Below are 72,089 nucleotides of genomic sequence, written 5' to 3'. Positions count from 1 at the left end.
TAGTTATTAACGCTGAACCTTGCATTTCTGAATACAATATCCACTTCTATTTTTAGCATCATAAATACATAAGTGAATAAATCAATACATTTCTTAATCAAGCCAGCAAACAGCCACAGCAAACCCTCAGCTCTGGATTGGGCTGGACTGGCCCTCAGGTGACTTCAGGTAAACACTCTTGACTTTCATTCTCTTGACCTTCTCCTGCAGTCCCTACTGGGCAGTAAAACTCATCTTGATAGGGTCTCTGAGAGGAAGGTCCTTACATGGAAATCAAAATACACTACATCAAAAATGAATGATGTACTGTATGGTGACTAACATAACATAATAAAAAATTAAAAAAAAAATACCTGTCTGGTTGGTAGATGATGAAGGACGGAGCTCTGTCCCCAGACAAGAGAACAGGAATGGGTCAGACTACAGTGCCCCATCCAGACTCAGGACTGCACAAGAGACGACCAGGTCTTGTCCAGCCCGAGGTTACCTGTGCTGTGGGACTGCAACAGAGGAGTATTTACAGCTGGTTCGGTCTGCTCATTAGGCACATTTCCCTCTGTTCCTCCCACCTGTAGGCACATGATTTCCTTGCAGGACACTAGTGTGGACAGAACGGAGAGTTTTCCTGTTGAATTTCTGTACCCAGGAGACTGGATGTTAAGCCAAATGAAGTCAGCTTTTCTTACTCTTTTTCTGTGACTTCTTCTACCTTTCAGAGATCTAAACTCCCAGCCCCTTATCCCACTCCTGAGGGAACATTTTCTCTTGTTTAAGACTGAGGAATAGATCCTGACTAGGTCCCTAAGGTCCTTCAGCATTGACTAGTGGTGGAGACATAACCCCTGATAGCTCTAGGAAGTTACTTTTCCCTTTTTCAACAAAGATGATAAGTTTGTTCCTTTAATATAAACCCCTGGACTCTATACTCCTTGGATTCATGACAGTTTTGCCAAAACATGAGGAATTTCACACTTCTATCACAAGTTCAGAGCTATGGCTTAAAATGTCACTATAAAATATCTGCTAATTGTAAGAGATATATTTTGCTCAGTTGTGTACTATATCTGTGTTTAGCACCTTATAGGAATCGCCTGGTTCAATTTTTATAGTAGTCCATTCTGTGAGGAAGCACTAGTGTGAACCCCATTCCCCATGGAGAAATGGGGCTTGAGGAATTCAGTGAGCTTCTCAAAGTTATCATTGCAGAAAAGGATGGGTGCTGATTGTATTCTCTCAGAACGCTCCCAGTTTTCAATCTCTGTGCCAGTGGTCCCAACCAGACGTGGTTCTTTTCCCCTGGGCACATCTGGCAATGTCTGAGGGATGCTGCTAAACACCTCCACTGAGCAGGACAGCTCCCAACACAGATAATGACCTCACCTCAAAGGTCATATTGAGAGTGTGAGAAAATGTACTCTAGACCAGCACTTCTCCAACTTCAAAGTGCATGTGAATCACCTAGGATTCTGGCTCAAATGCAGATTCTGCTTTAGTAGGTGCTGGTGGGCCCAGGAGTTCAGCATTTCTAACAAGCTCTTGAGTGATGTCGGTGCTGCAGGTCGTGGTCTATGGACCACTCTTTGAGTAGCAGGACTGTCATCCTGTTAATGAGTAAGTGCAGGTGGTTGTAGGTCTTCTTTACAAAAAACATCATGTTTGCATAAAATGTTGAATGACTAGTATATCCAGGCATTCTAGTGGCTGAGATAAATTCTGTGTTTATTTCTTTTATATAATTACCCTTGAGTGACACCAAATTAAATACTTTTAGAAAAGACTTTCTAGTATGCAGAAAAAGAGCCGCTTTAACTGGTCCACATTCTAGTACCTAGAAAATTTGAATATGTTATTTTTATAGGAAGAGAGAGATTTAGGTAGTAAATGGATTAAGGCTGCTAATGAGGTGACCTTAAACTAAGACTGGCCAAGATTATGCAGACAGAAGTAATATAATCACCATGCTCCTCTGAATGTGGGAGAGGGAAGCAGAATAGTTGCATCAGAGAGAGAAGTGAAGATGCCACATCTCTGGCTTTGAAGATGGAGAAAGGGCAATGAGCCATGAATGCTTGTCGTTAGAAACTGTGATAGGAAAGAAAAGAGACTCTCCTGTAGCATCCAGAAGGATCCAGGCCCCGCAAACATCTTGATTTTAGCCCCCTGGTTCTGACCTTGAAAACGGTAAGAGCATAAATTTGTTTCTTTGAAGCCTATAGTAATTTATTATAGCAGAAATAGGAATGTAATACAGACATTTATCCAAAAAAATTGTTTTGGAGTAAAGCAAATTTTGGTTTTCAATTAATTCCTTTGTCTACTCTTGGGTAAGGGTATTTTGTGTTGAAATCCAATCTTAACTTAAGAAAAGAAAGAATAAAGTCAAATTGGAGCTTCTGCTCCATTGCTGGAATGGAATGGAAAAAGTGAATTCCCCATTGCTAAAATACACATGTGACTTACTTACTTAATTACATATGTATTTTGGAAAGAGAGAGAGAGAGTGCTGGGGAAGGGCAGAGGGAGAGGGAGAGAGAATCCTTAAAAGACTCCCCACTGAGCATGGAGCTGATATGGTGCTTGAATCCATGCCCTGATTTCATTCCGGGATCCAAAATCAAGAGTCGGACCCTTAACTGACTGAACCACTGAAGTACCCCTTTTATTTATTTTTAAATTTATCTCTATGCTCAATGTAGGGCTTGAACTCATTACCCTAGGCTCAAGCAATGCATGCTCTGGCAGCCTGGCTGGCTCCGTTGGTGGAGCAGGGGACTCTTGAACTCAGGATTGTAGGTTTGAGCCCCACGTCATTGTAGAGATCACTTAAAAATAAAATCTTTATGGAAAAAAAATGAAGTTGTTCTTGTTCCACTGACTGAGCCAGCCAGGTGCCCTGTGCCATTACATTTAAATATGAATTCCTTATTTTACTTTAATTTATTTACTTAGTTTTTTATTATATGTTTTTATTTTATTTAAATTTAATTAGCCAACGTAGAATACATCATTAGTTTTTGATGCAGTGCTCAATGATTCATCGGTTGTGTAACACTCAGTGCTCATCACATCTTGTGCCCTCCTTAATACCCATCACCTTGTTACCCCACCCATCCACCCCCCTCCCTTTCCGGAATCCTCAGTTTGTTTCCCAGAGTCCATAGTCTCTCTTGGTTCATCTCCCCCTCTAATTCCCCCCCCTTCAGGTTTTCCTTCCTTCTGCTGAGGTCTTCCTTGCAATTCCTTATGTTCCACGTGTAAGTGAAACCATATGATAATTGTCTTTCTCTGCTTGCTTTATTTCACTTAACATAATCCCCTCCAGTTCCATCCAGGTAGATGCACATTTTGGGTAATCATGCTTTCTGATGGCTGAGTAATATTGCATTGTATATATGGACCACATCTTCTTTATCCATTCATCTGTTGAAGGGCATCTGGGCTCCTTCTACAGTTTGGCTATTCTGGACATTGCTGCTATGAAAATTGGGGTGCATGTGCCCCTTCTTCTGCCCCTGGATTCTGTTTTGGGGGGAGGTTTTTGATTACTGCTTCAGTTACCTTTCTGATTATGGATCTATTCAGATTTTCTACCTCTTCCTGTTTCAATTTTGGTAGTTTGTTAGTTTCCAGGAATGCATCCATTTCTTCCAGATTGCCTGATTTGTTGGCACATAGTTGCTCACAATATGTTCTTAAATTTTCTGTATTTGCTTGGTGTGGGTTGTGATCTCTCCACCCTTTCATTCATGATTTTTTTTTTTAATTTCAGTCCTTTCTCTTTTCTTTTGGATAAGTCTGGCCAGAGGTTTATCAATCTTATTAATTCTTTCAAAGAACCAGCTTCTACCTTCATTGATCTACTGTTCTTCTGGCTTCTATTTCATTAAGTTCTCCTCTAATGAGGGCATGAGCAGACACTTCTCCAAAGAAGACATACAAATGGTCCACAGACACATGAAAACATGCTCCACATCACTTGCCGTTAGGGAAATACAAGTCAAAACCACAGTGAAATACCACCTTATACCAGTTAGAATGGCAAAAATTAACAAGACAGGAAACAACAGATGTTGGTGAGGATGTGGAGAAAGGGGATCCCTCTGACACTGTTGGTGGGAATGCAAGCTGGTTAAGCCACTCTGGAAAACAATACGGAGTTTCCTCAAGAATTTAAAAATACAGCTACATTACAACCCAGCACTTGCACTACTGGGTATTTACCCCAAAGATACAGATGTAGTGAAAAGAAGGGGCATATGCACCCCAATGTTCATAGCAGCATTGTCCACAATAGCCAAACTGTGGAAGGAGCTGAGATGTCCTTCAGTGGATGAATGGAGAAAGAAGATGTGGTTCATATATACAGTGGAATATTACTCAGCGATCAGAAAGGATGAACATCTCTCATTTACATCGACATGGATGGACCTGGAGGGTATTATGCTAAGTGAAATAAGTTTATCAGACAATTATCATATGGTTTCACTCACAAGTGGAACATAAGGAATAGTGCAGAGTACCAAAAGGGGAAGGGAGGGCAAACTGAATAGGAAGAAATCAGAGAGAGAGACAAACCATATGAGACTCTTGACTGTGGGAAACTAAGTGAGGGTTACAGAAAGGAGCAGCATGGAGGGATGGGGTAACCACGTGATGGGTATTAAGAAGGGCACAAGATTTGACAAGCACTGGGTGTTATATGCAACTAATGAATCAGTGAACATTACATCAATAATGAATAATGTACTATATGTTGGCTAATGAAATAAACAGGGCTTCAGAGGGGAGGGCGGTGGGGGAATGGGATAGGCTGGTGATGGGTAGTAAGGAGGGCACATACTTCATGGTGCACTGGGTGTTATACGCAACTAATGAATCATCGAACTTTACATAAAAAACCAGAGATGTACTGTATGGTGACTAACATAATATAATAAAAATATTATTATAATTTAAAAAATAAACTTAATTAAAAAAAGAAAGAAGGAAAAAAATGAACAAAGGAAATTTGGGGTCCATACTGGAATGGCAATGTTCTACTGTGATTTACACAAACATAAAAAAGTCTAGTCAATAAACAGAGAGACAGAGAGTGAGAGGGAGGGGGGATAAATGAATGAGGGAGAAGAATGCTCTAATAAACTCAGGTGGTCCCTGAGAGACTGTGTGGAAGGATCATCTCTCTTGTTCTGGCAGCTTCCCACCCCTGATTACATTCCATTATGCCCAGCAAAAATGATAAGAGAACAGAATAAACTTATTTAAAAGACAGGGATATCTTGTGTATTTACACAAAATTTTTTCAATAAAAATGTAAATACGTGTCGATATTAACATATATATATTTCTTTTATGTATCCTAGACACTTGATTAAAGGGATATACCAACACTTCACAAAAGGAAGTATACACAATACAACAAAAGTTGGGCATTTTTATATCAAGCATAGAAGACTTATTTTTCCCTGTACCGCCGTCATCATTATTTGACTGATTCCTTTCTATGTGGTCTGGATAGGGGATGAGGTTAGCCCCTTTCTCCCTTGTCTTATGTGACATCTTCACATTGTTACTCTTGGGCTTTGGGTAAAGAGCTCCCTTTGAGGAACCTAAAGGGCACCTCTAATCCTTATTCTTAATTTCATCCATGTGCAAAGGCCTCCCCAGACCATGCTCTATAAATCCTGCCCATAGCATGACAATTCTCTCTTTATACTGAATAACTTGCTTCATAGGATGATGCTATGTGATTACACGCATGTATTATTTCATTGTCCTCTGTCTACACTGAGGCAATGCAACACCCAAGAGAGCAGGGAATTCACCTTCTGTGTTCATTTTTGTTTTTCCACAAAATTATGTGAATATGTTTCATACATAAAGGTGTAAGACTATGAAAAGTTACAGAATCAAAAGAATGGTGGGATCACAAAACCAGGTTAAAATGAGTAGTTTCTAAATAACTGTCGTAAGTGAAATTGTATGAGAAATCAAAACTAATTGAAATAGGATATAAAATAGCAATGTTTAGTGATATCAACCTGGATTAATAATTAAATTGGGGAAGACCTAGACATGAAAGAATATAACATATAATGTTCCTAGAATGTTCTGGCCCATGGCAGATATTCAGTTTTTATTTGTTAAATGAGTTAGGAATTAGGTCTCAATGTATAAGGATGTTTATCACAGGGCAAGGTTGTATTTCCATTTATTGGAAAAGGTTGAATTGCTCAATAAATTGTGGCAAATGGGATATCCTTCTGGAAGAATATGAAATCGGTTCCCTCCCTCAGACATTTTACAAAATTTGGAGGTATTATGACATCAGGGTAGGTGTGACCATACAATATAGTAGAACATCAAGAAACCTACATATAGGGGCGCCTGGGGGGCACAGCGGTTAAGCGTCTGCCTTCGGCTCAGGGCGTGTTCCCGGCGTTATGGGATCGAGTCCCACATCAGGCTCCTCCACTAGGAGCCTGCTTCTTCCTCTCCCACTCCCCCTGCCTGTGTTCCCTCTCTCGCTGGCTGTCTCTATCTCTGTCAAATAAATACATAAAATCTTAAAAAAAAGAAAACTACATATAAAATTTACAGGTGGGCAACATCACTTAAATAAAGCAAAAAACTCAGAAGGAAGAAGACAGGTATATTTAAATAAAATTTAATTTTTGGGGGTCAAATTATGTTCCAAAAGTCAACTGAGATGCAATGATCTGAAGAACTCATTTGAAATGCTGATAACTGGAGAAAAAAAAAAAGCAGTAGAAGGGGTATAATATATGGGCATATAATAATAAAGGCCAATAAGAATGGTCATAAAATATATGATGTGTGCTGAAACTGAGGGATAGTTTAAGAAAACAACAAGAGGGCTGTCTGGGTAGCTCAGTTGGTTCAGCATCTACCTTCAGCTTAAGTCAGGATCTCAGGGTCCTGGGATCCAGTCCCACGTGGGGTTCCCTGCCCAGTGGGGAGTCTGCTTCTCCTTCTCCCTCTACCCCTCCCCACCACTCATTCTCTCTTTCTCTCAAATAAATGAAAATAAAATATTTTTTAAAAAAAGAAAACAAGAAATGTCTCTTTCACCAGCAGCCTGGGGAAAACCTTACAGAGCTGTTACATTGTTTGTGGTGGAAACTTGTAAACTGGTGGCCAAAGGGTTACTATGAATTTGCTACAGGAAGTAAGTGTTACAAGGGTGAAGGCAGAAGCTGAAGGCAGCTGTGTTCCAAATACTGATGTTCTTCACCCCAGGGCTTCTCTGTCTCTGCACCGCGGACATTCTGGTCAGAGCTTGCCTGGGGTTGGGGGGTGTGCTGTGCATTGTGGGGTATTTAGACATTACCTCCAGGCACCCCTCTCCACTGTGGCAGAAGAAGCTGGCTCCAGAGTGTGATCAGTGACCCCCCCCCCCAGGGGACAAAATCACACCCGATTAGAGCCACACATTGAGTTTAACAATCTCAACATAGTTTTTCTAGCATTGCAATAATAGCAATTTAATGATAAATAATATGAAAGACTTCAGAAGTGTGAGTAGCAGTCCCTCTGTGAAATTGACATTAGCACTGATTAAATTCATTAAATACTTAATCAAGCAAACCAACAGAGAGAACACTTGCTCTGGGCTAAGTTGAATTGGCTCTCACATGGTGACGGGTCAATATTCTTGGCTTCCATTCTCTCTGACCCTGTCATCCATGCTCCACTGGGGTGTTGGACTCACCTGGCTGGGTGTGTGACAGGAAGGTGTCCTTGTGGAAGTCTGAATTCCTTCCTGGACAGCAGATGATACAGACTAAAGCTCTGTCCTCAGCCAAGACAGCAGGATGGAGTGAAGCATTGGCCTCCAGCCAGAATTAGGACTCGGAACAAACAGACAAGAAGCATGGCTCTTCCCGTCCAAGGTTGCACAGACTGATGGACTGGGGACGAGGAGGTATTTACAGCTTCCTGTGTCTGCTCATTAGCACATGTGCCCCTTGTGACTCCAGACTCTAAGCACATAAATCCCAAGTGGAGAAGTCCTCTGGACTGTAAGGATGTTTCCCTAATGAATCTTAGTCCCCAAAAGACTAGGTTAGAGATCAAGTGAATCCAGTTCTTCTGTTTGTTTTACTCCATTTCCTTGACCTTGCCCCTTTCCTAATGTATAAATTTCCTAACACTTTATCTAAGCTTCAAGTTATAATTTTCTCCAAGTCTAAAATAGACCGAGAAACACACCTGGGTTAGGGCTCTTTATCTTCAAAACATTGACATGTGGTGGGGACACAGCCCTGCTGTCTCCAGACAGGGTCTATTCTTTTCAATAAGGCAGAGAAGTGGGTTCTTCTGATAATAAACCTTGACCACTACACACATTGGCTTCAAGACACATTTGCCATTACAGTTAGGAATTTCTTACTTTATACAAGTTAAAAGCTGCCCTTTAGTCCCTTGTTATAAAAAATGTTTATTATAATAGATGTATTTAGATTTTTAAGTACTATATGTGAGCTTATCGTATTATAGGGATTTTTGATTTAATATTTATAAACATCTTATCCCTGAGGATGTACATTTATGAACTCCAATCTACATTGTAGAAATAGTGCTTGGCTCTGCCTAGTGATCTGTCCACATTGAATATCCAAATATGTTGTGGGTCTTGAGTGCCATTCTGTCAGGAGCTTCTAGTTCTCAATCTCTGGGGCAGTGGTTCTCAACCAGAAATGAATTTGCCCTGGGGAACGTTTGGCAATGTCTGAAGGGAAGCTGCTGAACACCTATAAAACAAAGGAAAACATCCCCACAATATTAGTATCCTGGCGCAAATGTCAACCGTAAATGCTGAGAAATCCATCTAGACCCCCATCTCTCCAACATTAACGTGCCTGTGCGTGCACACAGATCCCACTACAAATGCAGGATCTGATCACAGGTCCTGGGTGGCCCAGACAGTCTTCATTTCTGGCAAGCTCCCGGGGGATGTTGATGTGCAGGTCCTGGTCTATGTTCCTGTGTAAGAGGAAGGTGTACGGGGTTTTGTTGTAGGGTTGCAGGGTTCTTGTCTCACGGAGTCGAAGAATGAATCTCGCAGAAACAGAAGGGTGAATTGAGGAAAGTTTATTTAAGTGAAGGTGAGAACACAAAGGAAAGGGGGAAAAAAAACTCTCTAGAGTGAGAAGGGTTCTGAATGGGTTGCCACTAAGGGCTTTTCTGGTGGGTCTTTTATAGAAAAGTGACCAGGGAACCTGGTAAATATCTCATCTATAGCATTTAGGACAAACAAGGTGGATTTATAACTATCATGTAAATATTTCATTTATATTTATTTATTTTTAATGCTTTTTTATTATATTATGTTAGTCACCCTACAGTACATCTCCGGTTTCCGATGTAAGGCTCGATGATTCATTAGTTGTGTATAACACCCAGTGCTCCATGCAATATGTGCCCTCCTTACTACCCATCACCAGTCTATCCCATTCCCCCACCCCCCTCCCCTCTGAGGCCCTCAGTTTGTTTCTCAGAGTCCATACTCTCTCATGCTTCATTCCCCCTTCTGATTACCCCCCCTTCTTTATCCCTTTCTTCTCCCACCGATCTTCCTAGTTCTATGTTCCATAGATGAGACATATCATATGATAATTGTTTTTCTCTGCTTGACTTATTTCACTTAGCATTATCTCCTCCAGTGCAGTCCATGTTGCAGCAAATGTTGAGAACTCATTTATATTTAGAACAAACACGATGGTTTCCTTATGTTCCCTTCTTTCTGGGTAATATCTCGTCTATAATATTTCTCCACATCTGGGATTTCTGTGAGCCTGGTCATGTAGTCCCCTGTGTGAGCCTACTCACGTAGCCCCCTACTTGTCTGTCCCTACCTAGCCTACTTGCCCCTTACTTAGTTTTAAGTCTTCTGCACCAAATACATGTAATTTTGAAAGAATAGTATATGATGGGGGATCATCAAGCCCAACAGTCAAGAGAGAATTCTTGAAAGTTTTACAGTGCAGAAAGGAGATTTTATTATAGCACAGGGACAGGACCTGTGGGCAGAAGGGCTGCACTGGGATTGTGAGGAGTGACTGATTATATACCTTGTAGTTAGTGGGGGTTAGGGATAGCATAAGTCTCTCAGGAATTTAGAAGCAAGGCTATCAGGACCTTGAGGGGCTTGCTGCTGTTAGGTAAGTTGATGTTGATCTTTAATAAAACAAACATTAGGCATTAAGGCAGCCACGAGTTCCTTGAGGAATGTCATGCTCTGCCTGTTTTGGGCATCCATCTGTCTGTCGGCTGCAAGCTTTAAGGAGATTTCCTTTAAGCTACATTTCTCTTGCCTTTGTTTCCCTCACCAGTGTATTCATTCATTTATGAGGCTGTGTAAATTCCACCTTTATTGCTTTGATGAGCGACACAAAATAATGCACTTCTGAAAAAGAAGTTGTAGAGAGCAGAATAAGGCCCTCCCAGAAACGCTCACCTCTTAATCCCCAGGACCTTCAATGTGTTGTTATAGCAAAGAAGGAATAAAACCACAGATTAATAGGGTTGCTAATCTGCTACCATTAAGATAAAAAGATTAGCTGTGATTGTCCAGGTGGGAGGAATGTAATCACAGTGGTCCTCCAACATTGAGGGAGACAAAAGGGTTGGTGTCAGAGAGACTTTGAAAATGATGCACTGCTGGGTCTGAAGGTGGAGGAAGAGCCAGGAGCCCAGGAATGCAGGCGACCAGCAAGAGAGACTGGAATTGGAAAGAAAACAGATTCTCCCTTGAGCTTCTAGAAGGAACTCAACCCTGCAGACATCTTGCTATTAGCGCAATGAGACTCCTTCCAAGATTCTGACTCCAGAACTGTAAGAGCACATATGTGTTTAAGCAACTAGTGTGGGGATATTTTACAGCTGCAGGAGGAATCTCATATGGACATAGTCATAAAATTATTTGAGGGGACTGAGTTTAAGTCTTCCAATTCATTCATCAGCTTCTCTTGGATAAGAGCAATTTGCATTTAAAAAACCCATGTTAAGAATGCCTTAGTGGCTCAGTAGTTTAAGCTGTCTTCAGTTGAGGTCATGATCTCTGGGTGTCCTGGAATCGAGCCCCGCATGGGGCTACCTGCTGAACAGGGAGTCTGCTTTTCCCTATTCCTCTGCCCCTCCCTCCTGCTCATGCTTTCTCTCTCAAATAAATAAATGAAAATTAAAAAGAAAAGAACCCACATTAACAGAAAAAAATTAAATCAATTTGGAGATATTCTCCGCAATCAGCTGGTTCAGTGAATTCCTCGAGACATAAATATGAGTGTGGTCTGACTCTGAGGTCTTTGAGGTAGTGACCTAGGAAAGGAACTCATGGTCACAATTAAGGTCATCCATTGTAATTTACACTTTTGTGTCTATATTTCTGCATCCTTTTATTTCACGTTGATTCAACCATTCATTCTCTTCAGTGCTATCCCCTCCAACTCTCCCTCGTTTCCTTTCAGCATAAAAGATGAAATCATAGATCATCTGTGTGTATGCATGTGGGAAGTGTGCTTATTTGAAAGAAAAATGTGTACAAATACACACAAGATACAACTACTACACTTGAATATTTTCTTTGGAGTAAAAAAATCAATTTCCACATATTTCCTTCTTTTCTTACAGCATTCATGTGAAATTATGTTCAGTATTCCACACTGCCTTCAGAAATGAGGAAAGAGACCCAGGAAGCTGACATTTTTAGCAATTAGCTAACAGGGCAGTTAAATATTGTGTAATAGTCTAAAATTATACACAGATGGAAGCTTGTACTATACTCTCTTCATTTCCGTGATGCTCCTTTAATTCAACAAAACGTATATTTTCAATATGGAGTTTATAATGTGTCATTAGACTTCAATAATTGACCTAAGTGGGGAAATGTCTATGGTGCAAGGCTAAGGGTAGGGTCTAGAGCACAAGTGGCTGACTCTCCATGGAAGGTTTGCAAATGGGCTCTCCTCACAAGGAAGGAAAGCAAGTGTTAATTATGAATGTAGGAAGAGCGGGATGAAATTTAAAGAATTCACCTAAGTTCATTTAATTTTTAAATAGAAGAATACCTTACCTATAGAAATGTGGTAATAAGACCATGAATTGGCTGAGACAGAAGAGCACTACAGCCCCATACAACACCATGAATGAGCCTTAGAAATATAACATAGAGATTCACGCCTGACTCCAGACCCATGAGGAGCCCAGGAGATCAGAAACACTTCCCAGCATACAATTCCAGTTGATTATAAAGGTATCATGATATCCCATTTCACAAGGACAGCCTGTTACACAGCAAGAGCTGACTGACACAATCATCCAAGAGACCAGATCTGAGGAAATTAGATCATGTGCTGCTTTTTATTTGCCGCACATGATCTGACATTAAGGAGAACGGTCATGACCATTGTTATTCACGTTTATATCTGATGACTTTATGACCAGGTGACTATATGTGGGCTCCTTCTGGGTCACTGGGAGAGTTTGAAGGACGTGCATGTTTGTGCAGAAGAACTGGTGACCCTGAACCACACGACCGGCAAGGCATCCAGCTCTCCTGTGAAGTGTCCTCTGATCACGCAGGTGAAGAGATTTCTGAGCAGGAAGGAGGCACAAGATGGGTGATACTGATATTGTTCATTAGCCATCCTTTAGCACTTGTGACAAATATTAGGACAGGGAGGTATTTTGTGTAACAATAGAGAGTGATATTAGCAGGTTGCATTGGAAGATTTCAAGTAGAAACAGGAAGATAATTCGGTGATAAAATATACAAGATACTAACCAACCCCTTACCTCAATGAATAAACCTCAGTTGTGGACAGTGAACTTCTAGGCTTCAAGAAATAGATGCACAGGGGCGCCTGGGTGGCACAGCGGTTAAGCATCTGCCTTCGGCTCAGGGCGTGATCCCAGCGTTCTGGGATCGAGCCCCACATCAGGCTCCTCTGCTATGAGCCTGCTTCTTCCTCTCCCACTCCCCCTGCTTGTGTTCCCTCTCTCGCTGGCTGTCTCTATCTCTGTCGAATAAATAAATAAAATCTTTAAAAAAAAAAAAAGAAATAGATGCACAGTACGAGCTGAGATATTAAAAAAGGAAAATAGAAAAAAAAGAAATATTTTGTGTAGTAACAAAATGGATGTTTTGAAATTCTGCATCATCCTATTTATGGTCATCCTGACACTAAGAATATAGCTGCTCAATCTGTTTGTTCAAATTTGTCTTTCCCTGTAGACGCCCCTGGGAGAGAGATACTTGCTCATCCCTGTCTGCCAGGGCCTGCAGGAGGCTTCCTGGACAGGGAGCTGAATCACAGAATAAAAGCAGGAGACCACTTGAGAAACACAAGAGCACCTTTCTAGAGTAACTGCCTGACATTCAGCTTTTGATTTCTGAAGCATGCATCTCAAAGGCAGTCAGGTTGAATAAACACACTGTGAGGTGTGGGTAACAATGACCAGAGAAGCGCTCAGGCTGCCCCCCCCCCATGAAGTACCTCTTCAAAAAAGCCCTTGGTAAACCTCCATAGGGAGACAAGACTGGCCCTGCTTTTCCCATTCAGCACCCAAATTCTAATCATATAAAAATCTCCCATAAATTGTGAACCCACAAACCCCTAACACTCTGGCCATGGACCCTAATAAAGGGGGATCCCTCAGCAGTGCTCTGTCTTTCCTTCTCAATGCCTCTCTCCCCCTTTGAGACATCTCCAAATGGCTTTAGGGATCCCATGTGCCCTCCAGGACCTGTGAGGAATAGACCTGGTTTTGTTAGAGTTCTCTGATGGGTGCTGCTGAGGCCTGTCTTGCAATCACAGTAAGAACCCAAGGACTGGTGCAGCCACAGCAGAGGCTCTGGTCAGGGAAGCATCAGTGGGAATGTCCACAAGCACAGGGCGCAGGGGGGTCCCCGGGCTTTCCTAGCGTGAGCATCCCTGTCAGTAGCCTGAGACTTAAAGGGAACAGTGTTAGAGTCCACATTATCAGGAACAGAGGTGAAAGAAGTGGTGAAACAAGATTGACAGACTCAAAGTGAAAACTGGTTTTGAATTCTCCTCTACAATAACAATAAAGTTATGTGTAGGGCTTAGTGGCCAAGTGTAGTTTCTTCCATAAGAGAAATAAAAGTCATGATTATTCTTTTGGTAAATCTAGGGAAAATTTACTTGACATGGTATAAGTCATTTGAAATAAAATTAATTTTAAGAAATCCAACATGTCCCATGTAAGATACAGAAATTTCCAGGCATTTGAGATCCACGTTTGGGGAAAAAGTAAGGAATGTATGAAAATGGACAAAGGAGAAAACTGTCTGTGTATCAGAGCAGAAGCTTAATAAAGTGAGTTATTGAAATGTATGGAGAAGTTGAATTATTAAAAAAAAAAGGAAATTCCAAGAATTAAGTAGGAGAAGCAGATTCTACTTACACAACCTGATTGAAGAATGGCAATTCATGGTTCTGAGGCTGTGACCCTGCAATCATGGGCACTCCTCCAGCCACAGGACCATTGGCCCTTACATCACTGGAACCCCAATGATTCTTTTCAGAGCCCTCTTTATGTCTCTGTTCTTCAGGCTGTAGATGAAGGGGTTCAGCATGGGCGTGACCACCGTGTACATCACCGAGGCCACTGCACTTGCGTGCGAGCTCTGGGTAGCAGAAGAGCTAAGGTACACTCCTAGGCTCGTACAATAAAATAAGGAGACAACTGAGAGGTGAGATGCACAGGTGGAAAATGCTTTATACTTGCCCTGAGCTGATGAGATCCTATGTATGGAGGAACCTATCTTACAGTAAGAGTAAAGGATTCCAGCCAGGGGAGGACCAGCCAGCAGGACAGTTGCAAAATTCATCACCATGTCATTAACAAAGGTGTCCGAACAGGTGTGCCCAATGACCTGATTGAGTTCACAGAAGAAGTGGGGGATTTCCATGCCTGTACAGAAGGTCAGCCGTAACAACATTAAGCTCTGTAACGAGGAATTAAGAACACTGATAATCCAGGACACCAGAACCAGCAGTCCACAGAGCTGGGGGTTCATGATGACCGTGTAGTGCAGGGGCTGACAGATGGCCACAAAGCGGTCATAGGCCATCACAGTCAGGAGAAAATCATCCCAGCCTGCAAAGAGTAGGAAAAAGTACATCTGCGTGATGCATCCTGCAAAGGTTATGACTTTGCTCTGAGTCTGGATGTTCCACAGCATCTTGGGGACGGTGGAGGAGGTGAAACAGATGTCTGCAAAGGACAGGTTGGCCAGGAAGAAGTACATGGGGGTGTGGAGGTGGGAGTCAGAGCTGACAGCCAGGATGAGGAGCAGGTTTCCACACACAGTGATCAGGTACATGGAGAGGAAAAGCCCAAATATTAGGGGCTGAAGTTCTGGTTTCTCTGAAAATCCCAGAATAAGAAACTCTGAAATTCCTGTATCATTGTTTGGTTCCATGTGGTGGACATGACTACAAAGAAAGAAAAGAAAATAGCATAAAAATATTCAAGTAATTGGGCTTCATTTATTTATTTAGTATGTTTTTTTTTCATTTTTTAAACTTTTACTTTAAATGTCATTAGTTAACCTAAAGTGTCAATTTTGCTTCAAGTGAACAGTACAGTGAGTGATTCAACACTTTCATACAACACCTGGTGCTCATCACAGGTCCCCTCCTTAATCCCCATCCCCCATTTCATCCATCCCCCTCCATGTCCCCTCTGGTAACCAAGAGGGTATTCTCTGTAGGCTGTTTCTTGGTTTGTCTCTTTTTCTCTCTTTTCTCCTGGGTTTATTTGTTTTGTTTCTTCAATTCCACATGTCTGAAATCTCTGACTGACTTATTTTGCTTAGCATAATACTCTCTAGCTCCATCCATGTCATTGCAAATGGCAAGATTTCATTTTGTTTTATGAATGAGTAAGATTTGTGTGTATGTGTCCACACACACACACATTATATATATACACACACACCACATCTTCTTTATCCATTCATCTATTGACTAACACCTGGGCTGTTTCCATAGTTTGGCTATTGTAGATAATGCTAAAATCATCCCAATGTGTGTATCCCTTTGAATTCATATTTTGTATTCTTTGGGTAAATACCCAGTGGTGTGATTGCTGGATCATAAGGTAGTCCTAGTTTTTCACTTTTTGAAGAAACTACATACCGTTTTCCAGATGGCTGCACCAGTTTGCTTTCCCAGCAACAGGGCAAGAGTGTTTCCCTTTCTCCACATCCTCACCAACAACTGTTGTTTCCTGTGTTGTTGATTTTAGCCATTCTGACAGGTGTGAGGTGATACTGCATATAGTTTTGATTAAGGGCAAATGGGCATTATTAACAGAATGGCATGCTCTAATTTATATTTTCCTATCAAAATATATATATAATATTATTTATTATATAAATTATAATATATAAAATATATATATTTCCTATCAAATTTATATTTTATATTATAATTTATATTTTCCTATCAAATTATATATATAATATTATTTATTATATTTATTATATATATATAATATAATATTTCCTATCAAATTATATATATATATAAACATATATATATATATTTGTGTAGATCTGATCCCATTTAAGGGAAGTGACCTGACATCTCTGAATAGGAATTCCACATCCTCACCAACAACTGTTGTTTCCTGTGTTGTTGATTTTAGCCATTCTGACAGGTGTGAGGTGATACTGCATATAGTTTTGATTAAGGGCAAATGGGCATTATTAACAGAGTGGCATGCTCTAATTTATATTTTCCTATCAAATTATATATATATAATATTATTTATTACATATTATAATATATAAAATATATATAATATTTCCTATCAAATTTATATTTTATATTATAATTTATATTTTCCTATCAAATTATATATAATATTATTTATTTTATATATATATATATATAATATTTCCTATCAAATTATATATATATATTTGTGTAGATCTGATCCCATTTAAGGGAAGTGACCTGACATCTCTGATTAGGAATTCCTGTCCCTTCAGCCCTTTCCCTAAGAGGGAAGGTATTACAGTTTGAAAGAGAAATGCTTTCCTGTATTTGAGGAATATATGTTGAGTAGTGACATCTTCTAGACAAAGACCATAGGGTTCTGAGATACAAAAGTCCATACGTCGTTTGGGGAAATCCTTAGTAGTGCATTTGCTGGGTTGTAGGGTAGCTCTGTTTTCAATGTTTTGTGCAAGTGCATACTATTTTCCAGAGTGGTTGTACTAGTTTACACTCCTAGCAGCAATGCAAGAGGATCCCCTTTCTCCACATCCTCGAAAATACCTGTTTTTTCCTGTGTTTTAATTTTAGCTATTCTGACTGGTATGAGTTGATATCTCGATGTAGTTTTGATGTGTATTTCCCTGATGTTGAGTGATGTTGAGCATCTTTTCATGTGTCTGTTGGCCATCTGGATGTTTTCTTTGGGAAAATGTCTATGCATACCTTCTGCCCATTTCTTAACTGGTTTATTTTGGGGGGGTGTTGAGTTTGGTAAGTTCTTTGTAGATTTCATATTCTAATTCTTGATGAGATATGTCATTTGCAAATGTCTTCTCCGATGCTGTAGGTTGCACTACTAGGTATCTACCCAAAAGATAGAAAAATAATAATTTGAAGGGATACATGTACCCCAATGTTTATAGTGGCATTATCAACAATAGCCAAACTATGGAGAGAGCCCAAAAATCCACCGACTGATGAATGGACAAAGAAGAGTCGGCGCATATATATATATATATATATATATATATATATATGCATATACATACATATAAATGTATATATATATAATGGAATATTACTTAGCCATCAAGAGGAAAGGAATTTTGTCATTTGCAATGACTTGCATGGAGGTAGAGTGTATCATGCTAAGTGAAATAAGTCAGTCAGAGAAAGACAATTTCCATATGATTTCACTCATGTATGGATTTTAAGAAACTAAACAAATAATCAGAGTGGGAGATAAAAACTGAGGTAAACTAGGATACAAATTCTTATCTATAGAGAACAAACTGAGAGTTGCTGGAGGGAGGTAGATGGGGGATGGGTGAAATAGATGATGGGGATGAAGAAGGGCACTTGCGGTGATGAGCACCCAGGGTTTATGGAGGCGATGAAATACTGAATTCTACACCTGAAAGTAGTATTGCTCTGTGTGTTAACTACCTGGAATTGAAATAAAAACATGGAGGGGATAAAAGTCCATACAATTCAACGATGGAGAAAGAATATATATAATGAATTAAAAAATAATATAAAATATCAGACAGTGACAGGTGCTATGAAGGGAAGAAAAGGTAGGTATAAACAGAGTAGATGGGGAGGGTGCTATGTTTAATAGGATTTCAGGAAGTCCTGCCAAGAAGGTGACATTTTAACAGAGGTTCCAGAAAGACTGAGCAGGAAGCAGGAGGATATCGGGGGAGGTGGTTGCCCTGCAGGGAAAGCAGAGCAAAGGACATGCAGAAGGCACTTACTGCAGATCTGCAGATCTCAACATGCAGTCAGTGTGGTGAGGGAATGAGCAAGAGGGAGAGAGAATAGAGGTGGTGGCAGAGAATGTTGAGGACCGAGGTGGCCCTCCTGCCACTGACGGGACTTCAGGACACAGGAGTCCTTCCTTCACATGGTGTTCTTTGCATCTTATTAATTGTGTTCCAAGGTGTTCTGTGAATAGAGATAGATCCCTTCCTTATTTCCATCTGTTGATTAATATTCTGGCATTTAAGGGTCACTAATTGGAGTATATGAACTCGGGTACCATTGCCCTGTGGACTGCTTATGCCCCACAACACACAGGTACACACACACACACACACACACACACACACACTCACACACAGTACACACACACACACACACACACACACACACACACACTGTGCACTCTGACCTCCTAACACTGTTACTATCATGCTTTTCTCACCCCCAGCCACAATAATGTTGAAAGAAATGGTAAAAGGCAAACTGTCAACATCAAATTACCCTTACCCTGAAGAGTGTGTAAATGGTACTTAAATTCTAGTTAGTTGATGTGGAAACATGGGCTCCATTTTGATATGATCACATTGTGGCCCATTTTAAAATAAACACAAAAGAAGCTTCATAAAACATAGAAAGAAATGGACATGAGGGGTCAAGGAGATCTAATAAGCTCAGGGGGTTCCTGAGAGATTGTGATGAGCAGAAAGCTTCCCTGGTTCTGGCAGCATTCCAGCCCCAGTCCACTGCCCTGATGCCCAGAATAACTAAGAAAGCAGAAAACAAACAAGAATGGAGAGCTGGTTTTATGCTGTGAGGATGTTTTCCTGATTGAATATCCCTCTAGGAAAATGTGTAGAGGGAATAAAGCTGCAATTTACAGGAGAAAATACAGGATGTACTACCCAATGTAGGACAATAGGAGGGGATTTTTAAAGATGAAATAATAAAAGATTTTTCTGAATGATTATGAGGGCAAAACGTTTGGAGTCAGAAAACTAGGTTTTGAACATCAGATCTGCAACATATAAGATGTTTGATCTTTGAAGAGACGAGCAATCCATTCCAAATGTGACTATCCTCAGGCAGATAGTGGGGATAGCAGCACCCATCCTCCTGGGGTGGCAGACAGCGGTCATCACTACATGTAAGAAGCTTACAACACAGTTCCTGCCTGTGAGTAATTGAGTTCTTTTCACTAGTGAACAGATTTGGCTGAGTTTTCTCCTCTTTTCACAAATGTCTCCATTGTATACACACCCTCGGTAATGAAGTATTACAAAGTAAAGCTAGTTAGCATACCCCATTTTGCATACAAAACACAATTTCTCATGTGAATACTCACTGCGAGAGAAGATGCTGAGAACTGTATGTCTCAGGAACTGCTGTTGCAAGGGAACAGCTACCTGCATGGGTCTGGAACTTTCTCTAAATACAGAACATACTCAAAAACAGCACATCCTAAAAAGGTCACTTCACAGATCTGCAAGCCAACTACTCCATTTTCCTGCTCCCCTCAGCTGCAGACTCCTTGAATATGTTCTAATGTCACTGGAACCAGTTTATGTCTCCCATTCCCTTCCTCTGTCGCATCCAACTGCCCTTCCATTCCCACCACATACTGTCAACAATGATGCCTGTGTTGCTGAGTCCAAAGGGCACTTCTCTTTAGAACACATTACATAAATTAATTATAAATGAGTCTATCTCGTCTCAGGTGACCTCAGGTAAAAGTTCTCAGGTTCCATTCTCTCTGATCCTTTCCTGAAATACCTGCTGAGCTCTCAGACTCACCTGGGTGGGGTCTATAAGATGAAAGCCTCTGTGTGCAGGTCTGAATTCATCTCTAGATGGTTGATGATGGAGACAGAGCTCTGTTTCCAGACAGGACAGCAGGAAGCAGTGAAGCTTGGGTCACCCAGCCAGACTTAGGAACACAAAATAACAACCATGTCCCGGCCAGTCCAAGGATTCACATGCTGACGTTCTGAAGCAGAGGAGATATTTACAGCTCCCTGTGTCTGCTCACTAGGTGCTGTTTCCATTGTTACTCCCACCTCAGAGTACTCATTCCCTGCGGGCCACTGGTCTGGACAGAAAGGAAAATATTCTTACGGATACTCTGTTCCTGGGAGACTAGAGTAGAAGTCAGGTAAATCCAGTTTTGTATTCCTCATTCTCATGAACTTGCCTGCCTTCCAGAGGTCTAACCTAGCACATCCCCTTAACCTTGAGTTGATATTGAATTTATTTTGTTGATTGTTTACTTTATCATTTATACCTTTGGGGTGATGTTAATAAACAAGCCATGTGTTCCTCTTCATGTGTGATTTGGGGAGAAAAGTCTTAGTACTCAGGCTAGAGTCCGAAATAAATTTGTGTGATCCTTCAAAGTGAGGTCTCGTGAGTTGACACCAAATATATCCGTGAATACATCTTAATAGGCACAGTAATGTCCCCAGAATTTTTCCGCATCTTAACCTACAGAATCTGTGCATATGTCTTGTGTCATGACAAGGGAGAAGTAAGGTTGCCAATGGTATCAACATTGCCAGTCAGCTGACACTCGGGTAATGTTATTCTGATTATCCAGGTGGGCTCAATAGGTCACAGGGGTCCTCCACCTGTGGAAGGGGGAGGCAGAAGACTTGGAGTCACAGAGAGATTTCGAGGTGCTATGTTGCTGGCCTTGATGATAAAGGGAGGGCACATGGGTCAGGGAGTACAGGTGGCTCTAAAGCTGGAATAGGCAAGAAAACCTATTCTCCCCAGACCTTCAGAATGAACTCTTTCTGCAGGGACAGTGATTTTAGCCCAGGGGGACTTATTTCAGTCTTCTGGCTTCCAGAACTATCAGAAAATAAATGATTTGTTTTAAGGAACAGCATGGCCATTTGTTGCAACCACAGTAGAAATCTAATCCAGACATTAATCCAATACACTTTGTTGAAGGGAAATGAATTCACCCTTGGACCTTGTTCATTTTTATTCTCTTGGATTAGGATATTCAGTATCGAAATCCTACTTCAAGTAGACAAATCTGAAGTCACTTTGGAGCTGCTCAGCTCCAATAGCTGGTACAGAAACTCTCCCGTGCCATGAGCCGAGCTGACATACAGACACTAAGGTAGAAAAACTGAATCCTTAAGGCAGTTTGTTCTATCTTAAATCTTGGTGTCCACATTTTTACATCCTTTTACCGTGTTGCTAATCTAAATATTCATTGTTTTCATTCTTTTTAAAAATTTATTTATTTATTTATTTATTTATTTATTTATTTATTTATTTATTTTTTAAAGTTCCATGATTTATTACTTGCGTATAACACCCAGTGCCCCATGCAATATAAGGAGGGCACGTATTGCATTCTTTTCATTGTTATCCTCTCCCACTTTCTCTCAAGTTTCCTTTTGAATTGAAAGATGGCCTAATAATGAGTCCACACTTGTGCATATGAGAGCCTAAGTTTACTTCAAAGAAAAATGTGTATAAACACACACACACACACACACACACACACACACACAAACACACATCACACCCCTCACTTTGAATATTTTTGTGGGGATCTACAAAACATGACCACACCTTTGTTTATTAGCCACAATCTCTTTGAAATTAGTCTTATTATCCCATGTTATCTTCAGAAATTAGAAAACCAAGGCTCAGGGGCATTAAATTTTTTAATTTTTTTTTTATATTATGTTGGTCACCATACAGTACATCCCTGGTTTCTGATGCAAAGTTCGATGATTCATTAGTTGCGTATAACACCCAGTGCACCATGCAATACGTGCCCTCCTTACTACCCATCACCAGCCTATCCCATTCCCCCACCGCCCTCCCCTCTGAAGCCCTCAGTTTGTTTCTCAGAGTCCATAGTCTCTCATGCTTCATTCCCCCTCCTGATTACCCCCCCTTTCTTTATCCCTTTCTTCCCCTACCGATCTTCTTAGTTCTATGTTCCATAGATGAGAGAAATCATATGATAATTGTCTTTCTCTGCTTAACTTATTTCACTTAGCATTATCTCCTCCAGTGCCGTCCATGTTGCAGCAAATGTTGAGAATTCGTTCTTTCTGATAGCTGAGAAATATTCCTTTGTATATATGGACCACAGCTTCTTAATCCAGTCATCTGTTGAAGGGCATCTCGGTTCCTTCCACGATTTAGCTATTGTGGACAATGCTGCTATGAACATTGGGGTGCATATGGCCCTTCTCTTCACTATGTCTGTATCTTTGGGGTAAACACCCAGTAGTGCAATGGCTGGGTCATAGGGTAGCTCAATTTTTAACTTTTTAAGGGACCCGCACACTGTTTTCCAGAGTGGCTGCACCAACTTGCATTCCCACGAACAATGTAGGAGGGAATCCCTTTCTCCACATCCTCTGCAGCAATTGCTGTTTCCTGCCTTGTTGATTTTTGCCATTCTAACTGGTGTAAGGTGGTATCTTAGTGTGGTTTTGATTTGAATTTCCCTGATGGCTAATGATTTTGAACATTTTTTATGTGTCTGTTGGCCATTTGTATGTCATCATTGGAAAAGTGTCTGTTCATATCTTCTGCATTAAATTTTAATAAGCTACAGAACCAAGTAGTTAAAGCTTATTGCGCACTTTCTGGAATTATATAGAAACAGAATCATTCAGAATGTTCTCCTAAATTTCATACAACTCCTCTATGCATCAGACAGTACACTTCAGTTTTTTTTATTATTATGTTATGTTAGTCACCATATAGTACATCCTTAGTTTTTGATGTAAAGTTCCATGATTCATTACTTGCGTATAACACCCAGTGCACCATGCGATACGTGCCCTCCTTACTACCCATCACCAGCCTATCCCATTCCCCCACTGGCTCCCCTCTGAAGCCCTCAGTTTGTTTCTCAGAGTGCATTGTCTCTTGTGGTTCATGCCCCCTTCTATTTACCCCCCTTTCATTCTTCCCTTCCTTCTCCTACCGATCTCCCTGCTATTTCTTATATTCCACAAATGAGGGAAAACTTATGAAGTTGTCTTTCTCTGTACACTTCATTTAAAAAAAAATTTATCAAAGTGTACTTGATGCACAAAGTTACAGTAGTTTCTGGTGTGCAAATTAGTGGTTCAACCAGCAACACAGTGTTATGCTGTGCTCACCACGAATGTCAAGCTGTATACTTTAAACAGGTGCAGCTCACTGTATATAATTAGACTTCGGTGATACAGTTGAAAGACAAAGTGTAGAGGAGCATGGCTGAGGGCGGGACCTGCAGCACTGGTAGAGCTGATTCACAGCGAACAGGGATGGAAGATATCTCTCCTAACAAGAATGAAATCAGTGTCTATTGGGATATGTAACCAATGAAATTAAATTAAGGCAATTCACATTTGGAATGTCTGCTCTCAATCAGTATCTGGTACTGATTTTCTATTCAAAGGACCCTTTCCCAAAGAATAAAAAAAGCCCAATGTGAATAGAAGGAAGGAAATCATAAAAAAGAAATGTTTTGTGTAGTAACAAAATGGATGTTTTGAAATTCTGCATCATCCTATTTATGGTCATCCTGACACTGAGGATATCCCTGCTCAATCTGTTTGTTCCAATTTGTCTTTCCCTGTAGACACCCCTGGGAGAGACATAATTGCTGATCCCTATCTGCCAGGGGTTGTGGGAGGCTTCCAGGACAGGGAGCTGAATCACAGAATAAGAGCAGGAGACCACTTGAGAAACACAAGAACACCTTTCTAGAGTAACTGCCTGACATTCAGCTTTTGATTTCTGAGGCATGCATCTCTAAGGCAGTCAGGTGGAATAAACACACTGTCCTGTGTGAACAGAGAAGCACTCAGGCTGGCCCCCCACCCCCATGAATTACCTCTTCAAAAAGCCTTTGGTAAACCTCCATAGGGAGACAGGACTGGCCCTGCTTTTCCCATTCAGCACGCAAATTCTAACCATATAAAAATCTCCCATAAATTGTGAACCCACAAACCCTTAGCACTCTGGCCATGGACCCTACTAAAGGTTGATTCCTCAGTGGCACTCTCTCCTCTCCAAAACTCTCTCTCTCCCTTTGAGACTGCGTTGAATGGCCTTTGGGATCCCCTGTGCACTCCAGGACCCCAGGAATAAACCTGGTTTTATTAGGGTTCTCTGATGGTGCTGCTGAGGCCTGTCTTGCAGTCACAGTAAGAACCCAAGGGCTGGTGCAGCCACAGCAGAGGCTCTGGTCAGGGAAGCATCTCTGGGAATGTCCACAGCACAGGGGTGAAGGGGGTGCCCAGCTTTCCTAGCCTGAACATCCCTGTCCGGAGCCTGAGACTTAGAACAATGTTAGAGTCCACATTCTCAGGAAGAGGAGTGATAGTAGTGATGTAAAAACACTTAAAGACTCAAGGTGAAAACTATGGATTTGTATTTTCATCTACAAAATCTTATGTGAAGGGCTTAGTGGCCAACTGTAGTTTCTTCCACATGAAGAATATAATCATGATTATTCTTGGGAAATCTAGGGAAAATTTACATAACATAGTAAAAGCCATTTGAAATAAAATTATTTTTAAGAAATCCTACTTGCCCCATGTAAGATAGAGAAATTTCCAGGCATTTGAGAACCAAGTTTGGGGAAAAAAGTTAGGAATGTATGAAAATGGACAAAGAGGAAAGCAGTCTGGGTATCAGAGCAGACACTTAGTAAAATGAGTTACTTAAATGTATGGAGAAGTTGAACTCAAACAAATGGAAATTCCAGAAAATATATAGAAGGAGCAACTTCTGTTTCCACAGCCTGATCAGTTAATGGTAGTTCCTGGCTCTGAGGCTGTGAGCCCTGCAAACATGGGCAAGTCTTCATTCCCTGGATGATGGGCCCTTATATCACTGGAAACCTAATGACCTTTTCAGAGCCCTCTTTATGTCTGTGTTCCTCAGGCTGTAGATGAAGGGGTTCAGCATGGGGGTGACCACCGTGTACATCACCGAGGCCACAGCACTTGTGTGGGAGCTCTGGGGAGCAGCAGAGCTAAGGTACACTCCCAGGACTGTGCAATAAAATAAGGAGACAACGGAGAGGTGAGATGCACAGGTGGAAAATGCTTTATACTTGCCCTGAGCTGATGATATTTTATGTATGGAGGAAACTATCTTAGAGTAAGAGTAAATGATTCCAGCCAGGGGAGCACCACCCAGTAGTACAATTCCAAAAGTCATCAACATATCATTAAGAAAGGTATCAGAACAGGCATGCCCGATGACCTGATTGATTTCACAGAAAAAGTGGGGGATTTCCACCTCTGAACAGAAGGACAGATGCAACACCATTAAGCTTTGTAACAAGGAATTGAGAACACTGATGACCCAGGACACCAGAACCAGCAGTCCACAGAGCCAGGAGTTCATGATGACCGTGTAGTGCAGGGGCTGACAGATGGCCACAAAGCGGTCATAGGCCATCACAGTCAGGAGAAAGTCATCGCAGTCTCCAAAGATTATGAAGAAGTACATCTGGGTGATGCAGCCTGCATAGGTTATGACTTTCCTCTGAGTCTGGATGTTCCACAGCAACTTGGGGACAGTGGTGGAGGTGAAACAGATGTCTACAAAGGACAGGTTGGCCAGGAAGAAGTACATGGGGGTGTGGAGGTGGGAGTCTGAGCTGATGGCCATGATGATGAGAAGGTTTCCACACACAGTGATCAGGTACATGGAGAGGAAAAGAGCAAATATGAGAGACTGCACTTCTGGATCCTCAGAAAATCCCAGAAGAAACTTTGAAATTCCTGTATCATTGTCTGTTTCCATGTGGTGGAGATGACTACAAGGAAAGAAAAAAAAAAAGAGTGTAAAATTTTTCAAGTAATTGTGCTTCATTTATTTACTTATTACTCTGTTTTTTCATGTTTTTATGTTTTTCTTTAAATGTCAGTTAGTTAACCTAAGTGTCATATTTGTTTCAAGTGAACAGTGTAGTGATTCAACTTCAATACAACACCTGGTGCTCATCACAAGTGCCCTCCTTAATCCCCATCCCCCATTTCATCCATCCCCCTCCACCTCCCCTCTGATAACCAAGAGGGTGTTCCATGTAGTTCAGTGTCTGTTTCATGGCTTGTCTCTTTTTCTCTCTTTTTTCCCCTGCGTTTATTTGTTTTGTTTCTTATATTCCATGTACGACTGAAATCGTATGTCACATGTCTTTCTCTGACTGACTTATTTCACTTAGCATAATACTCTCTAGCTCCATCCATGTTATTGCAAATGGCAAGATTTCATTTCATTTTATTAATAATATCCGATATACATCAATCTCCCACACCTTCTTTATCCATTCATCTGTTGACTGACACTTGAGCTGTTTCCAAGTTTGGCTATTGTAGATAATGCTGCTAAAAACTTTCTGTGTGTGTATCTTTCTGATTTAATATTTTTGTGTTCTTTGGGTAAATACCTAGCAGTGCAATTCCTGGATCATAGGGCAGTTCTTTTTTTTTTTTTTTTTTTTGTCTTTTTGAGAATCTACATACTGTTTTCCAGATGGTTGCCCCAGTTTGCATTCCCACAAACAGGGCAAGTGTGTTCCCCTTTCTCCACATCCTCACCAACAACTGTTGTTTCTTGTGTTGTTGATTTTAGCTATTCTGACAGGTGTGAGGTGATACTGCATTATAGTCTTGATTAGGGCAAATGGGCATTATTAGCAGAGTGACATGCTATAATTTATATTTTCTTATCAAGAAAGAAATATACATACTTTTACTGATGTTATCCTGTTTAAGGGAAGTGACCTTACATCTCTGATTAAGAATTCCTCTCTCTTTAGCCCTTTCCCTAAGAGGGCAGGTATTACAGTTTGAAAGAAAAATGCTTTCCTGCATTTGAGGAATATATGTTGAGTACTGACATATTCTAGACAAGGAACATAGGGTTCTGAGATACAAAGTCCATACATCTTTTGGGTAAATCCCTAGTAGTGCATTTGCTGGGTTATAGGGTAGCTCTATTTTTAACGTTTTGTGCAACGTCCATACTATTTTCCAGAGTGGTACTAGTTTACATTCCCACCAGCAATGCAAGAGGGTCCCCTTTCTCCACATCCTCGAAAATACCTGTTTTTTCCTGTGTTTTCATTTTAGCCATTCTGACTGGTGTGAGTTGAAATCTCATTGTAGTTTTGATGTGTATTTCCCTGATGTTGAGTGATGTTGAGCATCTTTTCATGTGTCTGTTGGCCATCTGGATGTTTTCTTTGGAAAAATGTCTATGCATACCTTCTGCCTATTTCTTAACTGGTTTATTTTGGGGGGGTGTTGAGTTTGGTAAGTTCTTTATAGATTTCAGATTCTAATTCTTGATGAGATATGTCACTTGCAAATGTGTTCTCCCATGCTGTAGGTTGCACTACTAGATATTTACCAAAAGTATGGAAAACTACACATTTGAAGGGGTCCTTGCACCTTGATGTTTTCAGCAGCAATATCAAAATTAACCAAGCTATAGAGAGAGCCCAAATGTCCACCGAATGGTGAATGGATAAAAAATCAGGTATACATACACAAACATACCTATATATAATGGAATATTACTCGGCCATCAAAAGGAATGAAATTTTCTCATTTACAATGATCTGGATGGAGCTAGAGTATATTATGCAAAGTGAGATAAGTCAGCCAGAGAAAGACCATTACCATATGATTTCACTCATGTGTGAATTTTAAGAAACTACACAAATGAACATAGTGGGAGAAAAACAATAAGGCAAACCAGGAAATAGTCTCTTTACTATAGAGAACAAACCGAGGAGATAGGTGGTTAGGGGGATGGGTGAATTAGATGATGGGGATTAAGGAGGGCACTTGTAGTGATGAGCACCCAGGGTTTATGAAGGCATTGAATCACTAAATTCTACACCTGAATTAATATTTCACTGTATGTTAACTAACTGGAATTTAAATAAAAACATGACCTAACCCAAGCAGGAGAAGAGAAATAATAAAGATTAGAGCAGAGATAAATGAAATAGAAACCACTGAGGGCTTCAGAGGGGAGGGGGGTGGGGGACTGGGATAGGCCAGTGATGGGATTAAGGAGAACACATATTGCGTGGAACACTGGGTGTTATATGCAAATAATGAATCATGGAACATTACATCAAAAACTAGTGATATACTTTATGGTAACTAACATATTAAAAAATTATTAATAAAAAAAGAAAAAGAAACTAGAAAATCAGTAGAACAGATCAAAGAAACTAGAAGCTGGTTCTATGAAAGAATTTATAAGATCAATAATCCACTGGCTAGACTTGTCCCAAAGAAAAGGGAAAGGACCCAAATTAATAAAGTCATGAATGCAGGGGAAGAGATCATGACTAACACCACAGAAATAAAACAATTATTAGAATTTATTACCAGCAATTATATGCCAACAAAGTAAGCAAACTAGGAGAAATGGTCACATTCCTAGAAAATTCTAAACTACCAAGACTGAAACAGGAAGAAGTAGACAATCTGAACAGACCAATAACCACGAACAAATTGGAACAGTCATCCAAAATCTCCAAAACACAGGAGTCCAGGTCATGATGGCTTCCTAGGGGAATTCTACCAAACATGTAAGGAAGAAACAATGTCTGTTCTACTGAAGCTGTTTCAAAAATAGAAATGGAAGGAAAACTTCCAAACTCGTTCTATGAGGCCAGCATTACCCTGATCCCAAAACCAAACAACGAACCCATCAAAAAGGAGAATTACAGGCCAATATCCCTGATGAACATGGATGCCAAAATGCTCATTAAGATTCTACTCAATAGGATATAACCATACATTAAAAGGATTATTAACCATGACCAGGTGGGATTTATTCCTGGAATGCATGGAGAGTTCAACATCCATAAATCAATCAACATGATAGAGCACATCAATAAAAGAAAACACAAGAACCATATGATCCTCTCGGTCAATGCAGAGAAAGCATTTGAGAACATCTTTTCCTGATTAAAACTCTTCAAAGGGGGCACCTGGGTGGCTCAGTCGTTAAGCGTCTGCCTTTTGCTCAGGGCATGATCCCGGCATTCTGGGATCGAGCCCTGCATCAGGCTCCTCCGCTGGGAGCCTGCTTCTTCTTCTCCCACTCCTCCTGCTCATGTTCCCTCTCTCGCTGACTGTCTCTCTCTCTCTGTCAAATAAATAAATAACATCTTAAAAAAATAAAACTCTTCAAAGTACAGGGATAAAGGGAACACACTACAATATCATAAATGTCATCTATGAAAAGCCCAAAGGGAATATCATTCTAAATGGGGAATAAATGAGAGATTTTCATTTAAGATCAGGAACAGTACAAGGAGGCCCACTCTCACTATAATTGTTCAATGTAGTACTAGAAGTCCTAGCTTCAGCAATCAGAGAACAAAAATAATTAAAAAGGCATTCAAATTGGCAAAGAAGAGGTCAAACTCTCTGTTTTTAGCTGATGACATGATACTTTATGTGGAAAACCTTAACGATTCCACCCCAAGTTATTTGAACTCATACAGCAATCAGCAACGTGGCAGGATATGAAATCAACACAGAGAAATCAGTTGCTTTCCTATACATTAACAATGTAACTGAAGAAAAAGAAATTCAGTAATTGATTCCATTTACAATAGCTCCCAAAACTATAAGATACCTCGGAATAAACCTAACCAAAGAGGTAAATGATCTCTACTCTAGAAACCACAGAATACTTATGAAAGAAATGGAGGAAGACACAAAGAGATGGAAAAATATTCTAGACTCATAGATTGGAAGAATAAACCTTTTTAAAAACGTCTATGCTGGGGGGCCTGGGTTGCTCAGTCGTTAAGCGTCTGCCTCCGGCTCAGGGCATGATCCCGGCGTTCTGGGATCAAGCCCCACATCAGGCTCCTCTGCTGGGAGCCTGCTTCTTCTTCTTCTCCCACTCCCCCTACTTGTGTTCCCTCTCTTGCTGGCTGTCTCGCTCTCTCTCTGTTAAATAATTAAATAAAATTGTTAAAAAAACAAAAACAGTCTATGCTGCCCAGAGCAATCTACACATTCAATGCCATCCCTAACAAAATACCAATTACATTTTTCACAGAGCTGGAACAAATAATCCTAACATTTGTATGGAACCAGAAAAGACCTCAAATTGACAGGGGAATGTAGAAAACCAAAGCTGGGGGGCATCACGATGCCTGACTTCAAGTTACATTACAAAGCTGTGATCATCCAGACAGCCTTTTTTATTATTTATTTTTTTTTTATTTTTTATTGGCACAAAAACAGACACATAGATCAATGGAACAGAATAGAGAACCCAGAAATGGATCCTCAACTCTATGGTCAACTAATCTTCAAGAAAGCAGGAGAGAACATCCAATGGAAAAACAGCAGTTTCTTTAATAAATGGTACTGGGAAAACAGTACATCCACATCCAGTAGAATGAAGCTAGACTATTTTCTTACACCATATACCATGATAAACTCAAAATGGATCAAAGTCCTTTATGTGAGACAGGAATCCAACAAAATCCTAGAGGAGAACATAGGCAATAATCTCTTTGACCTTGGCCTCAGCAACTTCATTCAAGACAGGTCTCTAATGGCAAGGGAAAGAAATTCAAATATGAGCTTTTGGGACTTCATCAAGATAAAATGCTTCTGCACTGCAAGGAAACAGTCAACAAAACTAAGGCAACCCACGGAATGGGAGAAGATATTTGCAAATGACACTACAGACAAAGCACTGGTATCCAAGATCTACAAAGATCTTCTCAAACTTACCACCCATAAAACAAATAATCCAGTTGAGAAATGGGCAGAAGACATGAAGAGACACTTTTTTAAAGAAGACATACAAATGCCTAACAGAGACATGAAAAAATGTTCAACGTCACTAGCCATTATGGAAATACAAATCAAAACCACAGTGAGCCACCATCTTACACCAGTTCGAATGGCTAAACTTAACAAGACAGGAACCAACAAATGTTGGTGAAGTTGTGGAGAAAGGGGATCCCTCTTACACTGTTGGTGGGAATGCCAGTTGGTACAGCCACTTTGGAAGGCAGTGTGGAGGTTTCTCAGATGTTAAAAATAGAGCTACCCAATGACACATTGATTGCGCTACCAGGTAATTACCCCAAAGATACAGATGTAGTGAAAGAAGGGGCACGTGAACCCCAATGATCGTAGCAGCATTGTCCACAATAGCCAAACTGTCGAACGAACTGAGATGTCCTTCAACAGACGAATGGATAAAGAAGATGTGTTTCATATATACAAAGGGATATTACTCATCCGTCAGAAAGGGTGAATACCCCTCATTTGCATTGACATGGATGGAACCGGAGGGGATTATGTTAAGTGAAATAAGTGAAGCAGAGAAAGACAATTATCAAATGATTTCACTCCTATGTGGAACATGAGGAATAGAATGGAGGACCACAGGGGAAGGGAGGGAAAACGGAATGAGAAGAATCAGAGCGAAGACAAACCATGAAAGACTCTGGACTCTGGGAAACAAACTGAGGGTTACAGAAGTGAGGGTGTGGGGGGATGGGGTGACGGGGTGATGGGTAATAACGTAGGTGCCTGTTGTGATGAGCACTGGGCTTTATATGCAACTAATGAATTGTTGAACACCACATTGAAAACTAATGATGTACTATATGCTGGCTAAGTGAATATAATTTTAAAAATGAAAAAAAAAAACAAGAAATAAGCTAAAAAATAAAAGTAAATAAATAGATAAATAAAAACATGAAAAAATAAGTCCATAAAATCCAATGACAGAGAATAATATATATAAAAAATAAAAATCATATACTGTGTCAGATGGTGAGAGGAGATACGAATGAAAAAAGTCTGTATAAAAACGAATGGATTGGGAGTTTTAATAAGTTTGATAAACTAAGTTTTAATAGGAGTTCAGGAAGACCTGCCAAGAAGGTGACATTTTAACAGAGGTTCCAGAAAGACTGAGCAGGAAGCAGGAGGATATCTGGGGGAGGTGTGTGCCCTGCAGGGAAAGCAGAGCAAAGGCCCTGCAGAAGGCACTTACTGCAGATCTGCAGATCTCAACATGCAGTCAGTGCAGTGAGGGAATGAGCAAGAGGGAGAGAGGAGAGGTGATGGCAGAGAATGTTGAGGACCGAGGTGGCTTTCCTGCCACTGATGGGACTTCATGACACAGAGAGTCCTTCCTTCACGTGGTGTTCTTTGCATCTTATTAATTGTGTTCCAAGGTATTCTGTGAATAGAGATGGATCCCTTCCTTATTTCCATCTGTTGGTGAACATTCTGGCATGTAAGGATCACATATTGGAGTATATGAACTTGGGTACCATTGCCCTGAGGTCTTCTCATGCCCCACAACACACACACACACACACACACACACACACACACACACACACACACACACTATGGTCTCCAGGCACTGCATTACACTGCGCTTTTCTAGCCCGACAATATTGTTGAAAGAAATGGAGCAAGGCAAGCTGTCAACATCAGATTATCTTCACCCTGAGGACTGTGGAACTAATATTTAAATTCTAGTTAGTAAGCTTCCCATGGACATGGAAACATGGGCTCCATTTTAATACAATCACCTTGTGTCCTATATTTAAAGAAACACACACACACACACACACACACACACACACACACACACACACACACACACAGTTCCAAAACACAGAGAGGAAGAAAATGGGCACAAGAGGCAAAAGAGATCTCATAAGCTCAGGCAGTGCCTGAGAGATTGTGATGAGCAGAGAGCTTCCTTGGTTCTGGCAGCATTCCAGCCCCAGTGAACATCTCCTGATGTGCAGAATAATTAAGAAAGCAGAAAACAAACAAGAATGGAGTGATGTTTTAATGCTGTCAAGACATTTTACTGATTGAATATCCCTCTAGTTAAATGAGCAAAGGGAATAAACCTGCAATTTACAACAGAAAATACACAATCTATGGCAATATATGGGGATTATTGTTCTTTAAAAATTTTTAAATGATTTTATTTATTTATTTATTTATTTATTTATTTATTTATTTGGGAGAGAGACAGTGAGTGAGTGAGAGAAAGATAGAGCGAGCTCCAGAGAACACCCGTGCGGGGGTGGGGAGAGGGAGAGGGATAAACAGGTTCCCAAATGAGAGGTAGCCTGACATGGGGATGGATCCCAGGACCCTGGGATTAGGATCTGGGTTGAAGGCAGATGCTTAACACACGGAGCCATGCAGTCACCCCAAGGGGATTTTTAAAGATGAAATAATAAAAGACTTTTCCAAATGATTTTAAGTGCTAAACTTTTGGAATCAGAAAACGAGGTTTTGAACCTCAGATCTACCACATATAAGATGTTTGAACTTGGGAGAGACAAGCAATCCATTTCAAATGTGACTATCCTTAGGCAGATAGTGAGGATAGCAGCACCCATCCTCCTGGGGTGGCAGACTGGGGTCATCACTACATGTAAGAAGCTTACAGCACAGTTCCTGCCTGTGAGTAAATGAGTTATTTCCACGAGTGAACAGATTTGGCTGAGTTTTCTTTTCTTTTCACAAATGCTTCCACTGTATACACACCTCTCGGTAATGAAGTACTATAAAGTGAAGCTAGTTAGCATACTCCTTTTTGCATATAAAACACAATTTTTTTATGTGAATACTCCTTGAGAGAAGGTGCTGAGAACTGCATGTCTCAGGAACTGCTGTTGCAAGGGAACAGCTACCTGCATGGGTCTGGGGCTTTCTATAAATACAGAATATGTCAAAAACCACCACATCCTAAAAAGCTAACCACACATGCCTCTCAGCCCAATACTCTGTTTTCCTTCTCCCCTTGGCTGCAAACTCCTTGTATATGTTCTAATTTTACTGGAACCACTTTAGGTCCTCCAGTTCCTTCCCCCGTCTCATCCAACTGGTCTTCTATTCCCACCATGTATCATCAACAATGATGCCTGTATTGCTGAGACCATAGGACATTTCTCTTTTGAACACATCACATAAATAAATTATAAATGCGTCTACTTCATCTCAGGTGACCTCAGGTAAAAGTTCTCAGGTTCCATTCTCTCTGACCCTTTCCTGAAATTCCTGCTGAGCTCTCAGACTCACCTGGTGAGGTCTCTAAGGTGAAAGTCTCCCTGTGGATGTGCTGATTCCTCCCTGGATGGTTGTTGATGGAGACTGAACCTCTGTTTCCAGACAGGGCAGCAGAAAGCAGTGAAGCATGGGTCCCCCAGACAGACTTAGGAACACAAAAGCAACAACCATGTCCTGGCCAGTCCAAGGGTCCACAATGACGTTGTGAAGCAGAGGAGATATTTATAGCTCCCTGTGTCTGCTCACTAGGCGCTGTTTCCATTGTTACTCCCTCCTCAGAGCACTGCATTCCCCGTGGGCCAGTGATCTGGACAGAAAGGAACATGTTCTTGCTGTTACTCTGTTCCAGGGAGACCAGAGTAGAAGTCAGGTGACTGCAGGTTGTATTCCTCATTCTCCTGAACTTGCCTGCCTTCCAGAGGTCTAACCTCCTTGCACATCTCCTTAACCTTGAGATGATATTGAATTTATTTTGTTGATTGTTTACTTTATCATTTATACCTTTGGGGTGATGTTAATAAACAAGCCATGTGTTCCTCTTTGTGTGTGCTTTGGGGAGAACAGTCTAAGTACTCAGGCTAGAGTCCGAAATAAATTTGCGTGATTCTTCGAAGCGAGGTCCCGTGAGTTGACACCAAATATACCCGTGAATACATCTTAATAGCACAGTGATGTCCCCAGAATTTTTCCGCATCTTAACCTACAGAATCTGTGCATATGTCTTGTGTCATGACAAGGGAGAAGTAAGGTTGCCAATGGTATCAACATTGCCAGTCAGCTGACACTCGGGTAATGTTATTCTGATTATCCAGGTGGGCTCAATAGGTCACAGGGGTCCTCCACCTGTGGAAGGGGGAGGCAGAAGACTTGGAGTCACAGAGAGATTTCGAGGTGCTATGTTGCTGGCCTTGATGATAAAGGGAGGGCACATGGGTCAGGGAGTACAGGTGGCTCTAAAGCTGGAATAGGCAAGAAAACCTATTCTCCCCAGACCTTCAGAATGAACTCTTTCTGCAGGGACAGTGATTTTAGCCCAGGGGGACTTATTTCAGTCTTCTGGCTTCCAGAACTATCAGAAAATAAATGATTTGTTTTAAGGAACAGCATGGCCATTTGTTGCAACCACAGTAGAAATCTAATCCAGACATTAATCCAATACACTTTGTTGAAGGGAAATGAATTCACCCTTGGACCTTGTTCATTTTTATTCTCTTGGATTAGGATATTCAGTATCGAAATCCTACTTCAAGTAGACAAATCTGAAGTCACTTTGGAGCTGCTCACCCCCAATAGCTGGTACAGAAAATCTCCCGTGCCATGAGCCGAGCTGACATACAGACACTAAGGTAGAAAAACTGAATCCTTAAGGCGATTTGTTCTATCTTAAATCTTGGTGTCCACATTTTTACATCCTTTTACTGTTACACACCAATCTAAATATACATTCTTTTCATTCTCATCCTCTCCCCCTTTCTCTCATGTTTTCTTGTGAATTGAAAGATGGCCTAATAATGAGTCCAAGAGTGTGCATATGATAGCCCATGTTTACTTCAAAGAAAAATGTGTATACACACACACACACACACACACACATACACACATCACACCCCTCACTTTGAACATTTTTGTAGGGATCTACAAAATATGACCACACCTTTGTTTATTAGCCACATTATCTCTTTGAAATTAGTTTTATTATCCTATGTTATCTTCAGAAATTAGAAAACTGAGACTCAGGGGCATTAAATTTTAATAAGTTACATAACCAAGTAGTTAAAGCTTATTGTGCACATTCTGGAATTATATAGAAACAGAATCATTCAGAATGTCCTCCTAAATTTCACACAACTCCTCTATGCATCAGACTGTACACTTCAGATTTTTTATTATTATGTAATGTTAGTCACCGTATAGCACATCCTTAGTTATTGATGTAAAGTTCCATGATTCATTACTTGCGTATAACTCCCAGTGCACCATGCAATACGTGCCCTCCTTACTACCCATCAGCAGCCTATCCCATTCCCCTACCCCCCTCCCCTCTGAAACCCTCAGGTTGTTTCCCAGAGTCCTTAGTCACTCTTGGTTCATTCCCTCTTCTGTTTACCCCCCCATTCATTCTTAACTTCCTTCTCCTATCGATCTCCCTGCTATTTCTTATGCTCCACAAATGAGGGAAACCATATGATAATTGTCTTTCTCTGTACACTTCATTTAAAAATATTTTTTTATCAAAGTGTAGTTGACACACAAAGTTACAGTAGTTTCTGGTGTGCAAATTAGTGGTTCAACCAACAACACCTTATGTTATGCTGTGCTCACCACGAATGTCAAGCTGTATACTTTACACAGGTAACCAAGAGGGTGTTCTCTGTAGTTAAGAGCCTATTTCTTGGCTTGTCTCTTTTTCTCTCTTTTTTCCCCTGGGTTTATTTGTTTTGTTTCTTCAATTACACATATGCCTGAAGTCATATGTCACTTGTCTTTCCCTGACTGACTGATTTCACTTAGCATAATACTCTGTAGCTCCATCCGTGTTATTGCAAATGGCAAGATTTCATTTCATTTTATGAATAATATCCCATATACACCAATCTCCCACATCTTCTTTAACCATTCACCTGTTGAGTGACACCTGGGCTGTTTCCATAGTTTGCTTATTGTAGATAATGCTGCTAAAAACTTTCTGTATGTGTATCCTTCTGAATTAATATTTTTGTGTTCTTTGGGTAAGTACCTAGCAGTGCAATTCCTGGATCATAGGGTAGATCTTTTTTTTTCTTTTCATTTTTCTTTTTGAGGAAACTGCCTACTGTTTTCCAGATGGCTGCACCAGTTTGCATTCCTACCAACAGGGCAAGAATGTTCCCCTTTCTCCACATCCTCACCAACAACTGTTGTTTCTTGAGTTGTTGATTTTAGCTATTATGACAGGTGTGAGGTGATATCTCATTACAGTTTTGATTAGGGGCAAATGGGCATTATTACAGAGTGACATGCTATAATTTATATTTTCTTTTTTTTTAAAGAGTTTATTTATTTATTCGACAGAGATAGAGACAGCCAGCGAGAGAGGGAACACAAGCAGGGGGAGTGGGAGAGGAAGAAGCAGGCTCATAGCGGAGGAGCCTGATGTGGGGCTCGATCCCACAAGGCCTGGATCACGCCCTGAGCTGAAGGCAGATGCTTAACCGCTGTGCCACCCAGGCGCCCCTATAATTTATATTTTCTTATTGAGAAAGAAATATATACATATTTTTGTGTAGATCTGATCCCATTTAAGGGAAGTGACCTGACATCTCTGATTAGGAATTCCTGTCCCTTCAGCCGTTTCCCTAAGAAAGCAGGTATTACAGTTTGAAAGAGAAATGCTTTCCTGTATTTGAGCAATGTACATTGAGTTTGTTGTCTTCTAGACAAAGACCATAGTGTTCTGAGATACAAAAATCCATACATCTTTTGGGTAAATCCCTAGTAGTGCATTTGCTGGATTGTAGGGTAGCTCCATTTTTAATGTTTTGTGCAAGTCCATACTATTTTCCAGAGTGGTCGTACTAGTTTACATTCCCACCAGCAATGCAAGAGGATCCCCTTTCTCCACATCCTCGAAAATACCTGTTTTTTCCTGTGTTTTAATTTTAGCCATTCTGACTGGTGTGAGTTGATATGTCATTGTAGTTTTGATGTGTGTTTCCCTGATGTTGAGTGATGTTGAGCATCTTTTCATATGTCTGTTGGCCATCTGGATGTTTTCTTTGGAAAAATGTCTATTCATACCTTCTGCCCATTTCTTAATTGGTTTATTTTTTTGTAGGGGGTGCTGAGTTTGATAAGTTCTTTATAGATTTTGGACACTAATTCTTGATGAGATATGTCATTTGCAAATATGATCTCCCATGCTGTAGGTTGCACTACTAGATATTTACCAAAAGTATAGAAAAGTACGAATTTGAAGGGGTCCTTGCACCTTGATGTTTTCAGCAGCAATATCAAAATTAACCAAGCTATAGAGAGAGCCCAAATGTCCACCGAATGATGAATGGATAAAAAACCTGTATATATACACATACATACCTATGTACAATGAAATATTACTCGGCCATCAAAAGGAATGAAATTTTCTCATTTACAATGATCTGGATGGAGCTAGAGTATATTATGCAAAGTGAGATAAGTCAGCCAGATAATGACCATTACCATATGATTTCACTCATGTGTGAATTTTAAGAAACTAAACAAACAAACAAAGCGGGAGAAAAACAATAAGGCAAACCAGGAAATAGTCTCTTTACTATAGAGAACAAACCGAGGAGATAGGTGGTTAGGGGGATGGGTGAATTAGATGATGGGGATTAAGGAGGGCACTTGTAGTGATGAGCACCCAGGGTTCATGAAGGCATTGAATCACTAAATTCTACACCTGAATTAATATTTCACTGTATGTTAACTAACTGGAATTTAAATAAAAACATGACCTAACCCAAGCAGGAGAAGAGAAATAATAAAGATTAGAGCAGAGATAAATGAAATAGAAACCACTGAGGGCTTCAGAGGGGAGGGGGGTGGGGGACTGGGATAGGCCAGTGATGGGATTAAGGAGAACACATATTGCGTGGAACACTGGGTGTTATATGCAAATAATGAATCATGGAACATTACATCAAAAACTAGTGATATACTTTATGGTAACTAACATATTAAAAAATTATTAATAAAAAAAGAAAAAGAAACTAGAAAATCAGTAGAACAGATCAAAGAAACTAGAAGCTGGTTCTATGAAAGAATTTATAAGATCAATAATCCACTGGCTAGACTTGTCCCAAAGAAAAGGGAAAGGACCCAAATTAATAAAGTCATGAATGCAGGGGAAGAGATCATGACTAACACCACAGAAATAAAACAATTATTAGAATTTATTACCAGCAATTATATGCCAACAAAGTAAGCAAACTAGGAGAAATGGTCACATTCCTAGAAAATTCTAAACTACCAAGACTGAAACAGGAAGAAGTAGACAATCTGAACAGACCAATAACCACGAACAAATTGGAACAGTCATCCAAAATCTCCAAAACACAGGAGTCCAGGTCATGATGGCTTCCTAGGGGAATTCTACCAAACATGTAAGGAAGAAACAATGTCTGTTCTACTGAAGCTGTTTCAAAAATAGAAATGGAAGGAAAACTTCCAAACTCGTTCTATGAGGCCAGCATTACCCTGATCCCAAAACCAAACAACGAACCCATCAAAAAGGAGAATTACAGGCCAATATCCCTGATGAACATGGATGCCAAATTGCTCAATAAGATTCTACTCAATAGGATCCAACAATACATTAAAAGGATTATTCACCATGACCAGGTGGTATTTATTCCTGGAATGCATGGAGGGTTCAACATCCATAAATCAATCAACATGACAGAGCACATCAATAAAAGAAAACACAAGAACCATATGATCCTCTCGGTCGATGCAGAGAAAGCATTTGACAGCATCTTTTCCTGATTAAAACTCTTCAAAGGGGGTACCTGGATGGCTCGTTCGTTAAGAGTCTGCCTTCAGCTCAGAGCATGATCCCGGCATCCTGGTATCGAGCCCCGCATCAGGCTCCTCATCTGGGAGCCTGCTTCTTCGTCTCCCACTCCCCCTGCTTGTGTTGGCTCTTTTGCTGGCTGTCTCTTTCTCTGTCAGATAAATAAATAAATTCTTTAAAAAAAATAAAACTCTTCAAAGTACAGGGATAGACGGAACATACTACAATATCATAAAAGCCATCTCTGAAAAGCCCAAAGCAAATATCATTCTCAATGGGGAAAAAAATGAGAGCTTTTCACTTAAGATTAGGAACACCAGAAGGATGCCCAGTCTCACCATTATTGTTCAACATAGTACTAGAAGTCCTAGCCTCAGCACTCAGACAACAAAAATAATTAAAAGGCATTCAAATTGGCAAAGAAGTGGTCCAACTCTCTCTCTTTAGTAGATGACATGATACTTTACGTGGAAAACTCAAAAGATTCCACCCCAAGTTATTAGAACTCATACAACAATCAGCAACGTGGCAGGATAGGAAATCAACACAGAGAAATTAGTTGCTTTTCTATGTGTTAACAATGTAACTGAAGAAAGAGAAAGAAATTCAGGAATCGATTTTATTTACAAAAGCTCCCAAAACTATAAGATACCTAGGAATAAACCTAACCAAAGAGGTAAAGGATCTTTACTCTAGAAACCACACTTATGAGAGAAATGGAGGAAGACACAAAGAGACGGAATAATATTCCAGGCTCATGGATTGGATGAAAAAACATTGTTAAAACGTCTATGCTGCCCAGAGCAATCTACACATTCAATGCCATCCCTATCAAAATACAAATTACATTTTTCACAGAGCTGGAACAAATAATCCTAACATTTGTATGGAACCAGAATAGAACCCAAATTGCCAGGGGAGTGTTGAAAAAGAAAACCAAAACTGGGGGGCATCACAATGCCTGACTTCAAGCTCTATTACAAAGCCACAGTCATCAAGACAATATGGTATTGGCACAAAAACAGACACATAGATCAATGGAACAGAATAGAGATCTGAGATATGGACCCTCAACTCTATGGTCAACTAATCTTCAACAACACAGGAAAAAACATCCAATGGAAAAAAGACAGTCTCTTCAATAAATGGTGCTGGGAAAATTGGACAGCCACATGCAGGAGAATGAAACTGGACCATTCTCTTACACCAAACACAAAGATAAACTCAAAATGGATAAAAGGCCTTAGTGTGAGACAGGAATCCATCAAAATCCTAGAGGAGAACATAGGTAGTAACCTCATCGACATAGGCCTCAGCAACTTCATTCAAGACATGTCTCTAAGGCAAGGGAAACAAATGCAAAAATGATCTTTTGGGACTTCATGAAGATAAAATGCTTCTGCACCACAAGGAAACAGTCAACAAAACTAAGGCAACCCATGGAATGGGAGAAGATATTTGCAAATGACAGTACAGATAAGAGACTGGTATCCAAGATCTACAAAGATCTTCTCAAACTCACCACCCACAAATCAAATAATCCAGTTGAGAAATGGGCAGAAGATATGAAGAGACACTTCTTCAAAGAAGACATACAAATGCCTAACAGGGACATGAAAAAATGTTCAACGTCACTAGCCATTATGGAAATACAAATCAAAACCACAATGAGCCACCATCTTACACCAGTTAGAATGGCTAAACTTGACAAGACAGGGAACAACAAATGTTGGTGAGGTTGTGGAGAAAGGGGAACCCTCTTACACTGTTGTGGGAATGCCAGTTGGTACAGCCACTCTGGAAAACGGTATGGAGGTTCCTCAAGATGTTAAAAATAGAGCTACCACATGACACATTGATTGCACTACCAGGTATTTACCCCAAAGATACAGATGTAGTGAAATAAGGGACACATGAACCCCAATGTTCATAGCAGCAATGTCCCTAATAGCCATACGGTGGAAGGAGCTGAGTTGCCCTGGATAAAGAAGATGTGGTCCATATATAGAATGGAATATTACTCAGCCATCAGAAAGGATGAATACCCACCATTTGCATCTACCTGGATGGGACTGGAGGGGATTATCCTAAGTGAAATAAGTCAAGCAGATAAGGACAATTATCATAGGGTTTCACTCTTATGTGGAACATAAGAAATAGAGCAGATGACCTCAGGGGAAGGGAGGGAAAACGGAATGAGATGAATCAGAGGGGAGACAAACCATGAAAGACTCTGGACTCTGGGAAACAAACTGAGGGTTACAGAAGTGAGGGTGTGCGGGGATGTGGTGACGGGGTGATGGTTAATAACGAGGGCACCTGTTGTGAGGAGCACTGGGTTTTATATGCAACTAATGAATTGTTGAACACTACATTGAAAACTAAAGATGTACTATATGCTGGCTAAGTGAATATAATTTAAAAAACGAAAAAAAAAAATAAAAGCAAAAAATAAGATAAAAAATAAAAATAAGTAGATAAGTAAAAACATGAAGAAAAGTAAGTACATACAATCCAATGACAGAGAAAGAATATATATAAAACATAAAAATCATATACTGTGTCAGATGGTGAGAGGAGACAGGAATGAAAAAAGTCTGTATAAAAACGAATGGATTGGGAGTTTTAATAAGTTTTATAAGCTAAGTTTTAATAGAAGTTCAGGAAGACCTGCCAAGAAGGTGACATTTTAACAGAGGTTCCAGAAAGACTGAGCAGGAGGCAGGAGGATATCTGGGGGAGGTGGTTGCCCTGTAGGGAAAGCAGAGCAAAGGCCCTGCAGAAGGCACTTACTGCAGATCTGCAGATCTCAACATGCAGTCAGTGCAGTGAGGGAATGAGCAAGAGGAAGAGAGATGAGAGGTGGTGGCAGAGAACGTTGAGGACCGAGGTGGCTTTCCTGCTACTGATGGGACTTGAAGACACAAGGAGTCCTTCCTTCATGTGGTGTTCTTTGCATCTTATTAATTGTGTTCCAAGGTATTCTGTGAATAGAGATGGATCCCTTCCTTATTTCCATGTTTGGTTAACATTCTGGCATTTAAGGGTCACATACTGGAGCATATGAACTTGCATACCATTGCCCTGAGGACTGCTCATGCCCCACAACACACACACACACACACACACACACACACACACACACACACACACACACACACTATGGTCTCCAGGCACTGCATTACACTGCGCTTTTCTAGCCCGACAATATTGTTGAAAGAAATGGAGCAAGGCAAGCTGTCAACATCAGATTATCTTCACCCTGAGGACTGTGGAACTAATATTTAAATTCTAGTTAGTAAGCTTCCCATGGACATGGAAACATGGGCTCCATTTTAATACAATCACCTTGTGTCCTATATTTAAAGAAACACACACACACACACACACACACACACACAGTTCCAAAACACAGAGAGGAAGGAAATGGGCACAAGAGGCAAAAGAGATCTCATAAGCTCAGGCAGTGCCTGAGAGATTGTGATGAGCAGAGAGCTTCCTTGGTTCTGGCAGCATTCCAGCCCCAGTGCACATCCCCTGATGCCCAGAATAATTAAGAAAGCAGAAAACAAACAAGAATGAAGTGCTATTTTTATGCTGTCAAGACATTTTTTCTGATTGAATATCCCTCTAGGAAAATGTGCAAAGGGAATAAACCTGCAATTTAAAACAGAAAATACACAATCTATGGCAATATATGGGGATTTTTGTTCTTTAAAAATTTTTAAATGATTTTATTTATTTATTTGAGAGAGAGACAGTGAGCGAGTGAGAGAGAGAGAGAGAGAGAGAGAGAGAGATAGTGTGAGCTCCAGAGAACACCAGTGTGGGGGTGGGGAGAGGGAGAGGGAGAAACAGGCTCCCAAATGAGCAGGTAGCCTGACATGGGGCTGGATCCCAGGACCCTGGGATCACAATCTGGGCTGAATGCAGATGCTTAACACACGGAGCCATGCAGTCACCCCAAGGGGATTTTTAAAGATGAAATAATAAAAGACTTTTCCAAATGATTTTAAGTGCTAAACTTTTGGAATCAGAAAACGAGGTTTTGAACCTCAGATCTACCACATATAAGATGTTTGAACTTAAGATGGAGAGACAAGCAATCCATTCCAAATGTGACTATCCTTAGGCAGATTGTGGGGATAGCAGCACCCATCCTCCTGGGGTGGCAGACTGGGGTCATCACTACATGTAAGAAGCTTACAGCACAGTTCCTGCCTGTGAGTAAATGAGTTATTTTCACTAGTGAACAGATTTGGCTGAGTTTTCTCTTCTTTTCACAAATGCCTCCATTGTATACACACCTCTTGGTAATGAGGTACTATAAAGTGAAGCTAGTTAGCATACCCCTTTTTGCATATAAAACACAATTTTTTTATGTGAATACTCCTTGAGAGAAGGTGCTGAGAACTGCATGTCTCAGGAACTGCTGTTGCAAGGGAACAGCTACCTGCATGGGTCTGGGGTTTTCTATAAATACAGAATATGTCGAAAACCACCACATCTTAAAAAGTTCACCACACATGCCTCTCAGCCCAATACTCTGTTTTCCTGTTCCCCTTAGCTGCAAACTCCTTGAATATGTTCTAATTTCACTGGAACCACTTTAGGTCCTCCAGTTCCTTCCCCCGTCTTATCCAACTGGTCTTCCATTCCCACCATGTATCATCAATAATGATGCCTGTATTGCTGAGTCCGAAGGACACTTCACTTTTGAACACATCACAGAAATTAATTATAAATGCATCTACTTCGTCTCAGGTGACCTCAGGTAAAAGTTCCCAGTTTCCATTCTCTCTGATCCTTTCCTGAAATTCTTGCTGAGCTCTCAGACTCACCTGGTGGGTCTCTAAGATGAAAGTCTCCGTGTGGAGGTCCCAATTCCTCCCTTGGTGGTTGATGATGGAGACTGGAGCTCTGTTCCCAGACAGGGCAGCAGGAAGCAGTGAAGCATGGGTCCCCCAGCCAGACTTAGGAACACAAAAATATTTACAACCATGTCCCGGCCAGTCCAAGGATTCACATGCTGAAGTTCTGAAGCAGAGGAGATATTACAGCTCCCCGTGTCTGCTCACTAGGTGCTGTTTCCATTGTTACTCCCACCACAGAGCACTTCATTCCCCGTGGGCCACTGGTCCGGACAGAAAGGAAACTTTTCCTGCTGAGTCTCTGTTCCTGGGAGACCAGAGTAGAAGTCAGGTGAATCCAGTTTTGTATTCCTCATTCTCATGAACTTGCCTGCCTTCCAGAGGTCTAACCTCCTTGCACATCTCCTTAACCTTGAGATTATATTGAATTTATTTTGTTGATTGTTTACTTTATCATTTATAGCTTTGGGGTGATGTTAATAAATAATCCATGTGGGGCGCCTGGGTGGCTCAGTCAGTCACGTTTCTGCCTTCAGCTCAGGTCATGATCTCAGGGTCCTGGGATCCAGTCCCACATTGGGCTGCTTGCTCAGCAGAGAGCCTGCTTCTCCCTCTCCCTCTACCTGGCAATCCCCCTGCTTGTGCTCTCTCTCTCTCTGACAAATAAATAGATAAAATCTTTTAAAAAATAAATAAATAAGCCATGTGATCCTCTTCAAGTGCGGTTTGGAGAGAAAAGTCTAAGTACTCTCCTTAGAGTCTGAAATAAATTCTGTGTGTGATTCTTCAAAGTGAGGGCCCCTGAGCTGACACCAAAAACACCTCTGAGAAAGCCTTTAGTAGACAGAATAACATTGACATAATATTTCCACATCTTAATCTACAGAATCTGTGGATATGTCTTGTGTCATGGCAAGGGAGAAGTAAGTTATAAATGGTATTAACATTGCTAGTCAGCTGACTCTAGGAAAAAAGTTATTCTGATTATCCAGATGGGCTCAGTAAACCACAAGGGTCCTCCAACTGTGGAAGGGGGAGGCAGAAAACTTGGAGTCAAGAGAGATCTCGAGATGCCCTGTTGCTGGCTTTGAAGATAAAGGGAGGGCACATGAGGCAGGGAGTACAGGTGGCTCTAAAGCCAGAATAGGCAAAAAAACCTATTCTCCCCAGACCTCCAGAATGAACTCTTCCCTGCAGACAGTGATTTTAGCCCAGGAAGACCTATTTCTGTCTTCTGACTTCCAGAACTATCAGAAAATAAATTGATTTGTTTTAAAGCAGCAGCCTGGTCATATGTTACAACCACAATAAAAATCTGAATGAGACATTTATCCAATAGCACTTTGCTCAAGGCAAATTAAATTCAGCGTTGGATCTTATTCATTTATATTCTCTTGAATAAAGATATTTGGTGTTGAAATCTGAAGTCACTTTGGAGTTGTTCAACCCCAAAAGCTGTACAGAAAATCTCCCATACCATGTGCCGTACTGACCGTGCAGGCACGAAGGTAGAAATATCGAATCATTAAGGCCACTTGTTCTATCTTAAAGTTCGGGCCCAAATTTTTACATAATTTTACTTTTTAACAAATCTTTTTTTTTAATAATAATATTTTTTATATTATGTTAGTCACCATACAGTACCTCCCTGGTTTTTGATGTAAAGTTCCATGATTCATTAGTTCTGTATTACACCCAGTGCACCATGCAATACGTGCCCTCCTTACTACCCATCACCAGCCTATCCCATTCCCCCACCCCCTCCCCTCTGAAGCCCTCAGTTTGTTTCTCAGAGTCCATAGTCTCTCATGGTTTACCTGTCTTGACAACAATTTAGGCTCAAGCCAATTTCACAGTGTTTTGATAAACAGAAGTTTGTTAACACATTTTAAACATGAACAGAGGCTTTCTGATGTTGATTTTCTTTTACATCACTACCTTTCACTCCTCTTCCTGAGAATGTAGACTCTAAACTTATTCTGTTTACATCTCAGGCTCCCGACAGGGATCTTCAGGCTAGGAAAGCCTGGGCACCCCCTGCACCCCTGTGCTTGTGGACATTCCCACAGATGCTTCCTGACCAGAGCCTCTGCTGTGGCTGCACCAGCCCTTGGGTTCTTACTGTGAACTGCAAGACAGGCCTCAGCAGCACCCATCAGAGACTCTAACAAAACCAGTTTATTACTCACAGGTCCTCACGGGCAGAGCCAGAAATGTCTAGGGGCGCAGAGTCTCAGAGCAAGAGAGAGACAGCCTACAACTGGGGCCCTGCCCTTATTGGGGTCCATGGGCAGAGTGGCTAGTGGTTTGCTGGTTCACTCTTTATTGACAAGTTTAAAACTTAAGAGTGATATTCTGGCATGAAAAAGAAAAGCAGGATCACTCATGTGTCAGTATTGGGGTGACGCAGGGCTTTCTGAAGAGGTACTACATGGCTGGGGCCGCCTCAGTGCTTCTCTGGTAATTGTGTCACACACCTGACAGTGTGTTTATTCAATATGGTTGTCCTTGAAATGATTGCCTCAGAAATCAAAAGTGTTTTATTCATTTCAGGGTTACAATAGAATGATTCAACAATTCTATAAATTTCTCAGTATTCATGAAGATAAATATACTCATTTTTAAAAAAGATTTTATTTATTTATTTGACAGAGAGAGAGAGAGAGAAAGTATAAGTAGGGAGAGAGAGGCAGGGGCAGAGGGAGAAGCAGACTCTCCACTAAGCAGGGAGCCTAAGCCGGGCTCCATCCTATGACCCTGGGGTCATGACCCGAGCTGAAAGCAGATGCTTAAGGACTCAGCCACCCAGACGCACCAGCATAGTCCTTTTTTAAAAAGTTTTTATTTAAATTCCAGTTAGTTAACATATAGTGAAATATTAGTTTCAGATGTACAATTTAGAGATTCGACATTTGCCTACGTTACCCTGTGGTCATCACAGCAAGTACACTCCTCAATCCCATTGACCTCTTTCATCCACCTCTTATTTCATTTTATTTTTAAATGGCTCCATGACCAGTGCAAAGCCCAACAAGGGACTTGAACTCACCACCCTGAGATCAAGACCTGAGCTGAGATCAAGAGTCTTATGCTCAACTGACTGAGCCACTCAGGTGCCCCTTAACGATTTTTAAGTGCACAGCTCAGCGGGATGAAATACATTCCCATTGTCATGAGTTGACACCACCATCCATCTCCAGAACTCTTTTCACCTGGTGAACCTGAAGCTCTACACCTGAAAATATATTTTTTAATTATCAAAATATTTTATCATTTTGGAAGAAACAACAGCTCTTAATTTTTCTTAGAGCACTGAACTCTTAACTGTTTTGGCAAAAGTTTCAGGGAAGCCAAAACTGTAGTCCTCATGGTTTGATGTCAAAGGAATACAGTTCCTCCCCTCTTGAAGGGAAAATTAGCAATCATCAGTGCTGTGTCCCACCATGAGTCAATATTTTCAAGACCCAAGAAGCCTAGTAAAGAAAGCCCCTTCGCTCTTAGATCTGGAGAAATGTTGAACTCAGGGCTGGGGTAAGCTGCTAAGAGTTTAGGTCTGTGGGAGGCAGGTGATTTCAGGGAAGAGTAATAAGCGCATTAACCTGACTCATAAGCTGGTCTCTTGGGAACAGGAAACTAGGAAAGAAATTCCTATCTGGGCAGACCAATGTCCCATGAGGGATGATGTGCACAGGGGTTGGAGAAACAGGAGGGAAATATACCTAAGAAGCAGCTAGTGAGCTATAAATATCTCTTCTGCTGTTGTCCATCAGCAGGTATAAACTTGGGCTGAGTGGGACATGGGTATTTCTTCTGGAGTCCTAGGTCTGGTTAGGAGACTCCTGCTGCATCATTTGAGAATAGAGCTTCAGTGTCCATCATAAGCCATCGAAGGAGGAACTCGGACTTCCACACAGAGACCCCCATGCAGGTGAGTCTGAAAACCCTGCAGGTACTGCAGGAAAGGGCCAGAAAGAATAGAAGGGTGAGAATATTTACCTGATGCTACCTGAGAGCCAGTCCAGCCCTGCCCAGCACCAGGACATCACTGTGGTTGTTGGCTTGCTTGACTAACTAATGAATGGATTTACGTATGGTCCTAAAATAAAAGTAAACATTGAAATCAGCCATGCAGGGGAGATCGTTGAGGATTAACTAGTGATGATGGAAGAGTGGCGATGGGTAGTAGAAAGTGGTCTTGTTAAAGTTGAACACCAGTCCAAGAAGCTTTGCGATTAGGGAGAATAGAGATGTAGGGTATTAGCTACGAGGGATATGCAGTCAAGGGACAGCATTCCTTTTATTCTTTTTAAGCCAGGGACAATTTGAGTGTGTTCTCATATTGATGAGAAAGATACAGATCAATGGATCATGAGACATACATTTCACAGTGTCCTTTTTTATGCTGGGCATTCCAATAATTTTTTTTTTAAATAATAGGTGAAAGGGGATATACCAAAAAGGTTTACATTGCAATTATTTCCTTAATGGCCAGGATGAGTACACTTGTGGGTTTCTTAGGCGTTTGCTTTCTCTATTGAAAATTGTCAGTGCCATTTCTGTGCTTTTCTTTGGTGGGTTTCATGTCTTTATATACCTGATTTGGATTGCATTTTTTCAAACATAAGAATTGGAGTTTTTCCACCAACTTTGCTGTTCGACCTTTAGTTCCTTTTTGTATGCGTAGATGTATTAGAGGGTAGTAAGAAAGTGAATACATTTTGTGTGCTCAAACCTATCATTCGGTCATATGTTCCTCCCCTCTATTGCATGTTTAAGTGTAGAAAGTTCTTCTGCATCATTTGAAGTAATAAATCACCTTTTATACATATTTCTAACCTGTGTTCACATTTCTATTATTCCCTATTCTACCTTTTGGACTTCTGTGATTAGATCTATTTCTGAATGTCACGTCACCTGCAGCCGTCATTTGGAAGATATTCTTCTTTATTATTTGACTAACATTCACCTTTTCTTCCTAAACAAATATGAACTAATATATCTTTATATAATATGAAATTATAACTTTAGATAATGCTTCCTACCCACTTTTTAAAGTACTTTTGACTATATTCTTTTATTTCTAAGTTTTTATTTTTTTTTAAAGTAATCTCTACCCCTACATGGGACTCGAACTCACAACCTCAAAATCTAGAGCCGCATGTTCTACCGTTGAGCCAGCCAGCCCCCTGTTTCCAAGTCTTTAGCACTTTAATCTTGAATTAGTGATCCACGTTGATGTCATTGTATTAACACTGTTTTATGCCTGTCTAGAAAGTTATTTTTAGATTGTCATTGTGTTTCAGACTGTTGTTTGAGATAGCTCCATGCCTAACCTAGTCTCACTCCTACTGCTATCCTTTGTTCCGAAAGCTCTTAGTTTCTTGTAAAACTTACGTTTCTATATTATGCACACAAAAATATTCATACACTTTTATACCAATTCTTGCACAGAAAGTTATGCTCATTGTAAATAGCCTTTAACTCTGGTACAGTCTTCTTTTTAATAGCTTGTCTCGCTCAGTAGCACCTTACGGTCTTGTCTGCATCAACCAGTAGAATGCTAATTCATTACTTCAGCGGTTGCATAGTATTTCAGGGTGTGGCTGATTCTTTTGCACTTTTGAAGATTTTTCATATTTTTTCTCATTAAATTGCTATTGTATCAATTACACAAAAATATTTCGAGATTGAGTTAAAATGCTGGTTCTTCACTGGGGGCAATTTTGTCCTCCCGGGGACATTAAGCAATGTCCAGATATTTTAGGCTGTCAGATAGGGGAGGCATCTCTAGAGACCAAGCACGGTCCAAATCGAAAGATCCTACAATACTTAAGATCATACCTTCTAGATTGATCCATGTTGTTGCAAATGGCAAGATCCCATTTGTGCCTCTTAGTGCACTTCATCAACTCCCCCAACATCTAGCCTCTGGTAAGTACCAGTTTGTTCTTTGTATCTGCCTGGTTGTTCATTTGCTCTGTTTTTTAGATTACACATATAAGTGAGATCATATGGCATTTGTCTTTGATTTATTTCACTTAATACACCTCTGGATCCATCCATGTTGTTTCTAAAGGCAATATCTCATTCTTTTTTATCGCTGAGCAATACTCCATTGTATATATACACATACCAATCTTCTTTATCCATTCACCTATCACTGGACACTTGGTTGCTTCCATATCTTGGCTATTGTAAACAATGCTGCAATAAACATTGGTGCACATATATTTTCAAATTAGGGTTTCTGTCTTCTTTGGGAAGCAGCATTACTTGACCCCCCCATGAGGTGGTTCGACTTTTAATTTCTTTAGGAACCTCCACACTGTTTTCCACAGTAGCTGAACCAGGTTGCATTCCCACCAACAGTGCACTAGTGTTCCCTCTTCTCCACATCTTCACCCACACGTGTTATTTCTTGTCTTTTGTACTAGCCAGTCTGACTGGTGTGAGGTGATTGTCTTAATCTTTTGGATGTCACATAAATGCAGTTATTTTATTTCCTTTTCGGATGTTCACTGTTCATATGTAGACATGAAACTGATTTTTTTGAGGGTTGGCTTTATATCCAGTTACTTGGCTGAATTAATTTATTATTTCTATTAGTGTTTTTGTGGCATTTTTAGGATTTTCTACATATAAGGTCATACCGTCTGCACACAAATTTATTTCTTCCTTTCCAGTTTGGATGCCTTTTATTTCTTTGTAAATAAGATTTACAAATCTTATTTTATGCTCTGGGTAGAACTTTCAGTATTATGTTGAGTTGAAATTGTGAAACTGAGCATCCTTGCCTTGCTCCTGATCAAAGAGGAAAAATGTTCATTGTATCCCCATCAAGTATCATGTTTACTATGGGTTTTCATAAATGGCTTTATGTTGAGACAGTTTCCTTCCATTCCTAATTTTTAGTGTTTTTGTCATGTTCCATGCACAAATATAAACATTAATTTCCTGAGTGCAGAATATAAACAATAATGCACCTGCCAGGTTAGTAATGCATGATTGTGTCTTGCTCTTTCTCTCTTATTTTGGTAGTCACATCAATGACATGGAACTAGAGAATGATACGCAAATTTCTGAATTTCTTCTTCTGGGACTTTCAGAGGAACCAGAATTGCAGCCCTTCCTCCTTGGGCTGTTCCTGTCCATGTACCTGGTCACCATCCTTGGAAATCAGCTCATCATCCTGGCTGTCAGCTCTGACCCGCCTCCACACCCCCATGTACTTCTTCCTGGCCAACTTGTCCTTTGTTGACATCTGTTTCACCTCCACCACCATCCCCAAGATGCTGGTGAATATACAAATACAAAGAAGAGTCATAACTTATGAAAGCTGCATCATGCAGAGGTACTTTTTCATACTTTTTCTAGGTTTGGATAACTACCTCCTGACTGTGATGGCCTATGACCGTTTTGTGGCCATCTGTCACCCCCTGCACTACATGGTCATCATGAATCCCCAGCTCTGTGGACTCCTGGTTCTGTTGACCTGGACCATAAGTGTCCTGCATTCCTTGTTACAAACCTTAATGGTGTTGCGGCTGTCCTTTTGTACAGTCTTAGAAATCCCCCACTTTTTTTTGTGAACTCAATCAGATGATCCAACTTGCATGTTCTAATACCTTTCTGAATAATGTGGTGATGTATTTTGCAGCTATCCTGCTTGGTGGTGGTCCTCTTGTTGGGATTCTTTGCTCTTACTCTAAGATAGTTTCCTCCATACTTCAGATCTCATCCACTGAGGGGAAGTACAAAGCATTTTCCACCTGTGTATCTCATCTCTTGGTTGTCTCCTTATTTTATTGTTCAAGCCTAGGGGTGTACCTGAGCTCTGCTGTTACCCAGAGCTCCCATTCAAGTGCAGTGGCCTCGGTGATGTACACGGTGGTCACCCCCATGCTGAACCCCTTCTTCTACAGCCTGAGGAACAAAGACATAAAGGGCGCTTTAAATGTATTTTTCAGGGGGAAGTCATTAAAGGGCCATTTTTTAAGAATTACCTGTGATTGCAGCCTTAATGCTTAACAGCCAGAAATTGTGATGCTTTAATCAGATCATGAAAGAAGAACTTAATTCCTCTTTGTATCTCCTGGAGTTTCAATTTTTCTAAAGTTCATCTGTTTTATTAAACTTTCTGTTCCTTCTGATAGCCACCAATTTTTCCTGTTTTTTTTCTTAATTTCCAAAGTTCCAGCCTTGAATCAGAAACAATTTTGAGATTCATATTTGCCTCATAGGGTGATGAACTGTCCTAGTTTTATGAAATAAGCCACACTTGGCAACTGAGGCCATTTTTATAATATTATGGTAGAGGAAATTCTGAGATCACACTTTTTCACTCTGTGTCTGCCATTCCTTTCTGTGTTACTACCTTAAATGCTCTTCCTGATAATAGAGACTTCAGCTACGAGTTTGTTGTGTAGCTGGTCATGGGGCTTCATGATCCTCAAGAGGATCTGTTCTCTTATCAGCTCAGCAGCCACAGTATCCCCGGCCCGGAAGAGTAAGGCAGAAATTGCTTATGCAAATCACCCTTCCAGTGTAATCTTCAGAAAGACGAATTGCATAAATGAATTGACTTAATGTGGGCTCAGTATCAGAGAAGACCTGAAATACGATGAAGTAAAATTTTCTATCACAGCATATTTTATTGCAGAAAATGTGTCTTTGATGATGAACATCCACTCATCTACTCAAGTGTAGGACCTTTGGTGTCCATGTTTAGAGGGTTTTATTCATTGGACTGAAGAAGTTGATGGCAGAGTTTATATTATTTAATTGGATGATTTACTGTTTCTATTTGAAAATTTCCAGTGCTGCCTACAAATATTACCTCTTCTATTATCCTAAACTTAATATCTCTCCTTTTAAATGTTGTCATAAATGTTATATTGTGAGTGAAGGAACAATAAATGTATTCACTCTGTCATTCATTTCTTTATTATGCTCTAAACCCTTTTCGATCCTATGATCAAAGGATGACTCAGTCAAGAGTGGGAATTCCTGCTCAGTAACGCTCTGGGAGTGAATACTTGTGACTGAGGGTCCCACAAGACACTCCTGCAAAAGCATAGAGGTCTTTCCAACCTCTACCAGTTACCTGGAACAGAATCTCAATGGTAATCACTTTTTAGTACAGTTATCTGAAATAAATGTGAATAACCAGGTCATTATGCATACTCCTATCAAATATCAGAACAAATGTCAAAAATAAGAAGCAGTAGGTTAGTCTCAGTTCTGTTTACATTGATTATTTTATCATTCAGCTATTGCTGTAAAACAAGCCATGCTAAAAGGAAACAATATATGATAAATGCTTTTTTTTTTTTTTTAAATCACAACGGTGTCTATGTTGGGGAATTCTGGTTATTGCTGGTCTCCTCATGATCCTGCTGTCAACTGTGGGTCTGCTGGAAGTGCTCTGCTAATCCTCTCTGTGTTCTCACATTTGGGGTTCTTGCTGGTGGTACGCTGGTCTACTTCGGCCATCATTAGAGCAACTGGACTCTGCTTCACATTTTTTCTCCTCCTGTAACAGGCTGGCTTGGATTTGTTTATGTGGCAGAGGCAGGGTTACAAGAGAGCAACAGAAACACACCAAGGCCCCTTGAAGCACAGTCATTTTCAGCATGCACTGTTAGCCAAGGCAAAGAAAATGCTACATCCAGTCCAGATTCAAAGGTGGAGAGACCCATTCTACCTCTCAATGGGAGGAGCTTCAGTCACATTGCAAAGTACCTGGATACAGAGATAAGTGGGGAATGGGGACCATCTCTGCAAAAGGTCTACCACGAGTGTCATTTTCAATTCCATAAAGCTTTATTGGTGCAGGACATAAAATCAACAGACAGAGCAATATCGTACAGTACAACACAGTGATGCAACAATTCTACATATACCTTGGGGCTCATCATGGTGGGTGTGTTCCTAAGGGTTGAGTCTGCAGGATTTTTATATTTAGCTCATATCATCTGTAAATAAAGACAATTGTATCTTTCTTTCTTTCTTTCTTTCTTTTTAATTTGAGAGAGAATGAGAGAGAGAAAGCATGAGACAGGGGAGGGTCAGAGGGAGAAGCAGACGCCGTGCTGAGCAGGTAGCCTGATGCAGGACTTGGGGTCTCCAGGATCATGACCCAAGCCAAAGGCAGTCACTTAACCAACTGAGCCACCCAGGCGCCTCTATCTCTCTTTCTTTCTCTCTTTCTTTCTTTCTTTCTTTCTTTCTTTCTTTCTTTCTTTCTTTCTCTTTCTTGCTTTCTTACTTTCTTTTTCTTTTTTCTTTCTCCCTCCGTCTTCTTTCTTTCTTTCTTTCTTTCTTTCTTTCTTTCTTTCTTTCTTTCTTTCTTTCTTTCTTCCTTCCTTCCTTCCTTCCTTCCTTCCTTCCTTCCTTCCTTCCTTCCTTTCTCATTTGGATGCCTTTTATTTCTTTATCTAGGCTGATTGCTCTTGCTAGGACCTACAATATTATGCTGGATAGGAGTGGTGAGAGTGAACACCCTTGTCTTGTTACTGATCTCAAAGTAAAAGTTTTCTAACCATTAACCATTGAGTATGATGTTATTGTGGGTTTGTCATATATGGTCTTCTTTTGTGTTGAGGTATGTTCTTCCTATACCCAGTTTGTTGAAGATTTTTTTAAAACTCATTAAAGGATGTTGTTTTTGTCAAAACCTTTTCTGCATGTGTTGAGGTGATAATATGATTGTTATATTACATTCTATTAATGGGGTGTGTTATATTTATTGATTTGCTTGTGTTGAATCATCTTTGTATCCCAGGGATAAGTACCAGTTGATCATAGCATATAATCCCTTCAATGTGCTGTTTAATTCAGTTTTCTAATATTTTTTAAAAATGTTGTGTCTATGTTCATCAGGGATATTGGTTCATAGTTCCTTTTTTTTTTTTTTTTTGTACAGACTTTTCTGGCTTTGGTATCAGGTAATGCTGGTCTTGTAAAATGAGGTTGAGAATGTGCTCTCCTCTCTAAGTTTCTGGAAGAGTTTGAAAATGATTTTCATTAATTCTTCTTCAAATGATTAGTAGAATTCACCTGCAAAGCTCTCTGATCCTGTATTTTCTTTGCTGGGAGATTTATGATTACTGATTTAATCACCTTACTCATTATTGGTTTGTTCATATTTCCTATTTCTACCTGATTTATTCTTGGTGGGTTATATGTTTCTAGGGATGTATCTATGTATTCTTGGTTGTCCAATTTGTTCAGAGTAAATTGTATATAGTGGTCTCCTATGATTCTTTTATTTCTACGGTATTGGTCATAAGATATCATCTTTTGCTGCCAATTTTAAAAAAATTAAGAATTTTTTTAAAGATTATTTATTTATTTATTCATAAAGGAGAGAGAGGAGGAAGAGAAGGAGAGAGAGGTCAACTCCATGCTGACATGGAGCTGGAAGCAGGGCTTGATCTCAGGACACTGAGATCATCACCTGAATGAGAATCAAGAGTCAGACTCTTAACTGAGCCACCCAGGCACCTGCTGCTGCTTTATTTATTCGCATCTTCTTCCTCACCCCTTTTCTTTGGTCTAACTAAAGGTTTGTCAACTTTGCTTAGCTGTTCAAAACGTTGGCTCCTAGCTTTGTTAATCTTTCTGATTGCTTTTCTCGTCTATATATCATTTCTGTACGCTCTGATATTTGTTATTTCTTTTCCTTCGGCTTTGGATCTAGTTTGTTCTTCTTTTTCTAGCTCTTTGATTCATAAAGTAAGGTTATTTACTTAAGGTCTTTTATTTCCCACATATATGTGAATATCTCAGATATATGTACCTTTATATTCATTGCAGCATTATTAACAATAGCCAACTTATGAAAACAGCCCAGTATCCATCAACAGATGAATTAATAATGAAAGCATATTAATAAAATGGAATTCAATAAATAAAAGAAGGCATCCTCTTTTTTTAAAAAACATGGATTGATCCCAAAGGCATTAGGCTAAGTGAAATAATCAGACAGAGAAAGACAAATAGTGTATGATCTCACTTATATGTGAAATACAGGAAACCGAACTCACAGTAACAGATATTTGCTGATGGGTTTGGGGAAATGAGAAGATGCTGGCAAAAGCCTACAAACCTTCGGTTCAGGGAACATAATGTACACCATGATCATTATGATTAACTATATTATGTTGTAAACTTGAATATCGTTAACAGAGTACATCGTAAATGTTCTTAAAACAAAAGGAAATGGTAACCATGTGAAGTGATGGATGTATCCACTAACATATTGTGATAATTTCACAATGTATATGTATATGAAGTCACCAACCACAATTTTATATGTCAATTACATTTCAATAAAATGGATAAAGAAAGAAAATTCCTATATCTCTGTCTTATATATGCATTTCATTTTTAAAAATAAGATTTATTCAATCAAAATACGCATCATGAGCATTAATATTTTTTTCTAGGATATTAAATATTTCATTTTTATAAAATTTATCATTTGTTTCACTATATAAATTGTTCATATCCCCCCAATTACCACTTCTTAATTGGAGAACACATTGTTTCTTTAAAAAAGCTTCAAATGATGAAAGAGATGGTAGTTTGCTGGATAAAGTTCTGGTGACTATAATGGACATGACAAAATTTAATATCCCAATTCAATTAGCTTTGCTTTAGTGTCCTGTGACATGTGAGGTCAAGTGCTGTCTTGTAAAAGTGTGGGCTCATGTCTATAAGCCAAAAGATTTTTTTAATCAAAAGTCTCACGCACAATTCCGATTTCTTGGGGATATGATGCTGCTATTGTTTAGCAGGGTTTAAACAGTAGCAATTGATTATTCTTTGCAGATCACCACGTGGCTTTCAGAACTTTTTTGGTCACAGTGATAATGATGGCACAAGTTTGGAAGCTTCACCAACATCTAACCATTGTATGAATTGCTATCATTGTCATACAGTATTTTTTGTTTGTTTGTTTGTTTTGGTTTGTTTTGGTTTGGTTTGGTTTTTGTTTGTGTGTGTGTGTGTGTGTGTGTGTGTGAGAGAGAGAGAGAGAGAGAGAGAGAGAGGTCATGATCGGCTCTAAAAATAGGTATCCACTCTTTTGAATCTTAATGAGTTACACCACTGACTATCTCCATTCTTGATCATCTCCCAGGAGGATATTCTTGGATCTGTCTCTACACTTTCCCCAGTCACAACAGAAACTCCTGTCTACTTCAAGGCCTTGAAACTGTTGTTTGTAAGTTAGCTTTCACCCTGGCTTTTAATGTGTCTTTGCTCAAAATGGATTCTGATCTCCCCTGAGGCTCGTCTTTGAATCCAGATCCCCAGAACAAGATTTTTCAAACCACCACTGAGCAGTTCTTTCACCATTATTTGTATTTCAAATGTCACCTCCTTTCAGTGGAACCCTCCCCATAAAACAATAAAACACAGTACCAGGATGAAAACTATTTTGAATATGTCAATGGGAAGGTCAATCAATAGGAAAACAGTACCTACATAAGGATGCCAAGAAGATAGCATCAGTGATGCAACAGTTCTTAGTTCCATCAATCTTGAGTTAGATAGGAGGTTCCTGGTCTCTCTGAGGCATCTGGAAAGAAAAACTTTTATTTCTTTGATCTTTTCTTAGACTAGAAGTGGTGATCTACAGGCAAGGGGTTGGAGGAAATATTTACCTTTGGAGGAAAGCCCGACCATCTGGGGTCAAATTTCCATAACTGCCCAGTGGACACATAATCTAGTCTCACTGTCTTCTCTGAGCTCATTCCACTGCTGAAGGAGGACAAGGACATGAAAAATTTCAAACTTAAATTTACACCAGTGGTAGACTGTTTGCAGAGATGGTCCCACATCGCCATCTTCCTCTGTTGCCATGTTTTTGACAGTGTGTGTAGCACCTTCCAGCAGGTAGTGAAGACTATTCCTCCACTTTTGATCTGGGCTGGATTAGGATTTTTTATTTGCTGTGGCCAGAAAAATATGATGGGAGTGACAGTGGACCTTGGAGTCTTGCTGCATTTCTCTGCTCTGTCTTGGAACTTTGCCTCCAAAAGGTGAATTAAGCCAGGTGGGCTGCCAGAGGAAGTGAGGAAATGTGGAGTATAGCCCAGTTGTCCAAGTCAAGGCCATCCTAGACCAGCCATAGCTAGCTAGCCTATGGCTAGCTATTATATTTATTGTATTATATTAGAATATATTATATTATATTATATTATATTATATTATATTAGAATTATATTAGAATATTATATTAGAATTATATTATATTATATTATATTAGAATAACCTGGTGAGATCAGCTGAGCTCCCCCAGCTGAAACACAGTTAACTCAAGACTCTTGAGGAGATCAACAGAGATTAGAACAAGTCATCACCATACAATTCCTTTTGATACTAAAGACATTAAAGCAAGCCATTTGTTGTCAAGATGATTTGCTATGTAGCAACATTCACGACCAGCTATTATTTCCAGTTTATTTTGGAAAACTGTTAAAAAGTGACTCTACATCTGTATCTTTGGGGTAAATACCCAGTAGTGCAATGGCTGGATCATAGGGTAGCTCTATTTTTAACTTTTTAAGGGACCTCCACACTGTTTTCCAGAGTGGCTGTACCAACTTGCATTCCCACCAACAATGGAGGAGGGATCCCCTTTCTCCACATCCTCTCCAACAATTGTTGTTTCTTGCCTTGTCAATTTTTGCCATTCTAACTGGTGTAAGGTGGTATCTTAGTGTGGTTTTGATTTGAATTTCCCTGATGGCTAAAACTAATGTAGTGAAGAGAAGGGCCATGTGCACGCCAATGTTCATAGCAGCATTGTCCACAATAGCTAAATTGTGGAAGGAGCCGAGATGCCCTTCAACAGATGACTGGATTAAGAAGATGTGGTCCATATATACAATGGATAATTACTCAGCTATCAGAAAGAACGAGTTCTCAACATTTACTGCAACATGGACGGCACTGGAGGAAATAATGCTAAGTGCAATAAGTCAAGCAGAGAAGACAATTATCATATGGTTTCTCTCATCTATGGAACATAAGAAGTAGGAAGATCAGTAGGAGAAGAAAGGGATACAGAAAGGGGGGGTAACCATAAGGGGGAATGAAGCATGAGAGACTATGGACTCTGAGAAACAAACTGAGGGCTTCGGGGAGGGTGGGGGAATGGGATAGGCTGGTGATGGGTAGTGAGGAGGGCATGTATTGCATGGTGCACTGGGTGTTATACACAACTAATGAATCATCGAACTTTACATCAAAAACCAGGGATGTACTGTATGGTGACTAACATAACATAATAAAAAATATTATTGTAAAAAAGTGACTCTAATGAGGATCCTATTCTGATACCAAGTAGAGTAGGACTTGCATTTTTGTGGAAAAATTATGGCGACCCAGAATCAGGTAACTAGGTGGGAATTTATGCTCTCTGTGTCCTGCAAAGATGTCTTGATTTTAGCCCAATGAGACTCATTTTTAGCTTTGACCTCTACTACTGGAAAAGTGTAAATTTGTTTCTTTTAACCCCTCAGTGTGGTGTTGGTGATAGCAGCAATAGAAAACTGGACAAAGACATTTCTTCAATAAAATTTCCTTTGAAGAAACTGAATTTAAGCCTCTCAGTTCATTCACTTAGCTTCCTTGGGTAAGGGCATTTTGAGTTGAAACCCTACCTTAAGTAGAAGAAAAATCTAAAGTCAGTTTGGAGATATTCAACCTTACTAGCTGGTATCGAGACATGCTCCTTGCATAAATGTCAATGTGATTGTGTCTTTGAGGACGCTGGGAATTAAAATAGGAAAAGTGATTCACTGTTAAAATTACAGCCACCTGTTCTACTCTAAAATTTTTTGTCTTTATTTCTACATTCCTGAAATATCATCTGAATACAAAATTTCATTCTTTTCATTTATTTAGCCTCCAAGTTTCTCTTAAGCTTTCTTTCAACACAATAGGTAGATATAATGATTTATAATGAGTGTCATGAGACTTCTGCATGTCTATATGTGCACGTGAGTGTGTTTGTTTGAAAGAAATATGTTTATATACATTTACATTTAAACACATACCCTAACAATTGTATAACAAAGCAGTTTTAGAACTTATTGCGCACCTTCTTGATTTCTATGGAAATGGAATCATTGCTTATGTACTGGTGATTTTTCAATGATTCTTTTAATTCCTAAAGTTGTACACATTAAATATGTACAGTTTATTGCATGTAATAATGCTCTAATATATTAATTAAAATTTAAAATTCTAGTAATGCACGACTCAAGGTCAGATCTGGAGCACAGGTAGCTGAGTCCCACCTATCGTGGTAGGAGCTCTCTTTCAACTGTGAAGAAGCAAAGGTTCACATGTGGATGTTAAAATAGTGAATGAAATTAAGACAATTCACACTTGATAAAGTCATTTAAAAAATAGAAGAATACCTATATATATAAAAGGAGTGAAATGTCATATGTTGTTTAAGAAGGAAGAGCACGAAAGCCACACACCTCACAATGAGCCTTATAAACACAAGGTAGAGATTCGCACCTGACTAAGGACTCATGAGGAGCCCTGCAGAGATCAGAACAACTCCCCACCCTTTGATTCCCTTCAATAATAAAGAAATTATATTATGCCATTTTATTTTATGCTTTGTATGCAGCAAAGTTCTGATACTTGAAAGTAACGTTCATGATTATTCTCTTCTTCAAGCTTATTTCATATAATTGTATTAAAAATGACTCCATTGAGGACCCTTTGAGGCAACATAGAAAAGGACATGCAAGTGTGCACAAAACTTGTGATGCTGAATCACACCTGGACAGGAACCCAAGCTTGCTGGTGAGTCACCTGTGGTTATGAGGATCATAGATAATGGATGATACTGATGCTGTTTGTTCACTGCCCTTTTAGAGGTTACATGGCAAAATTTCAAATAGTGGGAGATATTTTGTTTAGAGAAATGGAAAGAATCATGTTTGTATTTCACACTGGAAATTTTCAACCAGAAACCACAAAATAGTTTAATAAAACCCCAAACATGCCACTGGTCTTTCATCATAATGAATACACCTTAAAAATGGACCCTGATATTCCATAATTCAATGACTAGGTGAAGTGTCAGAAAAAGAAATATTTTGCATCGCAATAACTGTATGCTTTAATATTTTACTTCATCATCCTTAAAGTCAGGTTTGACTCTAGGCCATATTATGTCAATCTACTTTTTTCTGTATGTGTCTTTCTGTGTAGATTCTACTTGGAGGCATGTATTGTATTATCATTTTTTTTGCCAGTGGGAGGCATGGTGGACACAAGCTGTGTAAGAACAGGATCCTAATGTGTAGAAAAATCTGCATGATGAGCTAAAACCACCAGTACGTCAGTCTGCATTCTCAGGAAGAGCAGTGAAGGTAGTGAGATACAAAGGAATGCTGTTCACAAGAGTGAAGCACATGGTCTCAGATTTTTCTGTTATAAACTTACATAAATAGCTGAGGTGGCCAAGAGTATATTTTCCATAGGAGTAGTATTCAGTCTAACAAAAGAAAAAAATATTCACTATGACATATTTTACTTGAGAAGAAATTATTCTTAACAGATCCATGTAGTCATTTGAAATAATTGAGAATCTCCAGAACTTTCACATCCACAGTTAGGAATAACATTGAGAAAGTAGGAAAATGACAAAAGGAAAATCTCTTGGATACCAGAGATATCACAAAGCTTAATAAATGGAGTTACGTAAGTAGAGTGGTCAAAAAAAAAAAAAAATCCAGGAAAAAAAAAATAGAAGACGTATGTTCTACTTAAAAATCAGATCAAAGTATCTCAACATTTGGTTCAGGCATTGGGCCCTGCAATCTTGGGCACTTCTTCAGCTCCAGGATGATTGTCCCTTTCAGAGCTGCCATCCCAGAGAATCTCACCAGAGCCTCCTTTATTCTCTGTTCCTCAGGCTGTAGATGAAGGGGTTCAGCATGGGGGTGACCACCGTGTACATCACCGAGGCCACTGCACTTGCGTGGGAGCTCTGGGTAACAGCAGAGCTAAGGTACACTCCTAGGCTTGTACAATAAAATAAGGAGACAACAGAGAGGTGAGATGCACAGGTGGAAAATGATTTATACTTGCCCTGAGCTGATGAGATCCCAAGTACGGAGGAAACGATCTTACAGTAAGAGTAAAGGATCCCAAGAAAGGGACCACCAGCCAGCAACATAGCTGCAAAATATATCACCATATTATTGAGAAAGGTGTCAGAACAAGCAAGTTCTATCATTTGATTGAGTTCACAGAAAAAGTGGGGGATTTCCACCTCTGTACAGAAGGACAGCCGCAACACCATGGAAGTGTGTAACAAGGAATGCAAGACACTCAGGATCCAGGACACTAGAACCAGCAGTCCACAAAGCCGGGGGTTCATGATGACCATGTAGTGCAGGGGGTGACAGATGGCCACAAAGCGGTCATAAGCCATCAGAGTCAAGAGAAAGAGGTCTAATCCTGCAAAGAGTGTGAAAAAATACATCTGGCTGATGCAGCCATCATAAGTTATGACTTTGCTCTGAGTCTGGATGTTCCACAGCATCTTGGGGACGGTGGTGGAGGTGAAACAGATGTCTGCAAAGGACAGATTGGTGAGGAAGAAGTACATGGGGGTGTGGAGGTGGGAGTCAGAGCTGACAACCAGGATGAGGAGCAGGTTTCCAAACACAGTAATCAGGTACATGGAGAGGAAAAGCCCAAATATGAGGGGCTGCAGTTCTGGTTTCTCTGAAAATCTCATAAGCAGAAACTCTGAAATTCCTGTATCATTTCCTGGGTCCATTAGTGGAGGTGACTACTAGCACAGGGGAACAGAACAAGAATAATTTTGAGACAAATGGGCATTGCTCACATTGTGGAAATGTTACAATGAATATTTTCCAGTCAGAACTAATTTCAGTATTTTGTGAATGGGTCTGGGCCCCTTGAGGGGATACTCGTTTCCTCTCTGATTAGAAATTTCCATCCCAACATCAGATGTTCCCCATAGATCAGGTATTGTACAGTTTGAATAAGAAATTATTTCATACATTTGAGGAGTATATAGTGTTGACAATGTTTCCAGCATTTCCTAGTCATAAAGTAGAGGGTGCTGAAAAGCAGAAGTCCCTGCAATTCTGTGATTCTGGTAGGATAGAAGCAGATATAAAGAGTAAATAATCCTGGGACAGGGACAAGTACTATGAAGAACAAGAAGCAGGTTAAGGGAGAGAGTAGAAGATCAGTAGAAGAAAGGGAAGAAAAAAGGGGGGGGGGTAAACAGAAGGGGGAATGAACCATGAGAGACTATGGACTCTGGGAAACAAACTTAGGGCTTTGGGGGGGTGTGGGGAAATGGGATAGGCTGGTGATGGGTAGTAAGGAGGGCATGTATTGCATGGTGCACTGGGTGTTATACACAAGTAATGAATCATGGGACTTTACATCAAAAACTAGGGATGTACTGTATGGTAACTAACATAATAAAAATATTAATTAAAAAAAGGGAGAAAGTGGATGGGTGTTATGTTGGGTGTTCAGTCAAGACTGGCTAAGAAGGTGACATTTGAGCAGAGACCTTATGGAAGAGAGGGTGGATGATGGGAGGTCTTCCTGGCAGAGGGAATGGCCAGTGCAAAGGCCTTGAGGAAGTGTTTCTATCAGAAAATCAAGGGTCAGAAGGGAATCAGTGTGTTGAAGGGAATGGACAAGAGGGACAGTGATGAGAGGTGGTGGCAGTGAATTTCATAGAATCATGTGGCCTCATAGCTGCTTAAAGTTCAAGACACAAGGACTTCCTCATCCACACTATATACCTCTTGCTCTTTATGAATCTGGTTGCAATAGTGTCCTGTTAATTAAACACCCCTCCTTAGTAACATCTGTTGATCCAGTTTGGCATGTGTATTAAAAGGTTCAACTTGAAGCAGCAGAGCCTGTGTATCTCTGCTCTGAGGACCACTCTCACTCATCAAGGTGACTGCACACACACACACACACACACACACACACACACACACACAGAGTCACATACACACACCAGCACACCATATCCTCCTGATGGGTGTTACTTCTATGTCCTTCTCTCCTCCTCCCAGCTCACCCCAACACACTGTTTAGGATATGAATGCATACACATCAAATACCTTTCCAAATGTGGAAATAGTACCCAGTAACTCCTATTCTTAGCTTCCCAGGAGCAACTCATCTTGGAGTGCCATTTTGGAATGGCCACTTTCTGACCTGTATGTAAAGGAACAAAAACATTGTGTTCAATAAACAGACTGAGGGAGAGGGAAAGGGAGAGAGAGAGATAAATAAAATGACATAAAGGGAATGAAAAATAAAATAAGACAAACACAGGGAGGGAGTAAAACTATAAGAGATGGAAATGGGGAGGGAGGCAAACCATAAGAGACTGTTAACTCTAGGACACAAACTGACATTTGCAGGAGGGGAGGTGGATGGTGGGATGAGGTAACTGGGTGATGGGTATTAAGGAGGGCCCTTGATCTAATGATCACTGAGTGTTATATGCAACTGATGAATCACTAAATTCTACCTCTGAAACTAATTATACAGTATATGTTAACTAAAATGAACTTAAATACAAATAGATTAAAGTAAATGATATTAAAAAATAAAATGATCTAATAAGATCAGCCATCCAAAGAAACTGTAAGGAAGGAAATCCTCCCTGGTGTTGGTGGTATCCAATTCTAGTTTTATCCCATTTATACCCAGCAAAAATAATAGAAGAGCAAAAATAAATTTGTCCACAACACAACGTAGTGACATCTTTATGGTGTGAAATACCTTACAGACCGAACATCATAAGAGAAAAATGAATAAGAGAATAAACCAACACTTCTTTGGGCATTTTTTTTAAGATTTTATTTATTTATTTGACAGAGATAGAGACAGCCAGCGAGAGAGGGAACACAAGCAGGGGGAGTGGGAGAGGAAGAAGCAGGCTCATAGCGGAGGAGCCTGATGTGGGGCTCGATCCCATAACGCTGGGATCACGCCCTGAGCCAAAGGCAGACGCTTAACCGCTGTGCCACCCAGGCGCCCCTTCTTTGGGCATTTTTATTACCAGATAGAGGATATCCTATACTTGTTTTTTCTGTGCCTTTTCCACATTTATTTGACCAGTTGGTTTTTGTTTGGTCCAATAGAGGATGAGGCGAGCCCCTTTATCACTTTTCTTGACATCTTTATTCTTTTTTGTTTTCTTAGCCTTTGGGTTTTAGTCATTTTCTTGACAAGTCTGATGAGCACAACTACTCACGGTTCTGTTCCTTGTCCAACATGGAAAGGCCTCCCCAGACTCTGTAATATCCTTCACACCCCATAGCAATCTATCCTCTTACTCCGAATACTCATGTGACTTATCGAAGGACATTATCTTGCACTCACATGTATCTCACTGCACTCTTGTCTGTCACTATGAGGTAAGGACCAAAGGAGCAAGGACTTCACCTGTGCTGTTCATCTTTTTCCTTATGGGTGTGGATGTATATGCACTTATACAGAAACAATTCAAGAAAATGAGACATCATGAAATCCACAGAATGGCAGGAGGAGATAAAATGAGGTTAGAGAGAGCGGTTTCAGTACAACTGTATTCAACCACACTGAAGGGAGTTTAGAGAACTAACTGAAACAGAAACTACAGGAGCAGTAATTTCACAAAATCCACATGGACAAATAATAAAATTCCCCAAGACCTTGAAATAAAAGTGTATTACATATAAAGTACGTAGAAATTTTTGGAACGTACCAGATTCTCTTTCAGTATTTGTTGAATGAATCAGGAACTAGATCTCATTATATATGAATATTTAATACATGACAAAGGTGCATTTGGATTTAGTTGGAAAAGACTGTGTTGTTGATGGAAGTTGGCACAAACAGCTTTCTACGTGGAAGGAAGCGCAGTGGCTCCTGGTCTCACACATCTCACAAAAATCAGGAGTAAACCCTCAGCTTAGGAGTAACCATTTCATTTTAGATGCATGTCTAGAAAATACATATCAAGTCCACAGGTGGGCAAACCATCAAAATTAAGGCAAAAAACTCAGAAGTGAGAAGATTGATATATTTAACTAAATAAAATGTGAAAATATTTTATGGCCAAAAATATCTAACTAAAAATCAATGGAGAAACTATGATTTACAACAATTATTTGAATGCTGATAATTATAGATAAATAGGTATATAGTATGTGGACACATAATAATAATAGACAAGTGAACCTGGCGATCAAATATGGGATCTTTGCTTGAGGACACTATAGTTTAAAAACTCAAGAAGAAATCTTTCACTTCATCACCCTGAGAAAACACTCTAGGGCTGTTGCGTTGGTTAGGCTGTAACTCTTACAAATAACAAAGGAGGATTTCCTAATTTTGCTGTCAGAATTGTGGAGTATTACAACATCTTGGAGTGGCTCTGAAGACAGTTACAAATTTTAAAAACACCTATGTTCTTTGGGGTGCCTGGCTGACTCAGTCAGTAGAGCATACAACTCTTGAGCTTGCAGTTGTAAGTTCAAGCCCCATGTTGGGTGTAGAGATTACTTAGAAAATAAAATTTAAAAAAATACAGATATGCTTTAACTCAGGGTTTCCTCAGCCTCTGCACTACGGACATTCTGGGCCAGAGTCTTCTCTGTGGGGGGCTGTGCCCGGTGCGTTGTAGGGTGTTTAGGGCATCCCTGCCCTCCATGCATCCCTCCCCAATGTGACAGACCAAAATGTCTTGGAACATTGCTTAATGTTCCCTGGAGGACAGAATCAGCCTTAGTTGTGAAACATAGTTTTAACTATTTAAAAATATTTTGTAGCATTGATATAATTACAATTTAAGGAGAAAAAAATATGAAGGACTATCAAAAGTGTAAGAGACAGAGCCACACCATGAAATGTCACGCAGGCATGGAAGTAATGAATCGGCATCACACCGGTTGACTAGAGGGACATGTAGAAGGTACTCCTGAGTCAGAAGGATTGGGGGAGAGAAGCTAGAAAGAAAGATTGTGCCAGAACATGAAGAGTACTTATGATACACATAGGTGTCTTTTTATATATTTGAAATGGAAGTATGTGAGTATGTAAGTGTGCATACCACAGGATAGTCTTAACAGAAGACTTTTGGAAGAAGAACCATGAAAACACACTTAGGTGAATCAGAGTGTCTCATAAAGATATAAGGGATAAGATTGCTTATGGAAGGTAAAAGTGATTCATGCTCAAACATAAAGAAGAATGCCTTCCATGTGATAGCATTTCTATTTTAGAGATACAGATCTAACAATAAAAGACCAAAAGGAACAATAAGGAATATAGTGACTTGAACACTAGTCAGAAATACGTATAAAGGGTGATTTGTGAACACAAATTATGCAGAAGGACATTCACTTTCATTTTTTGGAAAGTACATATTCACAAGTGAAGAGTATGAAGGTAAGAGGTTAATTCTTTCACAAAGAAAGAAAGAAAGAAAGAAAGAAAGAAAGAAAGAAAGAAAGAAAGAAAGAAAGAGAAAGAAAGAAAGAAAGAAAGAAAGAAAGAAAGAAAGAAAGAAAGAAAGAAAGAAAGAAAGAAAGAAAAAGAAAGAAAGAAAGAAAGAGAAAGAAAGAAAATAGAAAAAGCAGTGGAGGGAATATATTATGATTAACTCACAGACTTTACCACACAACATTTCTATATTTTCACACATTCTGCACAAGTACATCTACGCATACATAAAAAAGCAAAATGCCAAGTGGCTAATTGGTGAAATAAACAGCAATACTTTGTTTGAAAAACGTAATAAAAAACAGGAATAAAACCACTTGGACCCTACTGTGCAAACAGAGACAATTTCAACCGAGAAAGTGGGTGGCTAGCTAACCCAGACCATATTCAGGCTCACAGGTAATGAGGTAATTGTAAAGGAAGCTCATTAGCAGACCATTTTGCACATAATCCATTTAAAATTTTTCATCTGAATACTCGAAAGGAGGTACTGTGATATGTATGCTTCATGTACTGCCCTTGCAAGGATATAAGCAGGAGAATTCTGTCATCTGGATTTTACTCATCAGTAAGGAAATGCAGTCTACTATGTCCCATCTTAAAAATGACAAGACATGGGGCGCCTGGGTGGCGCAGTCGTTAAGCGTCTGCCTTTGGCTCAGGGCGTGATCCCCGCGTTCTGGGATTGAGCCCCACATCAGGCTCTTCTGCTGGGAGCCTGCTTCCTCTCCCGCTCCCCTGCTTGTGTTCCCTCTCTCGCTGGCTGTCTCTCTCTGTGTCAAATAAATAAATAAAATCTTTTAAAAAATTAAAAAAATAAAAATGACAAGACATGTCCTCACTTCACTGTATATCCCCCCACAGCTAATACTTGACTTTTCTACTCTGTTTAATTGCAAAGATCCTCGGTCTCATATTCTAAGTTTATGCTTTCCATCCCCTGTCTAACTGGCTTTCCAATAGTATGATTTACTTGTTAAAGTTGAAACTTGTATTTCTGAGTTCCATATTCACTTCTGTTTTTATCATCATAAATACATAAGTGAATTAATCAAAGAAATTATTACTCAAGACAGCAATCAGCCACAGCAAACTCCTAGCTCCGGGCTAGGCTGGATTGGTCCTCAGGTGACCTCAGGTAAATGCTTTTGACTTTCATTCTCTTGACCTTCTCCTGCAGTCCCTACTGGGCAGTAAAACTCATCTAGATGGGGTCTCAGAGAGGAAGTTCTCGACATGGACATCAAAATACCTGTCTGGTTAGTAGATGATGGAGGATGAAGCTCTGTCCCCCAGACAAGAGAGCAGGAATGAGTCAGACTTCAGTGCCCCATCCAGACTCAGGACTGCACAAGAGACGACCAGGTCTTGTCCAGCCCGGGGTTGCCTGTGCTGCGGGACTGCAACAGAGGAGTATTTACAGCTGGTTCAGTCTGCTCATTAAGATCATTTACCTCCTGTTCCTCCCACCTGAAGGCACATGATTTCCCTGCAGGACACTAGTGTGAACAGAAAGGACATTTATCCTGTTGCATTTCTGTTGCTAGGAGATTGGGTGATAAGCCAGGTGAAGTCAATTTTTCTTACTCTTTTTCTATGACTTCTGCTTTTCTGAGATCTAACCTCCCAGCCCCTTATCCCGCTCTTGAACAAACATTTTCTCTTGTTTAAGACTGAGGAATTGGTCCTGACTAGGTCCTAGATCCTGACTCACTTGTGGTGGAGACACAACCTCTGATATCTCTAGAATTTTACTTCTCCCTTTTTCAACAAAGATGAAAATTGTTCCTTAAATATGAAACCCTGGACACTACACTGCTTGGCTTCATGACAATTTTCCCAAAACAATTAGGAATTTCACACTACTTTTTTTTTATAATGATTTTTTATTTATTATGTTAGTCACCATACAGTACATCCCCAGTTTCCGATGTAAGGCTCGATGATTCATTAGTTGTGTATAACACCCAGTGCACCATGCAATACGTGCCCTCCTTACTACCCATCACCGGCCTATCCCATTCCCCCATCCCCCTCCCATCTGTGGCCCTCAGTGTGTTTCTCATAGCCCATAGTCTCTCATGTTTCATTCCCCCTTCTGATTACCCCCCTTTCTTTATCCTTTTCTTCCCCTACTGATCATCCTAGTTCTTATGGTCCATAGATGAGAGAAATCATATGATACTTGTCTTTCTCTGCTTGACTTATTTCACTTAGCATTATCTCCTCCAGTGCCATCCATGTTGTAGCAAATGTTGAGAACTTGTTCTTTCTGATAGCTGAGTAATACTCCATTGTATATATGGACCACAACTTCTTAATCCAGTCATCTGTTGAAGGGCATCTCGGCTCCTTCCACGATTTAGCTATTGTGGACATTGCTGCTATGAACATTGGGGTGCATATGGCCCTTCTCTTTACTACGTCTGTATCTTTGGGGTAAACACCCAGTAGTGCAATGGCTGGATCATACGGTAGCTCAATTTTTAACTTTTTAAGGGACCTCCACACTGTTTTCCAGAGTGGCTGTACCAACTTGCATTCCCACCAACAATGTAGGAGGGATCCCCTTTCTCCACATCCTCTCCAACAATTGTTGTTTCTTGCCTTGTCTATTTTTGCCATTCTAACTGGCGTAAGGTGGTATCTCAGTGTGGTTTTGATTTGAATTTCCTTGATGGCTAATGATTTTGAACATTTTTTCATGTGTCTGTTGGCCATTTGTATGTCTTCACTGGAAAAGTGTCTGTTCATATCTTCTGCCCATTTTTTGATTTGTTTATTTGTTTCTCGTGTATTGAGTTTGAGAAGTTCTTTATAGATCTTGGATACCAGTCCTTTATCTGTAGTGTCATTTGCAAATATATTCTCCCATTCCGTGGGCTGCCTCTTAGTTTTTCTGACTGTTTCCTTGCCTGTGCAAAAACTTTTAATCTTGATGAAGTCCCATAAATTCATTTTATCTTGTTTCTCTTGCCTTTGGGGATGTGTCATGAAAAAGGTTGCTTTGGCCGATGTCATAGAGGTTGCTGCCTATGTTCTCCTCTAGAATTTTGATGGATTCCTGTCTCACATGGAGGTCTTTCATCCATTTGGAGTTTATTTTTGTGTATGGTGTGAGAGAGTGGTCACGTTTCATTCTTTTGCATGTAGCTGTCCAATTTTCCCAGCACCATTTATTGAAGAGACTGTCTTTTTCCCACCGGATGTTTTTTCCTGCTTTATCAAATATTAGTTGCCCAAAGAGCTGAGGGTCCATTTCTGGGCTCTCTAATCTGTTCCATTGGTCTGTGTGTCTGTTTTTGTGCCAGTACCATGCTGTCTTTGTGATCACAGCTTTGTAGTACAGCTCGAAATCCGGCACTGTGATGCCCCCAGCTTTGTTTTTCCTTCTCAACAGTTCCTTGGAGATTTGGGGCCTTTTCTGTTTCCATACAAATTTAAGGACTATTTGTTCCAGTTCTTTGAAAAATGTCCTCAGTATTTTGATAGGGATAGCATTGAA

General features: G+C 40.1%; 2 protein-coding genes and 2 pseudogenes across 4 annotated transcripts; 1 reads left to right on the top strand and 3 right to left on the bottom strand.

Moving 5' to 3' along the window:
* Positions 1–14,536: 14,536 nt before the first annotated feature.
* On the bottom strand, positions 14,537–15,478 carry LOC123796720 (olfactory receptor 7A17-like). Its single transcript, XM_045804223.2, has one exon. The coding sequence runs from the start codon at positions 15,467–15,469 to the stop codon at positions 14,537–14,539; it is 933 nt and encodes a 310-aa protein (XP_045660179.2). The 5' UTR covers positions 15,470–15,478.
* Positions 15,479–24,913: 9,435 nt separating this feature from the next.
* Positions 24,914–45,451, bottom strand: LOC123796688 (olfactory receptor 7A17-like). Of its 3 annotated transcripts, XM_087867209.1 has the most exons (3): positions 45,011–45,451; positions 40,165–40,320; positions 24,914–26,334 (listed from the first exon to the last, which is right to left on the bottom strand). In XM_087867209.1, the coding sequence occupies exon 3, from the start codon at positions 26,319–26,321 to the stop codon at positions 25,398–25,400; it is 924 nt and encodes a 307-aa protein (XP_087723335.1). In that variant the 5' UTR covers positions 26,322–26,334; positions 40,165–40,320; positions 45,011–45,451; the 3' UTR covers positions 24,914–25,397. The 3 variants fall into 3 exon arrangements, with proteins under 3 accessions (XP_087723335.1, XP_087723334.1, XP_087723336.1); XM_087867208.1 differs by lacking the exon at positions 40,165–40,320; XM_087867210.1 differs by lacking the exons at positions 40,165–40,320; positions 45,011–45,451 and adding an exon at positions 34,649–34,704.
* Positions 45,452–52,037: 6,586 nt separating this feature from the next.
* Positions 52,038–53,068, top strand: LOC123796729 (olfactory receptor-like protein OLF4; annotated as a pseudogene).
* A 9,969-nt stretch (positions 53,069–63,037) lies between these two features.
* On the bottom strand, positions 63,038–63,866 carry LOC123796724 (olfactory receptor-like protein OLF4; annotated as a pseudogene).
* Positions 63,867–72,089: the final 8,223 nt, after the last annotated feature.

The sequence above is a fragment of the Ursus americanus genome, chromosome 14, assembly GCF_024610735.1.
Source record: "Ursus americanus isolate L20-20 chromosome 14, mUrsAme1.1.p, whole genome shotgun sequence".
Lineage (NCBI taxonomy): Eukaryota > Metazoa > Chordata > Mammalia > Carnivora > Ursidae > Ursus > Ursus americanus.
The sequence above is the reverse complement of the archived record's forward strand: the minus strand, read 5'-3'. Positions and strand labels throughout refer to the sequence as shown.

Coding starts and splice junctions, on each gene's coding strand:
- LOC123796720 (XM_045804223.2), bottom strand. CDS start 15,469: ATGGAACCAAACAATGATACAGGAATTTCAGAGTTTCTTATTCTGGGA.
- LOC123796688 (XM_087867209.1), bottom strand. CDS start 26,321: ATGGAAACAGACAATGATACAGGAATTTCAAAGTTTCTTCTGGGATTT.